The sequence below is a fragment of the Serinus canaria genome, chromosome 27, assembly GCF_022539315.1.
Source record: "Serinus canaria isolate serCan28SL12 chromosome 27, serCan2020, whole genome shotgun sequence".
Lineage (NCBI taxonomy): Eukaryota > Metazoa > Chordata > Aves > Passeriformes > Fringillidae > Serinus > Serinus canaria.
Window position 1 is genome coordinate 5,189,390 of NC_066340.1, and position 69,516 is coordinate 5,258,905.

A 69,516-nucleotide genomic window follows, 5' to 3' on the forward strand; every position below is an offset into this window, starting at 1 on the left:
TGCTTCCCAAAGCCTCAGAGTGTCCCTGTTCCCCCCACACACCTGTCTGTGACACGGAGTGCCAACATCCTTCTGCTCCCTCCACAGAGTCACCCAAGACAGGCAGGGAAGGTCCCAGTCTGGCTCCTGGGGGGAGCAGGAATGACGTTGGAACCGTAAATAGAAAGTAATTTCCATTTCAATGCTCCTGCTCCAGGCTAGGCCTGGGTGTGTGGGTGCAGACCAGCCCCTCTCTGCCTCTCCACTTTATGCTGCTTCTCTACAGAATTTTCCTGTCATTACATCTGCCCTGTGTCACCTCCCAATCTGCCCACCACTGTCTCTATTGCTTTATTCTCCTGAGCTGTCTCTAAATGGGGCTTGAGTTTCTCCTACAGGGTTTTAAGGAGGCAGCAAGCACAGCCCAGCACACCAGTCCACAGCAGAGCTGCTCACCCTTCACTGTTGGTCTCTGTTCTTCAGGGCTGGGAACCTGGAAGCTGCTGTGCTGAGCCCTTTGGGGCTTCCTAAGCCCACAATGGAAATTAGTGGGCTTAAATTGGCTGGGGACTCCCAGCTCACAATGGAAATTAGACCAGTTCTTAACTGTGTCACCTCATGACACTGATTTTTCACCAATCTCTCAGAATTCAGTCTCTCTTATCTTAGTGTCTTAGGGTTAGAAATGCAAGATGTGGCTGGGGGTGCATATTCCATTGCCATCTGTTAGAAGTGAGGCAGTTATCTTCTGTTAATTAGGCCACCTGTTAAAGCCAGGTGGCACAGTTTTCTTTATCTCTCCCACAGCCAATCCTCCCTCCAGGAGATCTCTTCCGTCCATGGCCACTGAGTGTCCCTGCAGGGCTGATCAAATTCCATCATCCCAAGGGGAGATGCTCTGCCCAGGGGAGGAGCCAAGCATTCCTACCTGGATCCAATCTGCCCTGGGAACAGCCCAGCAGCCTTTGCCCACTGCATTCCCAGAGGAGCAGCTTTCTGCTGCCCTGCATTCCCAGAGGGAGAGCAGGCCCATCTCCAGCAGCCCTGGAGCTGCAGAGGAAAACTCCCCCTTGTGCAGGATCCCTGCTCCAGCAGAGCCACAGCTGGCACTGCAGGAGGGCTGAGCCCCCCTGGGATGGGACTGTGCCACCAACCTGAGCCCCCTGGGATGGGGCTGTGCCACCACCCTGAGCCCCCCTGGGATGGGACTGTGCCACCACCCTGACACATAGGGGTCAGGGACTGTTCTCACTCTGGTAGGGTTGTTTTGTATTACTGCATTTCTATTTTTATTTGGGGTTTTTTCCTAATAAAGAACTGTTTTTCCTACTCCCATATCTTTGCCTGAGAGCCTTTTAATTTCAAAATTCGGAGGGAGGGGGTTTACATAACAATTCAGAGGGAGAGAGTTTACATTTTCAATTTCAAGGGAGGCTCCTGCCTTCCTGAGCAGACACCTGGCTGTTCAAACCAAGACACTTAGGAAAAGTGCCTCAAACACCAGTGATCCCTGCTGCTCAATGCCATGTCCTTGAATTCAGGGATCTGAATTCAGGGATCCTTGAACTAAGGGAGGCTCCATTCATCACAGTCAGGGATAGACAGGAGAGCCTCTGAGACCATGCATCTGTCGAGCCCTTCTTGTTTGTCTGCCCACTGCTAAGGCAGAAGACTGTGAGCTCTCCAACTGAAAAAACAGAAGGAGAAGGGGGAGAATTGCCAAGTGCAACATGGCAGAACATGGGGCAGATAGAGGCCATGCCAACAGCGATGTCCATCACTCCTTCTGCACCAGGCAGGCTGAGAAAGGAGCTAGATCCTGGCAGCTGAGATGGCAGCAGAAGTGTCTCCTCCTGCCAGGGAACAGAGCCCAAGCGTGGGGCGGCAGCCACCTACATGGGCTGGTGGGTTCATGCCTATGTCCCTGGGCAGGCTATTTCTGCTTCCTCCAAGGTACAACCCAAGGGACAGCAGTTCACAGTCACCAGCTTCCCTGTGCTCCCTTCTCTTGCTGAGTGTGCTCTTCCTGCTGAATTCTCACTGCATGTCAGGGGTCCAGGGCTCCATCTCTCACTGTCCAGCCCTCCATAACACTGCCATGACGTTTGTGCCCCAGGAGGGGAGGAGAGAGGTCTCTTGCCCAAAGATACTGAGCGCAAAGGAGGAGGAAAGGCTGCAGCACATCAAGAAGTTTCATGGAATCATGGGATGGTTTGCATAAGAAAGGACCAGAAAAACTATCCAGTTCCAGCCCCTGCCATGGGTAGGGTCACCTTCTACTAGACCAGGTTGCTCTAGGCCCTGTCCAACACAGCCTTATTTCAGAAAGACTTTTATCAAAGCTCTGACTTGCTCAGGATCCTCTCTACATGCAGGTGGCATTGAACCCAGAGAAGAGCCAGGACTGGTCACCAGCTGGCCAGAGGATCCCCTGGCCAAGCTTTCCTGGCTTATCTGGCTCCTTGGGGCAAAAAAAACCTCAGCCTGGGCCAGCACCACTGCAGGAGGTTTGGAACAGGGCTCACAATCAGGGAGCTCTGCAAGAGCAAACACTCCACTCAAGCAGCAGCCCACTTCTGAGCCCTCTTTGGCATAAATTTCTGTAGGAGAAGGCTTTGATGAAGGTCAAAAAGCATCAGAAAGCTGGGGGAGAAATGTGTGTGAGGTGGCCAGCACCTTGCTCCACCTTCTGCTGTCTCCTCAGCTCTGGCGTGTGCTGGCAGCATAACCCATCTCCAAACACCGCCTCCAGTGCAGGAGACAGCAGAAGAGGAAACATGGAGGTGACATAAAAAACGGCATTTGCTTTCTTGGCCATCTGTCACAGTGTTGCAGCCACCTTCCCAATGCATTCCAGCTCAGCACCAGCTGGGAAAAACAGGGAGTTATTTTGGTTCAGCAGCCTCCAGCAGGAGCAGATCCCACAGAGCACAGGGCTGTTCAGTGTTGCACTGGGAGAACTGGCTTCATCAATGGGACATAACACAGGATGCATGTGCCCCATGCACCCCAAGCCACCCTGGGGTTCAGTCACTGCTGCAGTAGCCACCAGCAGGAGTTTGACTCCATGATCTTTGTGGGTCTCTTCCAACTCAGCTAATTGTGTGATTCTGAGATCTTTACTGTTTCATGTCCAGCACCTGCAGCTGCAGGGCCCCTCCTCTGCCTCACTGACTGCCACGGTAGAAAGTTGGTTTGTTTGAAGGTTCGACCACGGTCTGGGTGCTGTGGGCAGGGAGACACTGGGCACTGCCAGAGGAAGATCCCATGTTCTCACTTGTCTCCCCTGCCTCCCTGAGGCAGCTCTCTGATCTGCCTCACTGATGGACACAGGAGAGGGGATGGGAGAAGGAAGCCCACTACCCACTATCTGTACCAATGTGGGATTGTGCTTCACAGAATCATTCAGGTTGGAAAGGCCCTCTAAGACCAGTGAGTCCCACCATTAACCCAGAACTGCCAGATCCACCCCTAAACCATATTCCCAAGTGCCACATCCACATTTTTTGTGACCACTTCAAGGACAGGGATTTCACCACGGCCCTGGGCAGCCTGTGCCAGGGCTGGACAATCCTTTTGGTGAAGAAATTTTCCCTAATATTCAACCTAAAAGTCCCTGGTGCAACTTGAAGTTGTTTCCACTTGTCCTGTTCTTTATTCCCTGGGAGCAGACCCTGATCCCCACCTGGCTCCACCTTCTTGTCATGAAATTGTGGAGAGCCTGAAGGACCCTCTCAGCCTCCTTTTCTCCAGGGTGAGCCCCGCCAGCTCCCTCAGCCAGTCCTGTGGCTCCAGACGCTTCCCCAGCTCAGTTCCCTTGCCCAGACACACTCCAGCCCTTCAGTGTCTGTATTGTCACAAGGTGCCCAGAACTGACTGCAGCATTCAGCTTGTCTCAGCAATGCCCAGTTCAGAAGGATCACCCCAGGGGATAACTCTGGGATTCCAGGTGGCTGAACCCACCATCAGTGCAGGGAATGATGCAGCTGAGTGGGTCTTTGCCCCGGAGACTGTGGCACAATCAGAGCCTGGCGGGTTCTGCAGACACAGCCTGAGGTCCTGAGGGCCACTTTCACCCCAGCACAGCACAAAGAGCTCCCTGTGTGAGCCCAGCAGCTCTGCCAGAGCTCCCTGGCCTTTGGGAGATGTTTCCCTCCAGCCCTGCTCTGGGTACTCTTTCTGCACCGCCTTCACATTTTCCTCGTCATGAGGCAGCATCCCCAAAACACACACAGCAAGGGATGGCGGAGTTTTGACACATTTCAGGAGGAGCATTAATAGCACAGAACTGGAGGCTGTTCTGTTGGAGGCCTTTGGTGCCTTCCATAGTCATTTCCCAGGCAATTCATTACGCAGCTGAAATTATTCCTCAGGGAACAAGACAGGTAATTTTTTTCTGTTGAGTTTGGAATAACTTGCAGGAGACCCACACAAAACAGTCTATGACAAAAAAAAAAAAAAAAGCTTAAAATTAGTTCCTTTGGGATATTTTTAAGTGGAATCATCTGCTTGAAGTTGTCTGGATTCACAGGAAGGTTGTCCCAGGGACAAAGGGAGCAAATTTGAAGGAAAATGGGAAAAAAACATGAGGCTGGAGGAAGAAGAGCATTTTTACATAAAGTGACAAGGGCCAATTCTGTAATAGAAAGTTATTTCCATGTCATAGTGCAATGAATGGGAACTAAAAGAAGGGAGAAAAAGCCTGAGAAATGGTAACACCATGTGGCAGCTGAAATATGGAAAGCAAGCCAAGTTTTATCATGGGAATTTAATGTTTTTTCTCTTTCTGTTTATTTCCCAAGCTCCAAAATAATCCATCAGCAGAAAACCAATGCCACATCTCCCACCATCTCTGCATTGTCATCCAAATTCAAAGTGGGAGTGAGATTTCCCAGATCCAATGATCTCAGCAGTGAGCTGAGCTACACTGAAGACAGCTTTGAGTAAGGGAGCAACAGGTCTCATGGAAGGTGCTTTTGGAAAGGCATTTTTGACTTGAAGGTGGCAGATTTGTGCCATGCTGCCTGTGCTTCCCAAATGTACCTCATCGCACCCAGAAGAGTGAGGGAGAAGCTGACAGAATTCAGGGGACTTCTGCACAAGGACTGTTTGATGGTTTGGGCAAAGGAGACCAGAATTACAAAATCACAAAATCACAGACTGTGCAAGGTTGGAAGGGACCACAGGGGGTTCATCTGCTCCAGGATGTGTAATATGTTTGCACACCCCTGCACTGGGAGGAGAGGTGTGAGAAATGCAAGACAAGATGAGAGACAGGATGAGAGTTTGAACTGAGCCCAGAAAAACAGAGAAATAGCCCAGAAATGTGCCTGAATTCGCCCTGGAATGGGGTTCACTAGGAGCAAAGGCAGAGCTCTGCAAATCTGCCATGGTTATCAGCTCCATGAATTGTAGGTGAGGAACAGTGAGCTAGGCACAGGAATGGTCCTGGGGTTTTAGTGGATTCTATCTCAAGGAGAACTCTTCTAAAGCTATTTCTTGGGGAGCTTGAGAAATATCTTTCACAAAGTTAAAGCCTTTTCCTCCTCTTCCCTACAGCAGGCAGGAAGCCTGAGACATTTAAATTAACTGTGCACATGGCAAATTCCTAAGCAGCCAGAAGTTCCTGTTTCTTGTGCCAGAAGTGATGCCTGGGGGCTTCTTGGTGAACCCGGGAATAACCTGAGCAACCTGGAAATTATGTTTATTGTTAGTTTACTATGTTGGGATTTTTTCAGGTTCCCTATTCTGGGTCACAGCATTGCTGCCCTTTGTGTGGGATTGCCAGGTTGGCAGCAAGGACGCAGAAAGCTGGGGATGCTCTAAGCTGTTCATGTCATGAGCTTTAGCAGATAAAAGCCCAGTCCTAAACAATCCTCTCCTCCATAAATGTCCATAACTGTGGGGCTCAGCTGGGCATTCCCATCACAATGTGGATGGGAATCAGTGCTGAGGCTAAGCTTCGGCATCACTGCTCTTCTATCCTTTCATCTCACAACCCCCGTACATAAGGAGGGAGCTATAAAAAGGGCCTTTGGCCCACTACATGCAGTGGGCAGCTGGGTTTCTTTGTGTCTTGGTGCCAAGTGTTTTTCGTCTTCTGTCTGTTAAAGGGTAATCCAGTAAATACTTGGTAGAAAATAATTGGAGCTATTAGTCATCGCAAAACCCTGAAATAAGGCACCTGCAGGCAGAGCCTGAGCCTTTTTCAGTAACTGTACCTATGGAAATTCCTATGAAGATGAGATTCTTATTAGCTTTTCCATTCCATCAGCCTTTGCTGAGCCAAGAAGAAGGAGCCTGAGTTTCAGAGAATCACAGAATCATCCAGGTTGGAAGAGACCTCCAAAGTCACTGAGTCCAACCTGTAACTGATCCCCACCTTGATACCCAGCTCAGAGCCCTGAGTGTCATGTCCAGGCCTTCCTGGGACACCTCCAGGGAGGGGAACTCTATTACCTCCCTGGGCAGCCCCTCCCAAGGCCTGACCACCCTTTCCATGAAGAAATTTTTCCTAATGTCATACTTAAACCTCCCTTGGAGACCTTTTTCTCTTGTTCTGTTGTTCCCTGGGAGCAGAGCCTGACCCCCAGCTGGTGGTACCCTCCTATCATGAAATTGTGCAGAGCCAGAAGGTCCCCCCTCAGCCTTCTTTTCTCCAGGTTGAGCCTCCCTCCCCCTCCCCCCAGCTCCCTCAGCTGCTCCTGGGGCTCCAGCCCCTTCCAAGTTCTGTTCCCTTCCCAGCCCCTCAATATCTCTCTCACTGGGAGGAGCCCAGAACTGAACACAGAACTTGAGGTATGACTCAGCAGTGCCCAGCACAGGGGAACACTCACTGCCCTGGTCCTGCTGCCACACTATTTATGATCCAAACAATATTTGTTGTGGGTCATCCAGCCATGCTGGAGAATTCAGCTCCAGAGCAAAGTGCTTTGAAATCAGCACCTCAAACACATGAGGATGAGTGGGCAGAGCCACCTCTACCTCTGTGAATTGTGATCAGTGGAGGAGAGTGTTTTGAAATTGCTTTGCAACCCAAAGGAAAAGTCAGATGTCAGGTCTTTACTTGAAAATAGAATTATCTAGGGCTCCCTGCCACAGCAGAGCTGCCTTCTTTCTTTTTCCTTCCCAGTCATGTGGGAAGCACAAAAACTAGAAACTATTTTAACCTCAAATCAAAAGAAATATCCCTAGTGATGCAGCCCAGGCAGAAGGAGGTTAGAAAAAAAAAAAAAAAGCCATGACCAGTAGGAATGTATATGTGATCAGTGTTCCCCTTCTGCACCTTTGCCCAGCCCAGGGATCATCACATTTCTGTACAGATTTTTCATCTCCTCATTCCTTGTATCCCCAGGAACTTTATAAACTAAGTAATGAAATGCAGCCACCTGGCACACAGCACACTGCCAAGAGAGAAGGGAGAAGGGAAACTTGAGCCAAGGATGCAGAGCAAGTCCAGCATTTTTCTAGGCGTGATCTTGCAAGCGCTGCAATGAAAATAACATCATGAGGTTTTTCCTACCTTTGCATTCTCCCTGAACCATTCCTGGCCACTGAGAATTGCCATCTGTACCAGAGACCAAGCCTTTGCTCCACGAAACTGATGTGGAGTCTCAAAGGGATTTGCTAGAAAAATTGTGTGCACCTGGGTGAAGCAACATATTTCTTGAAACTCCTCAGTCAGAAAGTGCTTCACTTTGCCTAATCAACTTTTATGGTGGAGACCTTTAGTTTAATGTGAAAGCGAGCTCCAGCAGAGCGAGAAGGCTCAGGTTGTGGCAGGGAGATCAAGGAAAATTAGGGAAAATATTGGAGACTAGGGAAAATTTTCCCATGGAAAGGGTTGCCAAGCACTGGAACAGGTTACCCAAGTGGTGGAATTACTGTGCCTGAAGTGTTCAGAAAACATGTGGATGAAGTACTTGAGGACATGGTTTAGTGATGAACATGATGGTGGTGCTTGTAGATGGTTGGACTTGGTGATCTTGGATCTCTCTCCAGCCTGAACAATTCTGTGATTCTATACTAAATCTGTGGTTTGCTACCAGACATCATTGCCAAGGCTGATCTAGAAGTTTCACTGCCACCTCCAACTTGCAGCCTAGTGGTAGAGCAGCTACCACTTGAACCAGAGCTTCTGGAACACCCCCCAGATGAGCAGAGTGAGCAGCATAGGAAGGAGTAGTGATGAGCAGCTGGTTCAGCAATGACTGCTCACAGCCAGACTTTGAGATCAGTCAGCTGCCTGCACACCGTGGTCATGATGGGGGCAAGTGAAGATTAAATCTGTTGTCCTTTCCAGCTGTGACCCTCTGGACATTGCTGCACCCTTGCTGCAGATGTCGAAGGGTATGTCTTGTCACATGGGAGTGTTGGCATGTCCTGCCGGAGGTGTGAGATTCAGTGGCCCGTGTGTGCTCCCTGGTTTGTGAAATGCAGGATGAGGCAGGATGAGTCTTGCTGGATCCATGGGTAAATAACCTCCCTGGCTTCAGCCTGAGGGGTTTGAGGCCTTTAACACCTCTCTGGAGCTGAGGAGCTGGGCCCTGCAGAGCCTGGCAGAGCAGTGGGGAGCAGTGCTCTGCTTCCAGGCTGATCCTTGTAGCAGCTGGCAGAACACACACCAAGTTGCATGAATGGCTGCTCTGGGAATTCATTGCAACCAATTAGTCTGATTTTCAATTATCTGAGAGAAAGAACTTAGCTTATTAAAGTCTAATTACATTTTGACTAGTTCTTCATCTGTCTTGTCTTATTAAACCTGCATTTGGGGATGCAAGCAGGAGGGGAGCACTCACAGCTGCCTGGAAACCTGTAAGACGCGAATGCTTGTGGGGCTTGCCAAAAAGGATGACTCTGGATTTAACTCTGCATGTGTGACAGCTTGAGCCATGCCAGAGCAGAGTCAGCATCCAGCACCAGTCAGGCAACTGCCATGGAAAAGGAACAGTCCCTGGGATTACTTCATGCACACCTTGTTTTCCTGGAAGATGCACAAGCACCTGAGTCCACCCTCACACCTATGTGTACTAGCTTCCAAAATCAACACACACCAAGGCAACAAAACTGGCTCTTTCATGGAGAACCAGAGTTGTCTGACTCTGCAATTCCAGCCCCTTTTCCAGAAAGGCCACTCCAGTTGCCTGATACCACAGAGGTAGATGTTTCTCCTTGTTTATTTTTCTTCTCCTTTTCTTGCTTGTTGTCTTGCCCATCATTTCCAGTGTCCCACATGCAGTTAGATGGAAGTGGTAACTCATGGCCTCACAGTATTGATCCTTTCAGAAGAAGTGGAGTATCACAGGAAGGCTGATCTCATCTCCTTTCCCTCTAGAGTCACTCTAAAAACCAGAAGTAGTGGTGTTCTCTGAAAGCACATGTCAGCTGGCACAGCTGGTGCTGCTGAAATTCATAAACAGCCATTGAGCCCACATGGAAGGAAAAAGCAGATCCAGCTTTGGATTCTGGTTCTGAGTCCTCTGGTCTCACAGCTCCCTGCTAGGAGAATAAATCCAGCTGCAGAGGTGGTGTCTTCAAAGGCTGTCACTGGGGCAGGAGAGCCCCATTCCTCTGAGATGACATGTTCAGGCAGGTCTTATTAATTCAAAAAAGGGTATCAATTTGATTTTAAAGCTGGTCCCTGACTGCACCCCAGCACAGAACACTTTACTGTGCTCATTCCCAGCTGAATGCCATGGGCTGACAAAGAGTGACAAAACTGCTGCCTTCACCTTGAAGGCACCTGTGCCCTACAGCCAAGATTGCCATGCAGACCCATCTCTCAGAAAGACATTTTTGCTTTGTTGTTGATTAACCTGTCTTAAATTATTGCTATGAAAATGTCATTCCCTCCAATGAGCTTCTGGCAGGGAAGAGAGCAGCAAAGGCTTCTCTGAAGCAAGACTTGCATTTCACGTACAACCTGAAATATATGTAGATGAACAGCATCTTTCAGACTGTAGAAAGTCACTTTGGGTACATGTTTATGTCTCTGAGTGTTGCCAGCGCCTCCACCAATTCCCAGCACACTGACAGTGACAGTTTCAGGGATGTGCCAAACCATACTCTTTGCTGGCAATGTTCTGATTTTCTCCTAACTCAAGTTTCCATAACCCTGTGCTCATGGAACAAAAAAGTCTGAGAAATTGTCTGTCTCTGAAATCAGAGGAGCACAAATTTTGCCAGATTGATGGGGAAATGCTTGGCTAAGTCATTTTAATGGCAGAACTACTGTGAAGCCAAAGGTGTTCCCAACAGAAAGTTGGATCAGGCAGTTTTCAAGGCTGCTGAGGTTTAGTTCTTCTTTGTGTTCACTGTTTTACAAAGACATATTCTCCATACTAAAATAAAAGGAGGTTTCTAATCCCTCATTCATACTTAAGAACACTAAGTTGGATTCAGGAAGCCAAATAACTGCTTTAAAGGCATCTACACTTGCAAAATCTAATGAGACACTCCCTGTGCACAGACAGCAAAGCCCAGAGCAATGTCCCTGAGTCCTTTCTGGTCTTTTCCTTCTGTCATCTTGCCACTGGCCAGGGACTGTTCAGGTTGGGTTGTTGGCACAGGTCTGAACTACATCAGAACCATACTCACACATTAACAGTATCATCAGTCAAGTTCCCATGCCCAGAAAGGTTCCTAGTGTTCTCCATCTCTCTGGCACAAATGGAGCTGTAAGATCCATTTTATTCCAAGGATGGCTTTAAATGCTCACACAATCCCAAAACAACTCTGGTTTGGCAAAATGACATTAATTTAGAAGTAAGCAGCTTTCTTTGCCCCAGGTTTTTGGTGGGTACCAGGCGCTCTGCAAACCTGAGTAGAGAGCAAGCCAGGCTGGCAGCTCCAGTCAGGCTCAAGGATGGGGCCAGGGTCGGGCAGGGAGTCTGAGGGATTCCACACCAAAACGTCTTCAGCAGCCTCAGCAGCAAAGCAGCTGGAAGACACAGAAAAAGGGAAACATTTCCCTTTCAAACAGAGAAACTGGAGTCAAAGTCTCCAACAAGACAAAGCTGCTCTGAACTCTGTCATTATTTAGCCTCAGTCTCCCTTGAGTCCCTGACTCTGATGGCATCAACTTGTCCCTCTGGCAGAGCTAAAGGACTACAGAGGCTTTATCTGGAGGCTAATGGTTCTTGCACAGTCGATACAAGAGACCCATGCTGAGGGTAGTGGATTTATGGAGTGATGTTCCTGAGTAAAGGCACTGCAGATTTCAAGCCATGTCTCTGCTAGGGGAACCCAACATGCACTGCCTCAGCTTCCTCCAGAGAAAACAGGGTCACAAACCTGCTGCTTTAACCAGAACTGAATTAAAACTCCATATGAGCATCAGCTGGACAGACCTCATACACTTTCTGGTGGCTGGAGCCACTTTTTGGCTTGGGAGGGAAGGTGGGAGTTCCTTTTGCCCACAGCTGGGAGGGCAGGAGGGCAACACAGGAAATTTCCATCTTGCTTTATAGACGCCCCTTTGGGGAGCACAGCAGCCTGGGGACCTTGCCAGAGCCCAGGAAACGTGTTCTCTTCTTAGGTCTATCATGGGGATTTATAAAAGTGGTCTGTTACCCCTTTCCAGCCCCCAAATGTCTATCTTGTCTTGGAGACCAGCTTTGGGAAATCCATCACGTGGGAGGTGGGCAGGCTGTTGCCTGGGACCATAGCACCCTGCTGTGGGCCCAGCTAGGACCAGGGATTGTCCATCACTGCTCCCTTGTATGTGCACACCTCCAAAGACAAGAGTGTCCTTCCCTTTAGCCAGCCGGAGACATACCTGGACCTCGGCTGGAGGTGTGGTAAGGAGCCAAGGTGGTGGCAGGCCATCATCCTAGACCATGAGAGGGGTCCAGCCCCTCACCCCCTCCAGCACCCAGTTTAAACCTGCAGAGATCCACTCCAGCTATTCCTCAGGCTTTGCAGGGCAACGTGTCTGGAACAACCTGGTTCCCTCCACCTATCTACAGAACAAACCCAGGAAACTGCTACTTATCTAATTTGATTTCATTTTACTTCTTTTCTATTTTCTGAGCTCTCAGAAATGTGTTCAGTCTGGATTGAGACTACAACCTGAGTAATGCCTCCCTGCCTAAAAAACACCCAAACTGTTACCATAACAACCTGACTCTGTGTTTTATTACCATGGTGATTCTCAGGAATTATAAAATACTGTGTATGTTTGGTGCAGGTGCTCAGGTGCTCTGGTGCATCAGATGCCAAGCTCAGGTTGGGATCCTTCTTCCCCTCACAATCTGTCTGTCTTGTCTGTCTCATCATGTTTAACTCTTCCATTCCCTCAGTCCAGACTGCCAAGGCAGGGGAAAGAGGTGGGTGTCATCTGGGACTTTGGTGTTTTCCCCACCACAGGGACATCTGTATGACCAGTGTTTTCCAGGTGGGTCAAGCCACCTCTATTTCTGCAATTCTACAGCCAGTGACTCCATAATCAGAGGATTTCCCTTTGCAGGCAGTTCAGCGGGGGAAAATGCTATCACTTGCTTTTCTCTGCTGTCTCCCTGCTGCCTGTCTAGAAAGAAGAAATTCCAGATGGAACTGAATCACAGCAAGTGGGGACCAGCCCAGAGACAGGCAGCTGTGCCTGGAGGAGGATGGTGAAGATCCAGGGCAGGTTGCTCTTGGTGGGCAGGACAGCTTGACTGACCACAGAGTCATAGAATCATTAAGGTTGGGAAGGACCTCTGAGACCATGTACTGCCTAAAATCATGGATGTTTTCAGAGACAGGATGGACCAGAAGGACCAGTGTAACCAGTCCCATGGGCTTGTGTTCCACTGCTAGGAGGAGATCTTAGATGAGACTTGATGGCTGGTCCTCAGACTGCCACTGATGTGATGATCCATCCAAGCACATCCCTTCCCTCCCTGTCTCTCCAGCATCGTCTCTAAGTCATGCTTGAACAGCTCCTGGCACCTCTGTGGCACTCTGGAATTTATTGTGCTACAAGTAACAATTGCCAAAAAATTTAAAATATAGTCATAAATAACAGATACAAAAAAACTGTTTGCATTTTATTGGGAGCTGGGAGGCACTGGTGAGCTTATGCTAAATGAGTAGGTGTTAGATGGAAAACTACAGCTTCTGGGGAGAGGCAGTAGAAAGAGCTGTTATGGTAGCCCTTCAGTAGCAACCTCATCCTCCAGCTGTAGAACTCATGTCTGTGGGGCAGGACAGCTGGGTTTTCAGAATCTGAGATCACAGCTCTTCCCCTGAGATCTGGGTAGCATTGTGGTACCCTCAGTACCTTCCCTTCAGCAACCATGACTTCACCTCAAGATGGTCTTTAGACCCATAACTTCTGATACAAGGGGCTCCTTCATGATGCCAGCCTTCTTTTCCACAAGTAATTCCTCCTCAGTGGGGTAATCAGCCTTTTATTGGGAATCTAATTGGATAAGGATGTGTGCAAGTGTTTTAAGCATCTCAACCCTGCACAAGGAAGGCAGAAACATGTAAGGACATGTGCTGTAATATGGCAAAGGTGGATGGTGCCACCAACTGCTTCCTCTGAGGACCTCCAGCTGGTAGATAGATAGACAAGAGGGACCAAATGCCAGCTGAAAGCAGGATGGGATGGAGTTCAGTGAGTGCATCTGGGTTATCCTGTGACAGCACAGCAGCCTGGAGATACAGATACACCTTTAGGTTACAAACACAAGTACAGCCCAAGTATTTGCAGAGCTGGGTCATTGCATGCTTTGAGGTTTTTCATGTCTTACCCTCATGTCTGACCAGGCTGTGCTCCCACAATGGGAGTGGTCTGCACTCTAGCAAAGAGACCATGGAATCATAGAATCCCAGAATGGTTTGGGTTGGGAGGGATCTTAAAAGCTCATCCAGTTCCACCCCCTGCTGTGGGCAGGGACACCTTCCACCATCCCAGGCTGCTCCAAGCCTCGTCCAACCTGGCCTTCAACACTGCCAGGGATCCAGGGGCAGCCACAGCTTTTCTGGGCAACCTGTGCCAATTTACATCCAAGGCATCACTCTGAGCAGTCTGTTCCAGGAGATCAATGGCCACAGCACCCCTCGCAGCAGCATGCACCAAAATCCCCTTCCAGGCTGCTGTGTGAGGCCACTTTACATATGGCAGCAGACCCTCTGCACTGACAAGGTGGCTCAGGTCTGCAGACCTGCAACTGCTCATAAAAACCAGAGCTGTCTATTCAGCTGTTCCACTGGCACCAAGAGGACATTTCAAAGTTTTGAATCGCAAGTTCTGCAATTGTCCCACATTGTCACTGTGCTCCTAAGGCTGACACATGCAACAGGTCAATGGGAGCAATCAGAGACAGCACTACACTGGTCCTGCTCTGCATTGTGTGGGAACCTTGAGAAGGTACTCAGCAAATAATGATTAATTACAAAACATTCTCTAATCATGTTTTTCCCTCTGGGAAAGGCAGAGATCTATTCCTCTAGATTTACATCCAAGTGCCTCCGCTCATCAGCTCCTCCAGTATTCAGGATTGCTTTCCCACTACAGAAGTGAACCCAGCAGGAATATTGTTGGTGCAACAAAACACAAATTATTTCTACCTCACACCCACAGCCAGAGCTATAATTCCATCACAGAACAAAGGTCAGGAGTCTTCCTTCTCTCACACAATTCAACTTTGACAGGTCATCAGCTAGAGGTTTTAACTCAAAGCCTGAAATCTTGCTTTGCAAGAGGCACGCAGAGCATTTTTATGAGTCTCTGTTTCAGCACTGTGCAGGTATTCAACACGAGCCTGGAATACACAGTTCTTGATTAATTCATTTGCTAGTGGAAAACGATACTTGCCTGCGAAAAATGATAGTGGTTTCAGCTTTAAAGAAATACCTCTAATTACACTTCACTTCAAGGTGGGATGATTATACCTGGAACTAGGATTGAAATTCCTGAACTACACACACAGAGAAATAATAAAGACAGCACAAAATTCTTTTGAAACAGGTTGTTTTTTTCCTGAATGTTCACCAGTTTTCAAAAATTACAAAACCTCAAAGACTGTAACAATATAGCACTTGGAAAAAGAGGATGGTATGTACAAAAACAAGCATGCTTTTGTTTCAAGGGTGGAAAGGGGTTTATATTTATCTGTGTTCTTTTCTTCCTTCAACATAGCATAAAAGAAGAAAGTACCAGTTTATTTAACAGGATAGGTCAGGAAAATAAGGAACAGCATGCTTTCCCTGTTATAAAACTACCAGAAGATGCATGCTCAAGGTCCAAAACACAACAGATTGACATTTTTTAGCATGCACACTTTGTTTTATGACCCACACTTCTCTTCCCCCGCCCCTCTCAAAGATGAGGTCTGTGCCCTGTATTTTGCTCTCCCATTAGTTTGTTCTTTTGTTTTCTTTTTGTAACTACTTATTTGCCTTTCTTTTTTAGCCCTAAATCCCAGGGAGCAGTATCCAAGGTAACAGCAGTAAGGAGTCCAGATCTCCACACTATCACTGTTTCTGCAAGTTTCATGCAAAACTTGAGCCATTTCTGTGTGCAACACAATGCTGGTCATTTATTGTGCTTCACACAGCTCTGGGGTAGTTTTCCCATTCGCCACCACATTTTGTTGACTGGGAAAAACAGGCTTGCTTTCCCATGAACACAGATAGACTAAAAGACCCCTCCCCCACTTCTCACTTCACCCAGTTGCCCCAAACACACAGGAATGTGCATCTCAACACCAGGTCCATACAGTTCACTTGCCTACAAAAGCCCGGTGGCTTCAGTAAAGTCCCATGATTGCAGCGCCCACGTCCTTGGAAGGTCTTCGGTCTTTCACCAGAAAGTTAATCATGCTCTCCGACTTGATGAGCAGGTTGCAGCCCAAAAAGAAGATGCCAAACATCACAGTCAAGGAGAGGACACAGAGGACAGCAATCTGCACCACCCTTGTGATGAAAAGGCTCCTCTCATCGGATGCCAGGACCAAGGAGCTGCCATCTGTTGCCAGCACAGTGCTGGTCCCATTGCAGCAGGCCATGAGCATCCCCAAGCCCTGAGTCCTGTTGGGGTCAGCTGCCTGCTCCAGGAGAGTCTGGTTGAAAAAGGATCCATTCATGGTCTATGTGTGACCCCAAATCTACAGGAAAGGTAAAAGGGGAGCTTGTTGTCCCCCTGTCCACCCTTCACAAGCCAGAGCTCGGCAGCTCCAACCAGCCTCCTGTCTTTTCCTCTCTCAGGGCCCAGGATGGAGAGGGAACTTCCTCAAGGCTGTGAGCAGGTGGGAAGCCGGTCCGTGCCGCCGACAGATGTCTGGATCCCAGATCTTTCCTGGCAGAGCATTAGCACGGGGCCCCAGACAAGCAAAAAGAGAAACAGAGAAAAGGAGAAAGGGATTTGGGGGACAGCATGGCAGCCAGAGACCACCCCATGCCCCCTGCCCTCCCAACCTGCCCCCAAACAGCAAAGCTGTTCTGCCAGATCCCAGGGTTTCTCCCTCTGGAAGGAGAGCTGGTGTCTGCCGGCTGGGAGCTCCACAAATGCAAGTTACAAGCTAAAGTCTTCACCGTGCTCAAAGAAAAAACAGCAACTCCACCCCCTTCCAGCCTCCCTCCAGGCCCGCCTTCCTCCCCCTCCATGTTCACCCTGCTGCCCACCCCTTTCCCAAGCTGCACACCCCATCTCTGTCCTGCCACGGGTGCCCACACCCACCCCTGTGCCACCCCCAGATGGGGGCTGACCCCTTAGGCCCTGCAGGGTGGTACCTAGCTCATCCCTCCCTCCAGCCCTCCCACCTGCTCCCAAAAGCATCCTGCATGGTGAGTGTTCATCCTGGACTGCTGGCAGGTCCCTGTTTCCCTCAAGGCTCCTTTAAGCCTCAGGTCAGCACTCTGTTACCAATCTCCTCTTGCTGCTCTGTGCCACCCACTCCTTCTCCGAGCAGTGTGGCCCTATCCACCCCCAGCTCTGCTTGGTGATGCCTGTCCTGTGCCTCCAGAGAACAGCTAGATACAGCCCCTCTCTGCATCTTATTCCTCTGGCTGGGGGCTTCTTCCTCCAGGCACATGGTCTCCCTTTCCTCCCCTTCTCACTTTAGCTCCTCCAAAGGGAGGCGCTGCGCCCTGATCTGTGCTCCGTCCCCAGCTTTGGGTCCCACAGCAGCATCACTGCAGCATCCAGGGCCAGAGTGTCACAGGCCCCTTAGCCCCACCAAGGCAATTCCAAGGGAAGTTTCACCATCACTCCCCTCTTTGTGTCTGCATAAGCTTCCAAAGTCACACCATGAGTCAGGGTATCCAGCTTGTCAGGCTTACTCCTACTCCTGCTCATTCCAGGGCTGTGCCCAGAGGAGTGTCATGTCCAAGCTTCCTGGCTTTGCCATTGGCATTTGCCTGGAAATCTGTCTGGATGGCCCAGAGTAGCAGATCACCCCCAAAGTACAGTGTGAGGACTTTGCCCTGGTTTATCCATGTACATACTGGCTGTTTCCTTTGCCCAGCTTTCAGGGGGGTTTTAATAAAACAAAAATGAGGCTTGATGAGTTGTAGCTCAAGTCAGAAATGTGTGGCTGGCTGAGGGTGGCGGGCAGCTTGGCAGGGACAGTGTCAAGTGATCTTCCTTTTGGGCAGCTGGGATCCCCTGGTCTGCTGCTGTGACTTTAGGGGCTCAGACCTGTTTAGTTCAGGGTTTACTTGTTGCATTTTCTTCCTTGTTCTGAATTCGGCATTTCTCTCCGGGTTGCTGCCCACTCTGCTAGGGCAGTTGCAGCAGAAGTTATGCAGGAAGGAGGGGAAAACCCTAATCCAAAGAGCATCGGCTTGTGTTTAACCTGGGACAATCCCACGGGAAATCAGAGCATCCCCAGTGCCTCAGCCTGGCAACTGGGGATTTTCTCCCTGCATGCTCTCAGACTGAAGGAGTTTCTGCTCCCTCTGGTGGCTCCAGCTCCAACATCTCTTCTCCCAGCACACCACAGCACGGATTTGGGCTGCACTCATTGCTCCTGGGTCACAGCCTGTGGTGATGGGTCAGCCAGGGTTCCCAAACACTCCCTTGATGGCTTCTGCCTTCATACCACCAGGGACCCCAAAATCTGGAGCATCCCACTGCCTATTATGCAGTGCCTGGAGGTAACATTGTGGAATCTTGGAATGGTTTCGGTTGGAAAGAACCTTGTCATTCTAACACCCTGTCATGAGCAAGGACATCTTCTGCTAGACCTGTCCAAACTGTCCTTGAACACTTCCAGGGATGGGACATTCACATCCCAGCAATGTTTTTAGGACAAGCAGCACCTTCTTGCAGTTTGCAGGAAATTCCAACCAAACATCTTGGATTGAGTTCATTCCATCCTTGTCCTCAGACAGGACCAGCCCAGGAAGGTGAAGGCAGGTCAAATACTTCATTTTGCAACTTTTTCTTTAGCTTTTTTGCACCATGCTGAAAGTATCACAGCCCACACTGGGCAGGGGATTCCAGGACACACAGAGCAACATGTGCTTTGGGAGCAGCAGCACTTGCCAGTTTGGGTAGCCAGGAGCTGGGTGGGATGAGTCCCTGGTGAAGAGGGCCTGGGACATGGATGGCAGGTTGGGTGCAGAGCCAAACAGAGTGCCATAGTTCTCTTTAGACAGTTTAGACTAATCTTCCTTTCCATGAAACACTCAGACACTGTCACAGGATGACACAGTGCAGCACATGGGGACAGGCAACCGTGTGGGCAGAAAGCCCCACATGATGGGAAAGACCATATAGGCAGGATGTCCAGGCAGGAAAATAAGGAATGTGGATGCCCTAAAACTGGCTAATGGGGTCTGCAGTGAGGTACGGCTCCAGGATATGAAGCAAGGCAAGACTAGAGATGCCCAAAACCAGGTTTGGGGTTTGTATTGATGTCTCAGCCAAGGTACAGCCCTATTTGATACTGCATGAGAGTTAATAGGCTTCTCCAAGTCACCTTTGCCAAATCTTCATTAACAAGCCCTAGGAAGGGAGTTGGATCTCAGATGGACAATGATCCCCACTGAGGAGGACAGCAGGATCCTCAAGATTGGTGGGGCAGTGTGGAGAAGAAAAGAGGCGCCAAAACTTCTTTTAAAGACAAGGAAAGTCCCCAGGTCCTGAGGAAGACTCTGTATTTCTACTTCATTTTCACAAAAACAGTTACATCTTGTGGACAGCTGCCAGGTCTGGGACAAGTGCTGTTATCCCCATCTCCCAGCATGAGGCCACGGCTCTTGTATAGCTCTGTGTGTCTGTAGCCTCTAGCATCTCCAGGATGAGGCTGCAGCTCTTGGCACCCACAAAAACTTGTATTCCACAGCTTGGTATTTCTGTGTGCTGGGTTGTCTTGACCCAGGGCTGCGTCATTATTGTCCCCAACCCCTGTCACCTGGTGGGAGACAGCATCCCTGGGAAATTACTCCAGCCCTTCTCTCCCTTTTGCTCCCAACATGTATTCCAAGTGCTGCAGTTTCCCCAGCTCTGACTACGACCCTGGTATTGCAGAGGACCAAGAGGTTTATAAAACACCTTTGAGAGACGCCCACAGGCAGTTCTGATGTTTCAGTGGGTGCAGTCCCTATGCAGATCCCAATCCCTGGATTTGTCCAGCACAGGATCAATTCCTGAGGACACAAAAGGAAAAAAACAATACAAGCGAGAAGAAAATCAGGTCCAAATTATGTGACCCCAAGCTGGGCTTCCCTCCCTTTGAGATGTCCAGGTTTATATCCAAACTGCTGGTTCCATCAGGTGCACTTCCTGGCTGGGTCTCCCTCAGCTCCCAGCTCTGCTTTAGCAGGGATATTCCCTCTCTGGTGAGGGAGCTGAGAACTCACACTTCCGTATTAGTGTGTATTTGCTCTATTTCTCCTTAAATTCTTGAACTCCAGCAGCTCAGACAGGGTTTAAAACCAGCTGCTTTTCAAGAGTTAATAAAAGGAAGGAGTGAGCAAGGTTTTGTAAGGCATTAAAGCCAGGCGGAAGAGCCTATGGGAAGGCGCCTGTTACGAGCCCTGGGGCTACAGGTCACCAGTGCCGAGGGAGGACTCCCTGCCAGGGTTTACTAGGTCCTTGTTTAAGCCGAGAGAGCGAAAACCTCACAAGGATCAGGCGGCAGACCGGGCGGGGACTCTCCCGACTCCGAAGTGACGAAGCAGCAGTTTCCTCCGGCCGCCCCACTCGCCATGAGTGTCATTCACCCAGCCCTGTGATTCATCTTCTCAGCCGCTGAAAGCCTCCAGTTACTCCAGAACCGCTGCCGTGGAGAGGCCGGTCCAAGCAGTCCCCCCAGCCTGGGGCTCAGAGAAGATGGATCAACTCTCCGTGACCCTCGGGATCCTCCTGGTCTGCGCTACAGGCAGCTGGGGTAGGTTTACTCTGTTGCTCCTGTCACTGCTTATAGCCATTTAATGAAGATGTTGCCTGTTACTTCTACAAATCCCAGGACTTTCTACATTCCCCATATTCTGTGATTTCATGGGAAAATCACCCGGAGGGGGAGCTGGCAGCCTGAGCTGCAGCGCATTCCCACATAGGAAGTGCTGCTCAAGGCGGCTGGGCTTCCTCTGGGTCGGGGCTAGGAACTTCTCAGGGATGTTATAGGGTCAAGCATAGTTTGGTGGGTTATTCTTACTGGATGTGATAGATCTTACTGAATCTACCTACTCTGTGTTTGACTCTGGTTACTGGTTTGTAATGCAAGGACTGGGGTGTGACTTGGGCTTCATCCTTTATAAACAGAAAATTCACTGTGAGAAATCACGTCAGGTAATTCCTTCCTGTGTCAGTACATTTTAAGGGCGCGGGGTGGGGGGGTGGGCATTTCTGTCAACATTACTGTCCTGTGTTATTTTTCTCGTGGGTTTTTTTTATGCTTTTCTTTAAGAAACCTGATTTCTGGCATCACATGATCTCAGGATAAATGTAGTTTGTATTTTAAAAAAGTTTTCCAATGTCAGACGTACAGAAAAACCTGGAAAAGCGGTATCTCCTCCCCAGGTGTGTTCCTAGTGACTAGGCCTCAAAGGAAATCTAGAAACTGCAGTATGGTGATTTATAAATTGGTCACATTGTTTTCATGGCCAGACTTGGGGTTTGGGGCAACATTGTTCTGTCTAAAGAATTCCAGACTTTAGTGAATTCCCAGGAACAGCCTGAGGCTCTGATCTGCTGCAGGATGGAGCTGTCATTAGTACAGGACATGGGATAACCCCTGAAACAGTTTGAGTTCATAGAGCTGCAATGTGGGGCTGTGCACATATCTTTGGTGCCTGTGCTCAGTTTGGGGCATCCCATTCCCAGGAAGAGGCTGGCAGGAAGGGAGAGGCTTGAAAGAAAAACACCCCCAGAATGGTATGGTGGGAATCTGCCAAGAAAGCCCAGGTCCTAATCACATAGTCAGCGGAAAGGCTGGAGAGGATGTGGTTTGTACCTTTATCAAATTTCCTCAAATGTCTTTATCAGGTTTTCTCTGTGCTCATTCTTGTTCATTTTGGCAGAGGGGGAAAACAAAGTGTGGCTGCTCCTGCACCACTCAGAGTTACTCTGATTGCAGACTGGGACTGAGTAATTTTCTCCAGTCAGGACACAGTGATGCTGAGCCACAGACGTCTGGGATGTTTCAGAGACATGGAACGTCTGGGAATTTCATTGAATTCCCTAAATTCAGTCCCAGGCTTGATGGGGCTTGGAGTGACCTGGTCCAGTGGAAGGCGTTCCTGCTCATGGCAGGGGGTGGAACTGGATGGGCTTTAAGGTCACTTCAAACCCAAACCAGTCTGGGATTCCCTGCTTTCACCTCTCTCAGGACCACAGCTCTGCCCAGCCCCAGGTGGGTGGTTCCCATCATTTTGAGCAGTTTATGTCTCATTTCCTTGTATTTCAGGATTGCTTTTTCTTCAAAAACCGGAGTCTTTAGGATCAGCTCATTGTGTGAGAGCAGCTGCTATCATAGTTTAAAAATGCAGGTTTTGTACTTGGGTTTATTAGTTTTTATGGCTAGAGAAAAAAGCTCCAAAGATGGAAAAAAAAAGTCACTAAAAAACACAGAATTTCTTAGTATAGGCTGTACTGGGATGGTGTTGACCTGCTCACAGCCAGGTAGTGTCTGAGTCTAGAAAGGACTGCCAGGCACTCACAGGGCCAAAACCTGAGAGGGCTTTAGCTGAAGCATCCTCCCTATCTTCCACATCCTCCACCTCCTCCACATCCTCCACTTCCACCCATCTGTGCTTTTGTTCCCACATCCTCACAAGGTACCTGGTCCCACAAAACTCTCCCAACACTGCATCCCTGCATCCAGCCGTGCAACCAGTGCTGGGAATGCCAAAAAAGGAACATTTCCCCATGGTGGGGCTGTGCAGTTGCCTGCTCACAGCAGGACCAGCCTCTTGTTTGGATGGTCATAACTACCCAGGCCCTGCTCCATCCAGCCAAGAATGGAATAGCAGCCAAGAATAGCTCTGTACAGTGCTGGAGATTTGTTCCAAGGAAGGGAAAGGTCCTCCATCCCCAGCAAAGTGTCTTGGTCATGGAGTGGTGGACATCATAGGGACCACAGGGCTGTGTGTGTCTGGGAGCAGATACAGACCTCCAGAGACCCTCCAGGCAAAGACACCAGCATTGGCACAGTGGCATGATGTGACATCAGACCCCAGGGCAGCCTTGGGAATGGCAGCATGCCTCCCACAGGGACTTGCCAGCTGTAGCCCCACCTGATCCCATGTGCAGCTCCCCAGCCATGACAGCACTCTGCCTAGGTCTATGGCCCTCATTCCAAAATCCACCAGAAGACGGATTTACATCCCCAGCAAAGAGAGGGGACACGAGATAAAGGATGCCTGGCCTTCGGGGTGGCAGCAGAAGGAGAGGAAAGGAAACCACCAGGGTCCAGGGGCTGCACACAGGAAGGAGGTAATTTGTACCAAATGGTGAGGAGCAGATGAGCTCAGAGGGTCCTGGGGCTCCTTAACCTCAAGATCAGATTTCATGGCATGAGGAGACACCCTGGGGCTCTGCCGGCAGACACGACCCTGGAATCCTCCACATGGAGTTTAGTGGAACCTGGTCTCATTGAGATCAAGGTTAACACTGCACAGGGGAAACTGAGGCAGGGAGTGGCTGAGGAACTGGGTCAAGTCACAGGGAAAACCTGTTTGAGGAAGGATTTGGACTGGTGAGTGTCATGTCCCAGAGCCCCCATGGAGGCCTTGTCAGCTCTACCCTTCCCCAGCAAGGTGGGTGCTGGGGCAGGGCCAGGTGACTAAACCAGATAAAACCCACCATGAGGGGACAAAACCCACACTGGCATTAAACAGGAGCCTGGACCAGGAGTGTTGCTGGTGGCACTCAGTGCTGTAACTGCCTGAACAGAGCTGAGCAACCACAGTTATAAGCCAGCAGCTAGACATGGCCACTACATGAGGAATGTGAGAGTGGAAAGCAAGGATACCCCTTCTGGCTTGTGGCAGGTGGGTACTTGGCACCTCTCCCCGTCCCTGAACAAAGGGCTGTCATCCTGGTGCACATATCAAAGCACCAGGGCTCCCCAGGGACCTGCAGATTTGGAAGCTGTTTCTGTGTTCAGGCAAGTGGCCCCAGGGTTGGCAGCTCTGAGCATTTAGTCCAGAGCACCTGGAGCTGCCAGGGCTGTCCCATCCCTGAGGGCTGTCTGGGCAGTGCCTCCCTACTTCCCGGAGGGCTGAGCTGGCCCCCAGCTGCACGGCACAGCACAAATCCACGGCACGTGCTCTGGCTGCAGCCACCGGCACTTGGCAGGGCAGGAGGGATTTCACGTGGACACAGCAGGAGCCGGCGAGAGTCGTGGGAGGTGGTCTTGTCGTTGGTTTCAGAGGGCCCTTTGCCTTCCCTCTTCCTAGCCCTGTCCACCCAAGGATCAGTGTTGCTGCTGGTACATTGCTGAGGTGCCGGAAGCACTGGAGACCAAGCTGTCACTCTTCTTTTAAAAGTTACATTTAAATCTGTCCCATCCTCACATGGAGCCAGGTATTTCAGGGTATGATGAGAGCTCTGGGTGTAGGTGCCGCCCCAAAACTGGTGCTAAGCAAGGCACTTGGGCTCAGCCTTTAGTTTAGTGTGGGACAAGTGGGAACTGCAGGTGTCAGAGGTGCAAGGGGGAAGCTCTGGGGCACATCCCCGAGCAACCACTGGCCCCTGGGACAGGCATAGCCTGGGACACCACTCTCAAATAGACACACACACAGGTGTGAACACATGTGTACACTTACTTGGCTACATGCCAGCAGGCAGGAGTGCACAGCACTGTGGTTGTGGTTCTGCTCAAAGATCTGATGATGTTGTTTCACCATTTCCTCTTTCTGCTTTGTGTTCCATTTCCTGTGGTTGTGGGACACTGCTCAGGACAACCATGGGGGCACCTAGGGCAGAGGGGGAGGCCCTAGTGCCCTCTGCTCTCCACCAGCTTCCCCTAGGCTCCCCAGGCTGCAGTGTGTCCCAGCCAAGTGGGTACTTGGCTGCAGTTTTCTCTGCCCAGGGAATCCTAAAACTGCCAAGATGCTTGTGCCTGGGAGGGAGGAAGAGCCAAGTGTGATGCCACGATAGCGGTGTCCCAGCCACTTGTCACATCGGCTGTTGGCAGCAGGACCTGCAGGGCCACCCACTCTGGTCTGTGTCAGAGGAGCTCCTCCTGCCCCTGGGCTCCACAGGCATTTTATGGCCCTTTAATTCTCCCCCACAGGCTCACCAGCCTCTGACCTTCAGGACTGGTAGCAGCAGGTATCTCCCTGAGTCCCCACAGCCACTGACAGAGCCCAAGCTTTCCTGGCACATTGATGCCAACCACCACCAGCAGATTTCTGGACTTGTGCCCTTTCACTCCCCTCCTTTCCCTGGATTTGAAGCCAAGCCAAGACCAGCCACTGAGTTTAGTGTCTGCTCAAGGTGTCAACAACCACCCTCGGTCAAGGTGATGGTGGCAGGGCTGTGGGTACCACCATGCACCCTTGGGAATTCACCCTTTCCACTCCTGCTGCCCCAAAGTGTCTGCAGGAGTGTCTGCAAGGATACATGAACTCCCTGCCAGGGGGCTTCACTCCAACACCCATGTGATGCTGCAGGGGTAAGAGGACCCATTGAGGAGTTGGCAGGTAGGGAATGATGCTCAGCCTTGGGCAAGATGAAGCACAGCTCATACCAGGCTGGAGAGAGCAAGGAGGCAACATCCAGGGTTTGCAGGTGGGAAAAGGGATAGAGAAGGGCACTGGTGGGGTTCTGGCTGCTCAGAAGCTGGTGGCTGAGCACACGTGTGAGTTTGGGTTCTGTGGGCTGTAATTGCTCTGTTTTGCTATTTCAGGGGCCAACATCTGCACCACCCGTGGGGTGAACTCCTGCAAGCAGTGCCTGGCTGTCAGTCCCCTCTGTGCCTGGTGTGCTGCTGAGGTAAGAGCTGGGCTGAGCAGGGCCCTGAGAAGGGCAGGGGATGTAAAGGAAGGAAGAACCTTCGGGATAAGTCTATGTTAAAGCCACAAGCTCAGTCTCCATCTGTTCCCACTGTATCTAAACAGATTCCTTGGTGACACCTGTCTCAGAACCTTTGCTCAAGGCACTTAGTCAGTGGACATTGCTTCTGCCCTGCTTCAAAATTTGCCCCTTATCTGGGTGTGTTAGTGGAAGCTACATTGAGCTGGCTGGGAAATTGTGGTGTTTCCATTAGGAATTCACTTTATCTTTCAAATAATGTACATTTAAAAACTTGGTTTACTTTTGGTTTGCTTCTTGGAAACCTGTTGTAAAGCACTGGCTGAAGAAGCCTAATTCCTGGAAGGGGTGAAAAGGGAAGGGGGCCTGGAAGGCCTGCAAGGAGGAATTGAAAATATTCATCAGAAGTTAAAGGCTGGGTTTTAAAGGCTTTTTAATTAGAAATAAGGGGAGAAGACAAGGTGCCTGTTTTTGGTTACTGAGCTAAAGTGGATGGGAGCACTGAGCTGTGGCTCTCAAATCATCCTGTTTGGGTAGGTGAGAGCCAAGCAGATCTGCCACGTTGCCCTCCAAAAAATGCTGCCCTGGGGGTTAATCTATTGGGTAAGAGGAGGGAGTTTCCCAAGGGGATGGGAGAGGAGCCCCGGGGCAGAGCCAAGGGAGGTAGTGGGGATGGGGAGAGGTGATGAAACCTTCAAGGCTTTCCTTGCTTTCTCCTCCTCTAACCTTGAAGACCCACTTCTATCAGCTGCAACTGTGCCCATAATGCCCCCTGGACTTGGAAAAGACCTGGGAAAAGGATCCAAGCTGGAAGCTGCTGGATCATGCCAGCAATTATCTAATGCTCTGGGATCAGTGCATATCCAAAGGGGAGGCCTCTGGCTTGCTGTGCCCATCAGATCTGATGTTTGGCATGTGGTGTGAATAAAGATGTTTGTGCCCATTTTATCTCCCGCAAGGAGTGGCTGAAACATGCAGCTTGATAAGGGGCCTGGCTTCCCTCTCCATTCTCCCCTCCAAGGGGGTATGGTGGCTGGGCTGGGCTCTTCCTTCCCAGCCGCTGATCCTGGGCTGCACTGGTGGCTTGACAGTGCAGAGGGAGGCGTGATGGGGTTTTTTTCCTCCAGAACAGCAAAGGTTTCCAAAAAAGGAAATATTTCCAGTGCTGCTCTGAGCTGTATTCCCGGGCAAGAGTGAGGGAGCCGTCCTGCTGTTAGACCCAGCCCCCGGAGAGCTGGGCTGTGCACTCTGCTCAGCAACTCTGCCTCCAACATCTGGACCACATTGTCTTAATTTAGCAAATGAGGGTTTTTTTCTGTGGGTTTGTTTAATTTTCCTAGGGTGAGGGAGGGTTCTGATACTGCACCCCCCCTGTTTTTAAAGGGACACTGCCCATATTTGTGCTCCTTCTGCTCCCACTACAGCCCTTTTCCACTCACACTGCTTCCCAAAGAGCCTAGGGTGGTGATTTACTGCTGCTCCATCCTGGTTTTGGATTGGAGAAGCATTTCATTGTGGTTTCTTGTGATCATTGACACCCCCCCACACCCCGCCACCCCGGACATTGATGAGCATCAATAAATAGATGTTCTCATCTTACCAATAAATAAATGTTCTCATCTTCTTTTTTGGAAAAAGCCAGCCAAGCTGTAACACTGGGAAAAATCTCTAAAATCCCTTTGGAGATTATTGTGACAGATCCTTCAGGGTCTCACCCACCCAAAATGTCACCCACTCTGGGTCTCTTGGAGGCTAGATTGGACCAGATTTGGATTTCAGAGAAGCTGCTGGAAGGTTTTAGCTTAATTTGTGGAGGTGTGTGTGCTCTGAGCACTCCCAAGAGCTGTCCTGCAGAGAAGCTGATGCTGCATGTGGTTGTGTCTGAGATTAAAACAGAGATGCCCTGGGGAATACACAAGTTCCCACAGGCTTCTGCCCTGGGAGCTTAGGGATGGAACTGGCTCTGCCAGAGCCCTGCCTGACCCTGCTCTCACTAATCAGCTCTGGAGGCAGTGATTGGGATAAAATAATCAGGTTTCCCATTCTGAAGGAAGTGTGAGCTGATGTCCACTCTGCAGTGGGACAGGGCAGGGACAGCTGGCGAGCATCTCTGGGAAGGGCTGTGGGATGGCTGGGATAGAGAGGGTGCACACATCTCCCTGTAGGGAGATGGTGCCATCAGGGCTGTGCTTACAGGGAATGGGTTTCTCATGGATGAAATCCCTGTGCTGTGAGTTTATCACCAGCAAGCTTGGGCTGCCTCCAGATCACTCCTAATTAGGGCTGTGCCCCAGGTGTTGAGTCAGCCAAATGGCAGAGCCCAGGGTCAAAAACAGACTGGGGGCTGCCAGGGCCTTGTAGCCAAATGTCCCACTTCTGCGGTAGTTTTTGTTGTTGGGGAGGCTCCTGTAAGTCTTCAGTCAGTCACTAAATTTAGGACTCCAAAGAAAGGGGGAGGATGCAGCCCTGGGGTTAAACAGCTTCTCCATGGAAATCTCACAGCAGGAGTGATGCTGCTAATCCCATAAGGTGCCATGAGGCCTCTGAGGTCCTGGGAGCTCTCTACGATCTCCAGGTATCACTGAGCACCGCGGTTAAAACCCATCTGCCCAGCACGATTTTCGCCCACATATTTTTACAGTGATTTCCCTGACTGGGACAGGAATGTGCATGATGATTGGTGGGATCTGGAGTGAACCAGCCACCCCTTCCCACAGCAGGGAGCCCTGTTGAGCAAGCTTATGGGTGGGTGGGTGGGTGTGAGGGATCTAATTTGGAGGGATGACTCGTCCTCTTCTGTGTCAGCACACTGCCCAGGCAGGGGCAGGGTAGGAACACGCCTGCTGATGTATTTTTTGGCTGTTGCTTGGCCACAGTTTCCAGAAGGCTGTGGGCCAGCCAGGACCTCCTGACACCACTTGTGTTTTTCTACTCGTTTGCATAAAACATACAAATTCATCCCTGGGTTCAACCAGCCTGAACCCAGTTCAGGGCAGTTGATATCTTCATGGGAATTTCTCTAGCACTAGAAAGCTCAGCAGTGGATTCCAGCATCCCAGGAGCAGGGAGGGCACTGAACCAGCCCCACCAGGACTTGTGCCACCTCCCTTTGCTGCTGGAAGAGGCTGTGGTGGTCCTCTGCTGGAGGACTCTAATATAGAAAGATTTGGGCTGAGCAAGGGAGATAAAGAATCCCTTTGGAGGGGAGGGCAGGTGCTCCCTGGGCAGGAACATGAGGCAGCAGATCACAGCAGTGTTGGGCTGGGAGATAAATTCTTCCTATATTTGTCTTCATAAGCAACCACAGGAGTAGGAACCCTCCTGAATGTTCTGTGATAAGGAGGAGGAACCAGAAGGTTTCTAGGAAAGGAGGGACAAGGCTGGAGCTCACCATGACTCCACACTTTATGCTTCCTACCCCTGACAGGCTCTTCAAGGCTTCTCCTGCAGCCCCAGTGCCTTTGGACTCTTTCACTCCTTTTTTGGTGCTCCTTTCCCCAGTCGGCTCCATCCATTAGGAAGCTGGAGAGCTGGAGATAAGTCTGATCCACTTCCAGACAGGAACTGAGCACTGCTCTGTGCAGTGAGCTCACCCACAGTGGACACACTTCTTGCTCATGACAGGATTTCTAAAGGCCCATGTTGGAAAAATGGGGGGAAAGGTGATTTGTCTTTTGTCAAAGTAATAAATAATTTTAAAAGTCCCACACTGCCTCTACCCAGCTTGCCATCTTCACATCCTGCCACACCCTCCTCTAGCCATCCCAGAGAGACAGGATTTCCTTTTAGCTCTGCCAAAAACCAGACCTGAGGCTATAGATGCTAGGAGTCAGGAGGAGGTTGGCAGGGATATGATATCCATCATTCCTTGTCAAGGGCTGATGGGCTACTGTAGGAGTTGCTCCAGCAGGAGTTGCTGATCCCAAATCCCCTCTGTCTGCTGCCTTCTTCAGGCAAGAGACTGTGTGCCCCAAGAAGCCTTTGATCCTCTTCTGGAGTTAGGTGTGATAAAGCAGGGGTTCTCCAGGGAAAAGGTGGGGGCCTTTCTCCTTCTCCTAGCATAGTCCTGGGAGGCTCCTGACTGTGTCCCTCTCCCGCAGGTCTGGGTGCAGTCGACCCCTCGCTGTGACCTGCATGCCAACCTCCTGCACAACGGCTGCAGGCAGGACCACATCGAGTCCCCCAGCAGCAGCGTCACCATCCTGGAGGACCGGCCCCTCAGCAACAAGGGCTCGGGGGGGGCAACCACCACCCAGATGAGCCCTCAGAGAATACAGCTGAACCTGCGGCCAGGTAAGAGCCCCCAGACTGCTGTAGGAAGGGCGACGTGCAGTGGGAATAATGCAAAGGGCTCAGTCACTGAGTGAGCCATCACTCTGCCTCGCTGGCCAAGGCGGTCTTGTGTCCTTCAGGAACAAGGCCAGGCTGCCAGCAGCACAGAATCCTCCAGAACATCTCTGGTGGGCATCTGAGCTCTCTGTTTGCTGTGTTTGTTCTCTTGCCTCAGTCCTGAGGTATTTGAGGGGCTGGATAGGATGTGACTTCAACAACACATGGGGTATTTTATAAAGCTGTTCAGACATGAGGCACTACTGTTGTGCTCAGAATGCCTGGGTGGAAGTCAGCTCATATCTAACAAGCCACAGAGCAGCTATTAGGGTTGGGCTGCCACCAGATCCCTGTAATATCCCAGGCTCTGCTCAGCCAGGCAGACTGGAGCCAATTAACTGCTCTGGTCCTTTGCCAGCATCCAGGAGTTTCAAAGATGCCAGGCAGGAGGCAAAACTATAGAACACATGGCCTCTGTGCACATCTCTGGGCATGGGCAGAAGGAGTCCTGCCCCATTGGAGGGACAGCAGGCAGAGGAATCCCCACACAAACGGGACATGGAGCTTCTAAGTGGCCCTTGTTCTCTAGCTCTAAAGGTTGTTGTCAGGAGGAAGGTGAGTATGCTGCTCTGAGTGCTGCAAATCCCTGTTTCTTGGAATAAAGAGGAGAGACCCCCAGCTTGATACCATCTCTGCCGAACCAAGAAGGTTTGGCATAAGTCATCTGGCTTGACTCATGAACCAATACCAAATCACAAAGGATATAAGCAGGACAGGTCTCAGCTCATGTTCCACAAGCTCAGAATCCTCATGGTTTCAGCTCAATGAGGGCAAACAGATGCTTTCTAAGAACAAAAATGGAACCCCTGACTCCCAGCAGAGCTGGAGAGGGGATGGAGCTTTTCGAGCTGTCATAAATTTTGAAACTTTCTTCATCCTGAAAGAACATGTCATGCAGATTTAGACAGAAATGTGAAAACAATAATAATTTAAGCTCAGTTAAGGCCTTTTCTTCTCAACATGTGAGGTGTTCTGACAAGGCTGTAGCTGTGCCCTGGATTATGTTTCAAAGAAACCATTTCAAAGATCAGAAGAAAGAACCTGTGTTTCTTAAAAAGGGAGAAACCTGTGTTTCTTTTTAAGAAACCTGTGTTTCTTAAAAAGGGAGAAAGAAAAGGTCAACCCTAAGTGTTTTCAGTTTTTGGGGTTTTTTTTTATGTGCAAAAGTCATCAAAACTGGGATGTTTCCCAGAAGGTTCTTTCTAAGGAGGTTTTTGTTTCAGTGGAAAATGTTTCACCAAAATTTTCTCAGAAGGGGCTGGGAGAGGCAAGCGGAGAGGAAAGGAACAGGGATGGGGGAGGGTGCAGAAAATGGTCAGAGTCCTTGGAAGCTCAGAGAAGTCCGAAGAAGTCTTGCAGCCTGCCTTGTCATCCCTTTAAGACCTACTGCCCACACACTGGGGGTTTCTCTCACTCCATCCAGCTGTTCCTGTGGGATATCTTGAGAGATCAACCCTGGACAATAAGATCTGCTCAAGTCCCAGCACTGAGAGTTTAGGAGAACAGGAGACATAACCCCCATCTGCCATAGAATTCCAGAATGGTTTTGGGGTTGGAAGGAACCTTGAAGACAGTGCTGTTCCAGTCCCTGCCATGGGCAGGGACACTTTCCACTACCCCAGGTTGCTCCAAGTTCAATCCAGTCTGGCCTTGGACACTTCCAGGGGGTACACAGTGCATCTGCTATGCAAGCACCTGACTAAGGGCTTTGCCCCTCTGTGTAAGGGTAATGTTCTCCTCCTAGAAGCTTTAACCATCCCCTTGTGTTCCTGCTGACCCCTCTCCCCAAATCCTGTGGTGTGCCCCCCTCCCCCTTCCAGGAGATGAGATCTCACTCTACTGCCCTGTCGCTTTCCAGATGACTCCCAGGTCTTTCATGTCCAAGTACGTCAAGTGGAAGATTACCCTGTGGACATCTACTACCTCATGGACCTGTCTAACTCAATGAAGGATGATCTGAAGAACATCCAGAACCTGGGCACAAAACTGGCCAGTGAGATGCGTAAGCTCACCAGCAACCTACGCATCGGCTTTGGGGCCTTTGTGGACAAACCCATTTCCCCCTACATGTACATATCTCCTCCAGAAGCCATCAAGAACCCTTGCTATGAGTAAGTCCACGTTGAGGGAGTCCTGTAAGGGCCAGAAGTTGATGGGACACCACTGCAATGTGGCTGGAAATCCACATCAGCTGGTGAAGAACTGCAGCCCATAGAAAGGACCTGTGTTTGAGAGGTTCTTGAAAGGTTGTCTCCCAAGGGAAAGACAACAGGCTGGAACAGGGAAAGAGTGCGAGGAGGAAGGAATGGCAGAGGTGTTAGGAACTGAATTCATCCCCATTCCCTCTTCCTCTATGCTACTAGGAGGGGGGTAGGCAATTAAGCCTGGGAGGAAAAGAGGGGAGTGGAGAAAGTGGGTGCCTGATTCTAGACAGGGTTTAAACCTCAGTGCAATCTGTGTTCTGCTGACACAGGGAAGAGGAGCAGGTCTAAATTAGAAATATCATTATCAAGGGAAAGCTCTTGAAGGAAAAAATTGCATCATGTTTTCAAAAGAAATGTTGAGTCTGGAAGAAAATTACTCCTAAAAATCCCAGCAGGACTGAGGCTGGGAACTGAGCCCAGCATCCCTACAACATTATTTTTTATCTAAAAGGTCCTTCATCAGCCTCATGCTCTTGGGGGCATTGGTTTCCTCCAGCACATCCTGGGCAGTACCATGGGATGTGGGATGCCTGTAGGGCAGGGATGGAGCTGGAAGAGCCTGATGAGCCCTGTGCCCTGAGTGCTCTCCTCCTACAGGATCGGGGAAACTTGCCTGCCCATGTTTGGGTACAAACACGTCCTGTCGCTCACGGATGAGGTGACTCGCTTCAACGAGGAAGTGCGGAAGCAGAGTGTCTCCCGGAACCGCGATGCTCCTGAGGGTGGCTTCGATGCCATCATCCAGGCCACCGTGTGCGATGTAAGGGGCAGGAAGGCCTGGCTAGGGTCAGGACAGGGTCACCAGGCTGGGCCAGGCGGGTTGGCAGGGACCAATCAATTCTTCCCAGACATGATCATAAACCTTGTTGAGTTGTTGTATGACTGATTTCTGGAGAAGGTGAACATTCAAGTGAGATATTTCCAGCCCAATAGTCAAGGGAAGAGCAGGACTCTCATGGGATCATGGTAGCGGAGAGAAGCAGAGCAGGTGCTCGAGAACAATCCAATGTCAGCCCTGCAGTGACCAGTCCAGAAGGGACAACACTTCCTGTGCCTTCACCTTGGTTTTGCTGGAGATTTTGCATCCCTGAGTCATTAGCCACAGTGATTAACACTCTAACCAATTAAACTCATCTTTCACCTACAAGCAGCCCATGCCCCCCTTCCAGACTCCACACTCCCACAGCACTTCCCTGCGAGAGCAATTGCCTTGCTTTCCTGTGCAGAGGTTGGTTTCTACGACCAAGGCATGACCCCCTGGCGCAAAGGCAGCAGTGGGGTGTTGGCACATAGGGCTGCCCTCAGCATGTGCTGACACATGACTAGGAGCTGCCTTTCACTGCAGGAAAAAATTGGCTGGAGGAATGATGCTTCCCATCTGCTCGTCTTCACCACCGACGCAAAGACCCACATCGCACTGGATGGGCGGCTGGCTGGCATCGTGCAGCCCAATGATGCCCAGTGCCACATCGACAAGGATAATTTTTACTCTGCCACCACCACACTGGTAAAGCCTGACCCAGGCATGGGGTTGTGGAGCCCAGAGCACCTGTTGGGTCCCCATAGGATGGGAAAGGTGTTTCAGCCATAGTTGGAGAGCATGATGGGGACCAAGGTGGGAGGGTGTACATGTTCCTAGGCTATAGCTCTCCTCTTCCCCAGGACTATCCCTCTCTGGGCCTGATGACTGAGAAACTCTCACAGAAGAACATCAACTTGATCTTTGCTGTGACAGATACAGTTGTTGGCCTCTACCAGGTACCAGCTGCAAAGCCACCCTCCTGGGATCTGGTGGGCCATGGGTGGCTGGACATGGCTTAGTGGTCTGTCCTACCAAAGCTCCCATGTTCCTGGAGAGGGTTTGACCCAGCCATGGCACAATTACCCATAACAAACAGACCTTGTTTACGATACTTCTACAGAACTACAGTGAGCTGATCCCAGGCACAACCGTGGGCACCTTGTCCAGAGACTCCAGCAACGTCCTGCAGCTCATAGTGGACTCCTATGGGGTGAGTGTGCAGTGTGATGGCCCCACAACAGCACTCTTCGTAACAAAACAGCCACTGCTTCCCACTGCCAACAACCCACAGATTTGTCAGCTCCCCCAGTCCCAAGCGTCCTCCTTGGAACAGCTGTGAGCATCTGCCTCCACCCATGTGTGCAGGCACACCAAGGGTGGGAGATCACTGTGTTAACTGCCTGTCCTTTCCTGTCTTGAAAACTTTTCCCTGTATAGAATGACACAGCTGAGGCTTGAGAAAGACTTGGGGCACTTGTCTCCTTTCCCATGTGCATGGGAGCATCACTGTGGTGCTGGTGGCAGGGGAGGACCCCACCAGGGCTAAGCCCTGCCCAGCCTGTGCTCTGTCTTCATCAGTCCTCTCTCCTTCCTTAGAAAATCCGCTCCAAAGTGGAGCTGGAGGTGCGTGACCTCCCTGAAGAGCTGTCCCTGACCTTCAATGCCACCTGCCTCAACAATGAGGTCATCCCTGGGCTCAAGTCTTGCATGGGGCTCAAGATCGGGGACACGGTGAGGATCCCACTCATGGGCTTGGCTTTTCTCCCCTCTACATAGCAGCATTGCCAGGTCATCTGTTGCTCTGCACCAGCACCATCTGCTTGTCCCACAACCTCCCAGGTGACACAGACCCTGGAATCTCAGCACTAGAGAGAGAGGTCCCAGCAGGGTGGGTGCAAGGAGAAGAATACTTTTTTGAATCTGCTGGATGCAGACTCTGTGATCTCTCTAGCTCAGCCTTGGCTGGTGACCACAGGGCATGGGAACCTGGAATCATTTGGGTTGGAAAAGCCCTCTAAGACCATCAAGTCCAACCACTAACTGATCTCTGGCAAGTCCATCACTAAACCATGTCCCCAAGCACCACATCTACAGATGTTTGGACACTTCCAGGGACAGTGATTCTACTTCTTCCCTGGGCAGCCAGTGCCAGAGCCTGACAAACCTCTCAGTGAAGAAATTTTTCCTAATATCGAACCTAAAATTTTCCTGGTTACTGTGGCAAGCACATTATCTAGTCCACATTGTGCTGGGACAACTTTGATAAGCTTTGATGAGCCCAAAGAGTCCTGGTGGCTCCCATTTCTGAGCTCCTTAAGCTGGGGCATGGACTGGAGCAGGTACTGACATCCAGACACCTTTGCCCTCCAGGTGAGCTTCAGTATTGAGGTCAAAGTGCGGGGCTGCCCCCAGGAGCAGCAGAAATCCTTCACCATTAAACCCGTGGGCTTTAAGGACAGCCTGACAGTGGTGGTGAACTTCGACTGCGAGTGCTCCTGTGAGAGCCATGCTGAGACCAACAGCCTGTCCTGCAGCCATGGCAATGGCACTCTGGAGTGCGGCGTGTGCCGCTGCAACCCCGGGCGCCTGGGCTCCCACTGCGAGTGCTCGGAGGAGGAGTACAACCCCTCCCAGCAGGACAACTGCAGCCCCCGGCCAGGCCAGCCCCTGTGCAGCCAGCGTGGCGAGTGCATCTGCGGGCAGTGTGTGTGCCACAGCAGCGACTTTGGGAAGGTAACGGGCAAGTACTGCGAGTGCGACGACTTTTCCTGTGTTCGCTTCAAGGGCCAGATGTGCTCGGGTGAGTGCTGAGCTTGGGGCTGTTTAGGCTGCCTGAGATGCTGGGCAAGGGAGACACCAGTCATTTTGGGGCTTGTCCTGTGAGTTTTCCCCATCTCTGATTTGTTCAGCCATGAATCTCCCTGCACCAGCCCTGGTCTGAAGTGATGCAAGGGGAATTACTACCTTTTCCGCCACTGATATCACCTCCTGTGCCTCAGAGCTGGGAGTGGGGATGGACTAGAAGGTTAAAAAGGAGGTCTGGTGGGGCTGGTGGGGACCAAGTGAAACAGCTCTGGGGTGCACAAGGCAGAGACCTTGCTTGAACCATATAGCTCAAACACATCAGAAGTACTGCTCTGCAGGAGGAAACCCTAGGGTGGAGGGGGAAGGGTGGGGAGAGGTGGGTTTTATCCTCCACCCAGTTCTGGAAGACTTCATATTGGCAAAAGTGTTGGGGAAGTAAATCCTCCCTCCTTGCTGGCCTTACAGCATCTCCCCTCCTGAATATTCATCTCTTCCATGCACTCCCAGACTCTCCCTCTCCAGAACAGCTGCTCTCAATACTGGAAAGAGAGGACCAGGTCCTTGGGTTCTCTGGTTCTCCTCCCAGGGAAGAAGCCCTCCCACAGAAACCCCATCCCAACAGCAGTTCCAAATGTCCTGATATGCCAGGGCCTCTTACCCACCAAGAACCTTCATTTAAGGTTCCTTCCACCCCCCTCTCCAGTAAACACTGAAGGTCTGAGTGAATTGTAGTGGTCTGCCCATCTCATGTATTTAAGGGATGTGAGGGAGATGACAGTGCATAGGAATGAGGCATGAAACTGTGGCACATCGTGTCCAGGAGTAGAGCACCCCAGAACTCATTTGAGGGGAATATGGGAGAGGGGTAGCCACTCCCGTTCCTAACCCTAGCCTCCCTCTGTAAGCCCAGGATAGGTGGCTGCTAACAGAGTGCCAGAAAAAGACACCACTTCCCTGCTGAAATCCCAAAAATCCCCAGGAAAACATCAGTGGCCAAAGCTGATTTCACTCTACTGGAGCCCAGACTGGATAAAGTGAAACCTGGGGCCAGATGACACTTGATTCTTGCTCCCTGATGTCTCCAAATTGAGTTTTTGAGATCCTACCTGCCCCTCATGCCAACTTCATGGCTCACACTGCCTCTGTGCTGCTCAGATTGATCCTTTATCTTAACAGCCTGCTGATAATGGAGGTGGAAACAGCTGGGTTTCCCCCAACCTGAGTAGTCAGTGTCCTCAAGGAGCCTGTTCCTGTTTGAACAAGGGCTGCAGGTCCCCAGGGTGGATGAAGGGCAGTGATGAAGAGCTGCCCCTGGCCAGGGTGGGCTTTTAATTAACCTGAACTCTCTGACCCTGTTGAGCCACTTCTCCCCAGCCTACCGGTCTGTTTCCATGCCTTGTCACCCAGCGTGGCATTATTTTCCTGTGACTCAGCCCTGGTTCCTCATTAATGGGGTTTTACATTTATTTCACATGCCAGTGCCTCCAAGGGCACGGCCGGGACAGTGCCCAGCCGATCCCCCTCCGGGAGCAGCATTCCCAACATGTCCCTCCCACTGTGCTCAGGGCTCAGGACAGGTCAGCGCCTGCATCTCCACGGTGTTTCCACCACTTGCTGTGTCTCATCTTTGAGCTGAAATAAACCACAATGCAAATAGCTCCAGGGATTGGCAGGATTTGAACATGCTTGTCTGTCTGTCTGACTAAACCAGTCTCAGTGAACGTGTGTTGGGCTTTTACCAGCAGTCAGTTTTCCCTGTCTGGTCCAGGCTTGAGAAGGGAGTCAGACTTGGGGGCTTTGACCAGATGTCCTGATTCAATCTGAAATGCAAAGCCACAGAAAGAACTTGACTTGCTCAGAAACAGATCTGATGGAGCATCTCCAGTTGCTGCTGCTGGAGCTGGGGTAGCTCAGCCTGAAATGTGGGAGTTTGTTCTTGCTTGGGTGGGATAAGAGGAGTGTTGGGGGCATGATGAAGGTCTGGGTTTGGTGTGAGGCTTCTCACACCTTGCACTGTCCCACCCCAAGGACAGTGCAAAGAAGTTGTCCTAGGTGGCCGGTCTGCCTTGCAGTGCCCACAAAGGATGAGTTGCCACTCTGGGTTATAGGCATCCATATGAGGAATTGCTAACAGGCTCTGTGGAGACACTTAACGTTCTGATGCCTTTTGGTTGTCCCCAGGTCATGGGCAGTGCAGCTGTGGGGACTGTCTGTGCAACTCAGACTGGACAGGAGACTACTGCAACTGCACCACACGCACTGACACCTGCATGTCCAGCAATGGGCTGGTGTGCAGTGGCCATGGCTCCTGTGTGTGCGGCCGCTGCGAGTGTACCCAGCCCGGCTCCTATGGAGACACCTGCGAGAAGTGCCCCACCTGCCCAGACGCCTGCACCATCAAAAAGTGAGAAAGAGCAGAGGGCTGGAACAGGTCCTACCTCATTGTGGGCTGGCAGAGAGCTGGGATAGGTCATATTCAGTGGAATTCAGGGGAGCTGGCATAGAGCTGAGAAGGGTCATATCCCATCATGGAGCTGGCAGCACTGGTGGCAGGAGCTCTCACTATATGCAGCCCCGTAAGGTTGGGACTGCTGTGATTTCCACAACCTGAAACTGAAAGGTGTGACAGTTGCCTGAGGAGAACCTGGAAAAGCTCATGGTACGTCTCTCCTCTTCCACAGGGATTGTGTGGAATGCAAGAAGTTTGAGCGGGGAAAGCTAGTGGAGCAGCAGTCCTGTAGCCGCATGTGCCGTGACGAGATTGAGACGGTGCAGGAACTGAGTAAGAGGAGACCCAACCCCTGTCCTAATACGTGGAAATCCAGGGGGCTGTGTATGCCACATGCTTTTCCCCCTGTGTATGTACCCCTCAGCATGAGGACTCTGAGCCTCTCCCTCTGGCAGGTGACAGGGGCAAGGATGCTGTGAACTGCACCTATAAGGATGAGAATGACTGTGTGATGAGGTTCCAGTACTACGAGGATTCCAGTGGCAAGTCCATCCTCTATGTCATCGAGGAGCCTGGTAAGACCCTGCTGCCATGCTTAGGCTGGGGCCTGAAGAATGTACTGTGCTGGGTTTCTGTGCCAACGGAGGGAAGGGGGCGGGGGGGGGTTGGAATGTTGAGTTCCCTTTGTACCTCCCACTCCAGCTAGGCTCATGGGGGGCCATGGTTGGGGGCTGAGAGGGAATAAAGAACTTCTTTGTCCCCTGCTTAATGCCACCGGGCCATGATTTCCTGCCTCTCAGGTATCACATTTCGTAAGGTATTTCATCCCCTCATTGAGACCAAGGATGGGGGTTCGACCTTCCCACTGCCCTCATCCTGTGTTGGACTTTGTGGGGGTGATTTTTCTTGGGAATCAGATAAGAGGAGGCTCCCATCAGCAGCCCCGCCATGTCCACTGACCTCAGCTGAGCCTGGGGCTGTGTGGCTGCAGATCCTTCAGAAGCAGAGCCATGAAGGCAGCCATTAGCTCTCACTCTAGCTGTCTGCCATGGGCAGGGTACAGCCCACACTTCCCAGCCCCACAGGCAGATGGGAGAGCAGAGGAAGGGCAAAGGCTGAGGTGGCCAGATGGCCTGGGGCAGTGTGCAGTGGAAGCAGGAGCTGCGGAGGCTCACACTGGATCTCCCTGTCCCCATTTGCCAATTCAGTGTTGATACACAGCCAGAGGGTGGGGCGGGGTGTCAGTGGGCTGGTGGTTTGGGGCAAACTTCACAAGCACAAGGACTTGGTCTCTGGTGTCATCCCCCACTGCAGGTGGGATCTGTGATGCTCCTGATCTAGCTTCAGGCTTGGGTGCAGACCCCCACCCCACAGACAGGTGCTCAAGTATTTTGGCACGGGCGCCCCATGGACAGGATCCTCCTTCACAGAGCCTGCCATGCGCAGGGTAGAGGCTCCTGCTTGCTGGCAGAGGAGGATGATGCCCTCCTGAGACCAAAGGAGCTCCATGTACCCATGGCCAGGTAGCCCCAGAGCTGCTTTAAGTTGCCCTGGGGGTGCTGAGCCCCCCCCAACCCTGCCCTCCTCTCTGCTCCAGACTGTCCAAAAGGGCCAGATGTCCTGGTGGTCCTGCTCTCAGTGACAGGTGCCATCCTGCTCATCGGCCTTGCTGCACTGCTCATATGGAAGCTCCTCATCACCATCCACGACCGCCGTGAGTTTGCCCATTTCGAGGAGGAGAAGGCCAGGGCCAAGTGGGACACGGTGAGGAGCAGTGGATTGGGTGTGCTGGGCAGGAGTCCCAAAATCCCACAGCCTCTGCCTTGAGGGATCCAGATCCCAGTGCTCCTGGCATGAGAGCCCAGCTGCTGTCTGTTGTCCCATGACAAGGTCCTTAAGGGCCAGCTTGTCCCATTCCTCTCTAAAGCCTGGGATAGTGTCCCAAGCAGGACTCAAGGTGACACTGCCAGTCAGGACACCCCTTCCCTGAGCCTGCTGTGGTCCCAGGGGCTGTACACAGGTGATAGGATGATATCCTAGGTTATACTTCCCCCTCCAGCATATCCAAAGCACTTGTCAGCAGCATGACCCCAATACTCACTGCTCACAGCAGTGTTTCCATCCCATGAGTGAGGTAGAAGGTCCCTCCTGCCACAGGATGCTGGAAAGCACTGAGGAACCCCAAGCATAAGGGAGGGGGCTGGGACAGCACTGAGACCTGTCCCCCCACTCTCCTCCATCTCCTAACCCCCCACAAAGTGAAGGGATGGTTGGGATGGGATGGGATGGGATGGGATGGGATGGGATGGGATGGGATGGGATGGGATGGGATGGGATGGGATGGGATGGGATGGGATGGGATGGGATGGGATGGGATGGGATGGGATGGGATGGGATGGGATGGGATGGGATGGGATGGGATGGGATGGGATGGGATGGGATGGGATGGGATGGGATGGGATGGGATGGGATGGGATGGGATGGTCTTTCAAGAAGTCTCTCTCCTCCTGAGCTCCTGCTACTTCTCCTTTCCTCCCCAGCAGCTTTTCCCTATTCTGCCCCATGAAACATTATGGGGAGCCATTAAACTGCTCATCCAAAGCCTTGGGTGGAGACAGGGATGCACCACTCCATGCTGAGACAGTGCCTCAGTTACCCCAGATATTAAGCAGAACAAATGCTGATGCCAAGCACAAAGTGACGATGCTCTTTTTCATCTTCTTTCTTCCTCCAGACTCATAACCCTTTATATAAAGAGGCCACATCTACCTTCACCAACATTACATACCGTGGGAACATGTAAGGATGCCACATCCAGCACTGGCCATGGGATCAGCTGATGATCCATGGGATCTCCTGGAACCCAGAATAGCATGTTTCTGTCTGCCTGTGTGAATGACTGCATGTGATTTAACAAGTCCCTGACTGCCTCCAACCCCTATTGTCTGTCACTCCACTGTAACTGCAGGGACGTGCTTTCCATAGCAAACCTCAGTCCTTACCTCAGCAGGTTGCTCGCAAAGTCACCGGTGCCCCCATACACTGAACACAGAGAAATGGGATGATCTCTATCAATCTGTGAACTCTTTGGTGCTCATCAGGCCATGGGCATTTCAGGAGCAGCTGCTTGAACCACATGCTGAACTGTGTTCTCCTCCACAGTGTGTGCTGGTGAAGCTCTGCCCACTTGGAGTCCCCTTCTGCACTGGCCTCGGTCCCTTTGGGCACAGGGACTTTCTCCTTTGGGACAGGGCAGCTGCCAGCAGGCAGGAGACATCGATGGCTTTGGGGGCTCAGGACTGCTCGAGCAGCCCAGAAGCTCCTTTCTTCTTGCAGTCAAATGTCACTGGTGCTGCTGTGACCCAGGGTGGTAAAAAGCTGTGCCCTGCACAACGGTGCCCTCCCTCGCTCCCTCCAATGCATTCAGTCTATACCACCTGCCAATTCCGTGTAGCATCAGCTGTGCTGGTACCAGCTGCAGCCTGGCTCAGCCCCTGGGATGGTGCTGAGCTCCTCCTGCCTGCCTCCGCTGTCCCCATGCCACAGCACACATGGATGTGCAAGCAGCTGCTTCAGGAGGGTCATGACACCCTTGAGTCTGGCCACCTCTCTCTCCTTACTGTGTTTTTTGGACTGTGTTAACTGCACCACCCCTGGACTTCTGTGTGGCTCAGAGCTGAGGAAAAGCTGGCAGGGGTCAGGCTATGTCCTTCTGCCTGGGGCTGTGTGTTCCCGTGGAGGAAAACAAAGAGCTGTCCTAGGGGCAGTGCTGAGCTGTAACAGGGCTGCTGCCTGGTCCCTGCCCTGCCAGAGCACATGGCTCAATTCCCCTCAATTGCCCCAAAAAGCAACAGTGACCTTGCTCCCACTGTGGGGTTGGCCCCAACGGCCCCATCAGTGTGTTGGCCGGGCTGGTGGTGGCCCTGTGTCCCTGTTCCCTGGCTGGCCTATCCCAGCAGTGTGGGAGCAGAGGCAGCAGTTGGTGCTGGGTGGGATCTGGGGCTGAGCCCTGGAGGGGAGCCAGTGATGGATGGGCTGCACCAGAGTGCCAGTGATTCACATCACAAAAATAAAAATAAAAATTAAAAAAAAAAAAACAGGGGAACAAACAAAAAAAAAAGGGGAAAAAAAACCCCACCAAACATCAGTCAGACTACTATCAGTGTGGTCCCCAGCCTGTGCTCAGGTTTCTGCCCTGAGGGCAGCACCTGACACCCCAGCACAACTAGGGGAGCTGGTTTGAGATGAGATGGGTTGACACATGGCAGAACCAGGGCAAACAGGCCCGTGGGGCCCCCATGGGGGTCTCTGCTCTGTTACTGGTTCCCTCCTTAGGGTCCATAACAAGTTGGGGGCCACAAGGTGGCCCAAAGTCCACTGCAGACTATGGTACTGGCAGCACCTCACTCCCATGCAAGAGTGAAACCCAGCAGGCAACATCCTGTTTGCTTGGGTCTCTGACACCCCGTACATGCCCTGTGCTACCGGGTGCTCCCAACCCACACTATATTCAGGCACCTTGGGCAGTGTTCAGTGTTCCCAGCTGTGCCAGGTAGGGGCTCAGTGGGTGATTCCAGTACCCAAGTGGAATCTGGGCTTAAGTGGAGTTAGGCCCAGCTTGGTTTGGCCCCAGGCTGAGCATTTTGTCTGCCAGTGGGCTCAGGCAAAGGCAAAGGCAGAGCTTGGCTGCAACATGAAGAAGCAGGATGAACTCCCACTGGAGAAACTCCAATGATTCCACATATGCTATTCAGGCAGGAGACTTTCATTTCCCATGGAGCTGTGGGATGAGGTAAAAACCCCAGTTTATCCCAGTTCACTGCCCTTGATGCCAGCGGCATGGCTATTTGCAGGATCAAGCGCATGACTACAAGGAGCAGCTGTTGGGAGTCAGGAGTAACTTTTCACCTCAAAATCAAGGCAGTGTTGCTGTGCTGGCTGGAGTAGAGGAGAGGGAGCAGCCAGAAGTCCCTCCTGGGGCAGGGCGTGGACTTTGTGGCTGCTCTCAGCTCCCTGGGAGAAGCCATTTGGGAGCAGTAGTAGGTCCAACTATGTGGGACATGCCAATTCCGTGCTGCATGGAGGCTGTTGGAGCCCGGCACCACTAGATGGTGGTGTCTGTACGTGTTCGGCCCAAGCCTTCCACCTTCTGGGCTGCTGATCATCTCCCACACTGGACAGGGACATTTGCTCCATGGAGGTTTCCAGAGACTGGGGACACCCTGAAACCCATCCCACTGACACAGCTCCTACAGCAACACTTAAGGCCAGAATTCTTTTTACTGCTACTTTAATTCCTGGAAGCGCTGAAGGGCTTTTTCCTTGGAGCCCATAAACTCCTTTTGTAAACTGTTTTCTGTTAATAAACCCCCAAAATAAGCAAAGCACTTCCAGTACAGACAGAAGATGACAAAAGGTGCATTTGGCTGATTTACAACCCAGAAAGTGGTTTTCTACATGTCTAGGTAATTTTCTGAAATGCAACACATCTCCCCATTAATTCTAGGGAAGCAGATCAATGTTGGAACTCTGACGTCCCAACACTCTCAACAGAAATCCATTTTCCAGAACAGAGTCTCCAGGAGGTACTGAAGAACATGACTGTAGATGGTGAGTACATCGGCACTTCAGGATAGTTCAGGATCTGGAGCATCTGCTAGGTAGAAAACTTTACATTTGGAGAGGAAGAGAAGAAAGAGCTGGAATTAAAAACAAAAAGCCAAAATGTTGCATTTTCCTTGGCACAAAATCACAAAATAATTTAGGTTGTTGTATTTTGGGCTCCCCTTCCAGAAACATATTTTCTGAGAGAATTGAGATTGTTCAGCCTCAAAGAAAATAAGCTTCAGAGTGACTTCATTGTGATCTTGCTCTACCTGAAGAAGCTGACAGGAAAGATGGAGAGAGACTTTCAAACAAGGGCCAAGAATCACAGGACAAGGGAGAACGGCTTCCCACTGCCAGAGGGCAGGGTTAGATGGGATGTTGGGAAAAAATTCCTTCTTGAGAGAGTGGAGAGACCCTGGTGAGCTAATCATGGCAGGAGATCTTTCTCCTCTTAAGGCCTTTATCAAGTTATCAGCTAAACGCGGGGAAGGCCCGAGGGATCTCTCCTATGGGTGGTAAGGAGGACAAAATGGCAGCTCCCTCCACCAAGAAGCAGAGCTAGGCGTCTCATTCTCACCTAAGCAACGGAGTATACAGAGTGATCTCCCTCTAAGCTTGCCATCCCGGGTCCTGGCCCTAGCTGAGGTCCTCTGTGCTTAGGGCGAGGGACAACCAAAGTTCTTAGCATCTCTTCAGGCTCTGGACTCTTGCCCCTGATGTCCAGACACTTCTTTGATCACTTACTTCTATATTGGCTCGCTGCTTTGGGGGTTTTTCGGTAAATATGGTGGGGGTCCTCCCCTATTGCACTCTGGGTTTGAGGTAATTTGCATAGACTCCTGAGGTCTCCTCCCTTCCCACCGGCCGGGGAAGGGGGGGTGGGGGGGGCGGAATGCCATCCGCCCCACAGGAGGCAAGGGTGGTACTGAGAAAGGAGAATTCTCAACAAGAGATGGTTAATGACTGATACTTAACAGGTGATTTCAACATTCAGCTAACAAAGAATCTTCCTCGGCCAACAATCAGCTCTCAATTTAACTTGTAATTCTGCAACCCTTTAAAAAAAAAAAATTTAGTAACTCTTTTACTCATAACACTGGCACAGGGTGCCCAGAGCAGCTGTGGCTGCCCCATCCTCAAGGCCAGGTTGAGCAGGGCTTGGAGCAACCTGGGACAGTGGAAGATGTCCCTGCGCATGGCAGTGGGTGGAATGAGATGGTCTTTAAGATCCCTTCCAACCCCAACCATTCCATGACTCTATGGTATCTCCCCACTGACTAACACCACCTTCCCCCACAGTCCTGGGGACATGGCTGAAATCCAAAATGTAGATTCCAGCTTAGCCATCGAGGAGCTGCAGGAAGCCCAGGACACATCACAGGAGGGGACTGGCATTCGCCTCCTTGCTCTCTGCTCCTACATGGCCTCTCCTTCAGCTACCCAGCAACAGAAACACAGGGAGGCTGCTGGGTCTCTGCAACTCTCTTTGGGTCACTCTGGCGTGGGACACACTATGCCCTCAGCACAGCTTAAATTCTCTCTATTTCTGCACTCCCCTTCATCTTGGGTTGAATTTTTGCTTTGCATTATATGGCAGAGAGGCACAGTGTGAACTCAGTGTATCTCAGCAGTGCCAACCCTCAGCAGGGGATAGGAGGAAGGGCTGTGTCTGTATGCTTGGTGGAGCATTGAAGGAAGTGATGGGTTATGAGTGGCCATGGAAAGGTAATTTAATCTTCCTTGGCCTCAGCATCCAACCCTGCTTGGGGGGAGGGAGTCTCATTCTTCATATCCTGAGATGGAAGGTGTGGGTGAAAGGCAAAGGAGACAACATCATCATCATCATCATCATCATCATCATCATTATTATTATTATTATTATTATTATTATTATTATTAATAATAATAATAATAATAATAATAATAATAATGATAATAATCTCTTTTTGGCAAGTCTCTCTGTGCTGACTGCCAGCAGGCAGGGTAGTTCTGCAACATTTTCTTGTTACAAAAAGCACAACCATTGTGGATAATCTGGGCTTTGACCTGGTCATAGAGGAGAATCACTTGACCCCAGAGCCATGGGAGGTGTCAAGTCTGGATTCTCTCCAGATGGATTCTCTCTCTGGATGGAGTCTCTCCAGCTGCCCTTCTGGTGTCACTCCCAAAGCCTGAAATCTCCCTGGAGTGCTGGCAACACTCCCTGCTCCACTCAAACATTGCCTGGGCACTTCCCTTAGCGCACAAGGGTGACACCCAGGACCCCAACTCCATCCTGGGCTCCACAGCCAGCAGGGTTCACCTGACCAGCCAGAAAAGCTGGAAGCCTTAGGACAGAGCAGGTAAGGCTAGGTATCTACAGTCTTTTTCCTTGGAGGAAACCTAGAAATCTTTGGAAACCAACAGATTAGTTAAGAGCCTCCTGCATGCCTGTACTGGTGCTTGTCAGATGACAAGGATGTGATGTTAACATGAGGCCATTGATTCCCTTAAAATATTGCAGTGGTTCCCACCCACATGGGATAAATATGGAAGCAAGTCTCTGGTGGTGAGGGACTGATGGCTCCTCCAGCAGTAAAGTCATCCTCCCCTGTCTCAGCAGGGTCCAATACCTTATTTTTGTACCTCCAGGTGCCACAGAGGCATCATGCTATGATGGGGATTTCTGCCCCTGAATTTAGTCCAGACTCTCACTTTTTCCCTTTTTCCAGTTTGTTTCAGATGTTCCTGACCACAAGAGCAGAGGCCAAGCTCTTCCCTTACCAGATGGAACATAGAAAGAGTCAACCTTACCTTTTCTGGCTAATGATAAACTGCAGGGAATTGTCCTCCCTGCCAGATACCTAACCAGCAATGTGAATAGGGATGGATCCCCATGGCATAACTTGTCCAGATCTTCTCAAGGCTGCTGAGATCTCTGCTCCCTTTGAGCTCTGTGAAAGCAGGACAAGGCTCAGTCACAGCACTGACCACTCTCCTCCTCTTCAGCCCATAGGAAAAATTACTCGGGCAGCTACAATTACCAGAGGAATCCTCCACCTCAAAGTACTTGGGAAATGGGTGGAGTTGGCAACTCTGCCCCAGGAGAATTGTTTCAGATTATCAGGGGAGTTGCCTCTGTGGGCCAGAGAGGGAAGTGCCCCCCTCTACTGGGGTATTTGTGCCTTATATAACAACATACACAAAACACAGGGGCCCCAAGATGAGATTTCCAACAAAGCTTTTTCTCTGGTTGCACATCTAGAAACATCTCCATGGCTGCCATCTGCTCTGCAAAGGCACTGCTGGAAGTGCCACCACGGGCATGTCACACCCTGTGCAGCTTAAACTCCCCAGGTACCAGGTCCCTCCAAAGCCATGGGTGCAGCAGCTGGTGCTGAGTGAGGCTGGGCTGTTTCACAAGCCAATGTCTCTCACTTTTGTCTTCCGGTTGCCACCCACAGGAGCTCAAGGATGCCACCAGCCAGTGTGGATGGATGGAGACTCCTTCAAGTATTGCAGAAAGATGCCCCACAAAATTTAGAAAGTCACCCTGTGCCTCACTTTGCACACTATGAACAAAATTACAGAATCACAAAATGGTTTGTAGGGGACTTAAAAGCCCATCCAGTCCCACCCCTGCCATGGCAGGGACACCTTCCACTCTCCCAGGGTGCTCCAAGCCCCATCCAGCCTGGTCTTGGACACTGCCAGGGATCCAGGGGCAGCCACAGCTTCTCTGGGCACCCTGTGCCAGGGCCTGCCCACCCTCCCAGGGAAGAATTTCTTACAATATCCCATTTAACCCTGACCCCTGTCAGTGTGAAGCCATTCCCCCTTGTCCTATCACTCCAGGCCCTTGTAAATAGTCTCTCTACATCCTTCTTGGAGACTTCCCTCAGGTACTGGAAAGGGCCACAGTCAGGTCACCCCAGAGCTTCTCATCTCCAGGCTGAACAATCCCAACTCTCTTAGTCTTCCCTTGTAGAAGAGGTGTTCTATCCTTCTGATCATCCTGGTGGACTCCTCAACTTCTGTCCTTCCTCCTTCATCTTCCCTTCCTCTTCCAGAAGGCCAAATAAATAAATATCTAAAAGGGTATCAAGAAGATGGAGCTGGACTCTGCTCAGAGGTGCTGAGCAACAGGACAAGAGGCAACAGGCACAAACTGATCCCCAAGAAGTTCCACCTGAACATGCAAAAGAACTTCATCATTGTGCAGTGACCAAGCTCTGGAAGAGATTGCCCAGAGGAGTCAAGCTTTAATTGTTGGAGATACTCAAGAACTGTCTGGAGGCAGTCCGGGGCAATCCATTCAAATCCTTTGAATTTGAATCCATTACACCTCGTTGTAAGAGGACAAGGGGGAATAGGTTCAATTTGAAAGAGCAGGGTTAGCTAGGATGTTGGGAGGAAATTCCTTCCTGTGAGGGTGGGCTGGCCCTGGCACAGGGTGCCCAAAGCAGCTCTGGCTGCCCCTGGATCCCTGAGAGTGTCCAAGGCCAGGCTGGACAGAACTTGGATCAGCCTGAGACAGTGGAAGGTGTCCCTGCCATGGCAGGGGTGGCACTGCGTGGTCTCTAAGGTCCCTTCTCACCCAAACCATTCTGGTTTTCTGTGCCATGTACTCTGGAATGATCCTACTGGAGCAGGAAGGCTGTAGCAGAGTAAGCCCTGCGGTCCTTGCAGCTTGTCCCGTTCCGGAACTCCCTGGAATGAGAGATGATAAACTCCACAAAAGACATTTGCTGGACCCTCCCCCCACATTTTCCGGCGGAACCACCTCACCTGACCACCCCTCCCACGTGACCACCCGCAGTCTTCCTTCTGGTCGGACCGCGCGGCGCAGCTTCCGCTTCCGGCGCTGGCTGGCCCGTCATGGCGGCGCCCAATGAGGGAAGGGAGCGGAGGGCTTTCGGAAGGCGGCTCCTCACCGACCCTGCCCGGCTTTTCCAGCACAACGCCTGGTGCGTGAGGGCTGCCGCCGCTTCCCGCTGTAGACCCCCGTGAGCCGCTCGGGGTTCTGCTGCCCTGTGGTGCCGCCCCGCGCCCGGCGGTGGGGTTGGGGTGGCCGGGCCGTCGCCTCTACGATTTGCGGTGTCTGTAGCCAAGCGCTGTGTAATGTGCCAGTCCCAACGTGCCCGCTCCGTATGACGGGGCCCTGACCGCGGTGACCGCCCTCTTCTCCGGGCGCACCTCGAGAGACACCCTCAGGGCGTGGAGCAGGCTGAGGGAGCGGTCGGTGTAGGGCTGGCGGCCAGACAGCGACTGCAGGCCGGGCGGGAACCGGCATCTCCGGGCAGGGCACTGCCCTGTGTGGCCGGTGGTGGTCCCCGGGGGTCCTGAGTACTTGGGAGTGCTCCTACGGGGTTCTGAGCCTTGGTGACTGATTCTCTGGGGGCTCCTGAACCTTTGGGATTGATCCCCAGAGTGTCCTGAATCTTTAGCACTGATCAGCAGAGAGTTCTGAGCCATTCTCAACCCCTCCTGAAGCAGTAGCACTCCTCAGGCTCCTGCGGTTTTAGCAATTGTTTTATTGCTGTGGTTAATAAAGGTAAATTACCTTCTGTCAGAAATCCATAACCTGACATTCCTTCAGTAAGGTTGTGCCAAATGTGTGCTTGGAACAGGAGCTCTTTATTTGGATGCAGAAGTTGTTTTAAGTCAGTTAAACATCCAAATTCTCCAATTTGCTGGGAACTGAAGGTATTTTGCGTTTTTGGGGTAAATAGATCCACTTTTGGTCTCTGGCTGCTATACCATGTTAAGAATCAGGTGTGTTGAATTTGTAATTAAGTAATATTTATATGTGTCAGCCTGTCATTCCTTCTGAGACTATTCTATACAAAAGGTATGTTACAAAAGCAGATCCTTAGTTTTCCTGTGGAAATTCTTAGTGATCTGTTTTTTCACAGACTTAACATTTAAGCCTTTGTTTTGTGAGTTAAAATCAGAAGACTGATTCCTTTTGGGACAAGAACTGCTTCTTGAGCCTTGTACTCTGCTTTTCATTGCCTTGTTTCAATGTAAAAAGGCCAAGTGAATCACTTTAATGACTGCATAGCTGTGTACGTGCATTGAAGTTATTAATAATTCTTAATGCTTTAAAGCTTCCCGTAATTTTCTCATCATTTGATTTCATTTAACAGTTACCTTCCAAATAACCCAACTGCCTTTTTGTTTTAACTTGAGAAAGACTATGTAGTTTTGTGCTGAGTGCCCTCATGGTTTTAGCAAGGATCTATTCCCTTTAAATTTGACTGAGCATCCAAAATGGGACAGATTCAGGATCTCTTCTGTTTGCAATTCCATGAGGTCCTTCAGGACTAGGACCTGCACATGCTGACTAGGCTGTTGTGCTGGTGCTGGGCTGGAATTGGGGATCACATCTGCGCCTATGTCCATTTGGAGGAGGCTCCAGGCCTTTCTCTTTCCTACCATGCTTAGCTCTAGTTCATCTTATTTTTCACAACAGGGATAATGTGGAATGGTCAGAAGAGCAGGAAGCCAGTGCCAGGAGTAAAGTTCAAGAAAACAGCTCGCAACTATTGCCACAAGATAAACAAGGTACTTTTGGAGAGTGTCCTCATGCGAGTCGCCTTTGTGCCAGGAATGGAACAGTCTGGCCAGAGCCACATCACAACATCATCAGTTCCTCTCTTCCCCCTCTCTCAGTCATTCAGAAGGCATTAACACAGCTGTGATAATGGGAAATTGAGGAGGAGGAACCTTTCTGTTCTTAATTTATATCTCTGTGACTTTTCTAGCTTCACTAGAGACTCCTGCTGGTTGGGAGGAGTTAGATTGGGTTGAGCTTCTCTGTCATGCTGCTTAAGTTAAATAGTTGTTAGTGTTCATTGTCAGCAAACCTCTTTGAGTGTAGAGTTGTTGCCTCTGCTTATTTTTGCTCTTTAAAGCTTAACTGCTAGTAAGCAGTTTTTGCTCACTTGCTGTGGAGTGAGCCCTGATCCAAGCTGATTTTCTCTTTAAAGGGTCTGAGAAAGTAGTGTCCATATCTCTACAAAGAGATATCCAAATCTCTACAAAGCAAACAAACTGCATGAGAACAATTTAATCAGAGAAAGAAAAATTATTTTATCATGATTGTTTATCCTCAGATAGACATCAAAGGGATTCCAAAGTTTTTATTTTGTATGATTTAAAGGATATCTATCAATCTAAAATGCAGAGCTTACTTGTCTCTGAATTAAGCTCATGGTGCTCAGGTCTTTGGTTGTCATGGTTGAAGCCCTTCTGAGATGGTTAATAATGCATTTTCTCCACACCTGGTAGAGATCATCTAGTCCCTCAGATGTTGGTGAAATGGTTCTTTGGTGTGATAAGAAACTCATCTGATGATGATCTTGTTATACCCTGCTGAGCTCTATGGTGTATCTGCTCCTTTTGTTCAAATTAAATCAAGTGTGTCACCCGTAAGATGATGCTGAGCACTACTGGAACCATTGAGACACTTTCATATAGCTTCCAGTTGTGTTCACAATAGCAAATTTAATTACACCAAAGAGTAACCCTCCTAATTTCTTGGACTCCTAGAGGTATCCAGCAGTTTTCCATTGTGATTCCCATTGTGTTGAGCTCATTTTAAAATCTGGTTACCATTAAAGGGTGCTGTCTGTCATGCTTTGAGAACCTATATACAACCAGGAAATTGTGGAGCAATTTGCTGTTGGAGCCCTTTGTTAGAGTTCCATGATGTATTTCCCAGACTGAACAATGGAGGCCAGTCAAATGTTGATGGTTGCTATTCACTGGGAAGCATGTGAAGACAATGGGATGGCTGGAAAGTAGGGAAAGCAGCCCAGGCAAATGTGCCTGAAGGGTCTGGTAGTTTGAGAATTGGGATGTCCAAGGAGGAGAACAAAGGCAAAATATTGGTCATTATGGCTGCATTATTCTGTGGACTACTTGGAGATGTCAGGATTTGTTCTGAAGAAGGAGGGAAGCTCTGTGGGTATGTGGAAAATGTGTCTCCTGGCTGGGAAAAGAAAGAGAAAGAAATCCAAGTTTCTTGGTTTCCTTTTAAGGATCCGTAATTAGCCCCCTTGCAATTCAGGAGGTCCCTGATTCTCTTCTGGTCTTTTTGAAGTTACTTTTGTTTGCTCTTCTTTTGCAGAGTGAAGGGGTGAGCATGGGCTTGGCTTTGGGGCTGTGCTTACAAGGGTGAGCAGGAAGTCAGGAGTCCTTATCAGGAAAGTCTCTGGAGGAATCTGGCTTGCACACTGATGGCACTATGAACTAATACTCCAAAAAGGGCCTGAAACAAGTATGATGTGAACTTTTCTGGCAAGAAATCTTCCTAAAAAATTAACATGGTCATATGTTCGCTTAAATCTGTTTCTTGTATGATCTTTTTCTGTTGGCCCTTGATTTTTTGTATTTACATTGTTACTGATCCTTTATTCAGGGCTTTGAAAACAGCAGGCTCCAAGGTAAATAAGCTTTAAATAAAGCTTCCCCACATGTGGTTTGGAATATGACAGCTCTTCAATAGCATCCAACAGAATTACGCACTAATGTAACAAAGGAAGAGTTCAATGTCTTCTTCATCAGTGTAATGTGGCAAAAATATGGGCAGTCCAGAATGGCTGGACTGGAATTTTGTCCCAGTGTCTCAGGTAAGCATTCCACAGCAGTCAGGCTTTCACGGGATTGTTGGAGGTGAGCAGGAATCAGGATCTGTATTTTTGTTAGGTAAAAGAGAGATTCAGCCTAAGAAGCCTTGCATATTCCTGCTAGTACATGGGAGAAAGACAGTTTAGGGTAGAGTGTGCAAGGGTTTGGATCAGTAGCGCTTCTTCCAGCATCAGCAGTCACTGACTTCTTCCATGCAAATAGTGAACTGACCTGGGCCTGCTCACTGTGACCTACAGTGAGATCATGGCACAAACTTACTGCTTGTGTCTAATACCAGACATTAAAGTTTCCTTCAGCCTGATGTTTAAGAACCAGGCTTCTTAAAAGGAGAAAATCCTTGTAGTTGAGGTAAAGAGATTATTTTTTATATAGCTCTTTGTGCTGCAGGGATATAGCCTACTAAAAATAGACATATGCCTGATTAGTGCTTCTTTGTTAAAGCCATTTTTGTCTGTATTTGGCTGAGGCTACATATTTTTCCAGATGTCCTGGGTTCACTTTACCATCTAACTTTAAAACAGTTTTATGTTCTTCAGGAAGACTAATAAATAAACAGCACTTCAGCTCATAATGCACTCCAATAATTTTTATTCAGTAATGCACTTGTTGCCATCCAAAGACAGTTGAGGAGTTACTTGTTATTGGCATGCAGTTGGGATTTCTGGCCATGGATGTTAATGCCTGTGGGTGATTTCAAGCACAGGATGCTATAATCAGGCGTTAATTCCCAGGACAAAGAACTCACCGCATTGATGAAGTCATAGAAAGTCACTTGGATTTGTAGCTTCCCATGGAAGTAATTCCCCCAGACTGTACCTGATCTGAAATCTGTGCAAGTGTGTGGAAATAAGTTTGCAGGTGACTCAAATTTCACTTGATCATGGCTTTGTAAGAGCTATTCCAGCTCCCTGTAATACTCCTCTTGCTCCTGAAATGAACCATTTGATGTGAAAGTGCTGCTGCTCAAATTAATTCTGTTCATCTTTAGCCTGTCCACCTTAGCTCTCCACTGGTACTTTAATGCAGTAGTCACTGTTGAGTCCCCTCATTTGTTTTAGTTCATAAATGTGTGATGCTCTGACCTGCACAGAACTATGGGAAGCAAAGTAATCTGGACTGGACTCCAGCAAAATGTGGAAAACATGCTGTCCTGTTACCTGCAGGATTGCATAAATCTAACTGAGCTTCCTGCCAGGCCTGGAGAGTTGACTCATTTTTCAGTTTCTCCACCTGAAAATAAGAGCAGTGTGTTGGGCAGGAGCTTTCAGATCCAGGCAGCTCTCAGGAAACTCCTTAGGAGTTGTTCTTTACACTTAATGTCATCAGGCTCCAAACTAATTGTTCCAGTGAGCTGAACAAGTCAGTGTTAGAGATGGAAGTAAAACCTGGATTTCTTTAATCCAGTCTCCTTCAAAGAGACTTTTTCTATTGCCAGCTTCCTTTAAATCCTACCAGGAGACAGAGTTTACTTTTCTCTCTTCTCCCCTTTTAAGTCCTAACAAAGTGACTGTGAGGACATAGGCTGAGTGTTTGTGTGCGATTGCAAATTTAAATAAAGGTGATTTTCAATCAATAATGTCGCTTATTACAGCAGGTTGGTGCATGGGTACCTGCAGTGATCCCTCACTCTCTAAACTGATTAAACCCTGAGACCTTCTGATTTGATGCCTGGTGATGTTTTTGCTTGTGTTCACAGAGGAATATGAGGTGAATGCTAAGAAATACTGGGATGACTTCTATAAAATCCACGAAAATGGCTTCTTCAAGGACAGGCACTGGCTGTTCACTGAATTTCCTGAGCTAGTGCCTCACAGGATCTCAAGTCAAAATAGAGATTCTGTGCATGGATTTAGTGACACAGAAGAATCCAAAAAAGAAGGGCTGGGAAGCTGTGAAAATTGCCATTGCTCATTGGAAACCAGGACAGAGAAGCAGTTAAACCTGGTAAAAAGCCCACCTGAAGGCCACACGGAGGAGTTGGCTGCACAGAAACACAGTGAGCTGAGTCAGTGTGATGGGCATTACCCAGGATCAGCTGCATCTTACCGGATATTAGAGGTAAGAGCTGTAAATCAAAGTCACACATCAACGCCTCCCTTATGTCAGTGTGACTGGGACATAAAAATGTGTGTCACTGCCAAAGAGCAAGGGAGGGGATGATTGCCTTCAGCAGTGAAATGCAAAAATTAGAGAGTGGTTTAGAACTGAACTAAATCTGTTGGGATTCTTTTGGTTCAGACTCTGAATTAGCAGAGCACAAGAACCATAAGAAGTTTACAAGTTTAAAAGTCAAACTATTGCTATCACATGTTCAAACAAGCATTTAAAAGTCTTTTTTTGAAGAAGCTGATTCTTCTACTCTGTATAAAGCTTTCCCTTGTGTCCTGATTCAGGGCAAATTTGGGAGGAAACTTACAAAGCAATTTCTCTAGAAAGCAGGTTCAAGTGACCCCTCCCCAACTGGTTCAGGAAAATATTTCCTAGGAGAAAAGTGGAAAAAAACTGCTTATTTAATGAGCAAAGTATTCACAGGCATAAAAAATGAATAATATTGAACCATAAAACCTGTTACTGTTCTGAAGAGATGGCACCTTCAGAAAGCCCCTGTCGTGGGGTGTAGCTTTGCTCACTCAGTCTGTTATCTGTCCCTCAGTGCTGGAATGCTGCATCCTGGGCCCTAGTGGGCCACAGAGGTGTGCTCCCAGTGTTCTTCTGGGGTTTTAGCACAGAGCTGGGTCTATCAGTTCCGAGGAAAAGAAAAACCACAGTCCAGGGAACTTCGCTACCTCAGCTAGCCAATAACTAAAAGTAAAGGAGGGTTCTCTCCCGCTGCCTGTCTTGCAGACAGCACAGTCCATGAGAAGGAATACAGGCCAGGGGGAGCAAGTACAGTTTCTGCAAACAAACTGCACACTTCTTCGCTCCCTGTTTGCTCTCAGAATCAGTCTTAAAGATGCAGAACTTAACATCCAGCATAAACAGAACTGACAAACAGGGATACAAGCATCATATAGTTACCCTAGGACACCTTGTCATTATCTTCTGCGTGTTTGTGCTGACTCCTGCTTGCCTTGGGAGGTGTGAAACAAATCAATGAAGCCAAGAATGTAAAGATGCTCTTGGGTTTGTTCCTTTGGGCCCTTGTGATAACAGGGAATCCCAAACTGATACAGGCTTTGTCCTAGAGAAGTTTGTGGCAATTTTAAGTATTGGACGGCTGACAGCTGGTTGTGACCTTTTGCTCTGTCACCTCTAGTTGTTCACTGTAGAGATTACTGGATTTGTTTAATATTTAGTATTATATGAAAGTCCTGTCCTTCCAGAGAGAGTTAGTATGAACTGTCCTGATTTTTTAATTTAATTTGACACTTTTAAGATTTCCTCAGACTACGTTGTTCTCAACGTGCATTTCCTATCTCACCTGAGCTCTTTAACTGACATCTGTCACTGCAAACCCTCTGTGGTGTGGTGTTTTCTGCTCAGTCAGTTTCAATTTTACTGATTCTTTAAACATTCAGAGGCAAATTCCCTAAACCCAGTTGTGTGAGCCATCATCTCTTCAAATGGGAACAAGCAGAAGGAGTAATTAGTGTAAAGCAAACCTAACTTCTCTGTTGCTCTGATTTTCTGTGGAAGTGAATGTAACTCATCCATGGCCTATGTCAGTGCTTCAGTGGCTCATACTGGTTGTTATGCTTGGGATTCCAGCAAAAACAGCTTTCAAAAGAGTAACAATGTATAGCTTGTCATTAAGATTTTGACAAGAGCTTGCTTAGTGGTTTCCCACGCATGTAATCCTGTTCCTCAGACCTTAACACACTCGGATCTTGCATGGACACTTAAGAATGGTCACTGCCATTCTGAGCTTTACTCATGCATAGCTCTTCATTGCATGGCTGTAGAGAGATGATTAAAATTATCTGCATGTACGTGCTGGAGGAATTATTTTCACTGTATACATCTGCTCTGTTTATGCAGGTTGGCTGCGGGGCTGGGAATACAGTCTTCCCAATTTTACAAACCAACAAGTAAGTAGAGACAAGAAAAGAGGAAATGGCTTTCCACTGCCAAAGGGCAGAGATAAATGGAATATTAGGAAGGAATTGTTCCCTTTGAGGGTGGGGAGGCCCTGGCATGGGTTGCCCAGAAAAGCTGTGGCTGCTGCATTGCTAGAAGTGTCCAAGGCCAGGCTGAACAGGGCTTGGAACACTTTGATCTAGTGGAAGGTGTCCCAGCCCATAGCAGGGGTAGGACTGGATGATCTTTTAACATTCCTCCGAGCCCACAGCATTCTGGGATTCTGTAAAGTAATTCTCAGTAGGCTTTTACCTGCATGAGATACCAGCCTCTGAAAAACAATTGGAAAAATGTTCCATGACAAGCTCAGAGAAAAGCCAAATGCTAATGGTTTCTTTGCCATCTGCAGCTTCAGGTTATTGTGTTTTGAGCTTGGAAGCCCTTGGTTTTAGATCCAAAATAAAAATGAAGCAGTTGGTTCCATATGAAAATAGTGGGCATAAAGGAGTGATGGAATCCAATAGATTTTGCACAAAAACTAAAGCCTAGGATTTCTGGGCTTAGTGCATTTGAAACACTCCTTAATTCCTCAATATAAATGATGAGTTTCTTTGATTTATTGCAGTGACCCAGGCTTGTTCGTTTATTGCTGTGATTTTTCTACAGCAGCTGTGGATCTTGTCCAGGTAATCTCAGTGGTGACTTATGAAAATGTGGGAAGTATCTGGGGCCAATTGCCCATTAACACAAATCTATACCAGCTGCCAGTGACTATCTGGCTGTGCTGGCAGCTTTCTGGTTTTACCCAGCCCTGGTGTTGACCCTTGCATTGGGAAATCTGGAAAATGAGCCATCAAAGATTGTAGAAATTAGGGAAGTAAAAGTTCTCAAAATGTCACAATAGCAGCAAACAAGTCAGACAGATTTTCTTCCCCTGTGGTTGGCATTACTTTTCTCAATATAGTGTTCTTCTGGCTGAGTAACTTGAAAACAAACTCAAGCCTTGAAAACATTCAGGCTATTTTTTAACAGGAACTTTAACTGGTTTTGGTTTGTGTGTGTTACTGTCACCACAGTTCTGGGAACATGGTCTGATTGCTTCTGCACAAGCACCTGAGGAGGGGTCATGTTCGTGGTGCAGGAGGTTGGGGTTTAGTCAAAGGACAAATACCGCTGATAAATTTCCGGTCAAGGGAGTACTGAGAATATATGAAGTATCAAATGCAATCAGTCGCTTCCTGAGATGACAGGGGAGCGTAGTACCACAGTCAGCATCTATTTCATCTTCTGGATATGACACAAGCACTGTTCGTAGAGGCTTCTGCAATCCGTAGCAGCAGCTAAGTCCAATTTTTAAGACTGTAACTTTACGCAACCAAGTTTTATTTTTGGGGTATAGGGAATATCTGCTTGTAGATTAAATGAATATTGATTTCCATGATGCAGAGAGGTGCCCTGACACTCTCACTTATGTAAAGGTTTCCAACTTATCAGTATAAATCTCTCATTTCTTACCACTGTTAGTGGAAATTCTGACCTTAAAATTGTGATAAACCCTGGTGCAGTTTTTTTCAGTGCTGATTGACTGTAACAAGACCAAAGCTCTTTGTAAATGTTCTATGTGTAAATATTTTTTCACATTTCACACCTGTTCCGTGCCTGACCAAGGAACATTCCTGACACAAAAGTCCAGTGAGACCGAAACAGGTCTCTGGACACACCTCTTGATAATGTAAAAGTTAAAATACTGTATATAATACTAATAATCCATATAGTCCAGCTAATACTGAGATCAGGGTCTGCTACTAATGTTCTTAATTTCTCTCCCTCAAATACAGAACAATGCAGAATATGATTCTTCTCGCTGCTTTGCTTTTGTCCATGACCTGTGCAATGACCAAAGTCCTTTCCCAATGCCAGAGGAGAGTCTTGACATTGTTATTCTTATCTTTGTCCTCTCAGCAATTCTCCCAGAGAAGTAAGTTTTAATAATTCCTTCTGATTGCAAAAGATAATTCTTCTATGACTGGAGTTCTTTAATAATCTCCTATCAAGGAAAATTAAAGTTTGTTCTGTTTGTGGTCCAGTTTTTCACAAAGCCTCAGAATACAAAATTTGCAGGTATTTACTGTTGTAACCAATTCTGACAGAGGACAGGGTGATTTTAAGTGGCTGCAGGTGATCATTGCTGGGGTCACTGTTCTTAGCCCCAGCCACACTGAGCACTCACTTTGGAAAGTATTCGGCTGGATTTTCAGGCTCAGAGGGTAGAAAATTTCTAACATGGGAAGCAGCAAGAAAGAAGGGTTCAGGTTTAGAAAAAATGTAAGGAAAGTGCTGTAGTCTTAGTGTGATAATTGTTACAACCTACACTAGTCTCTTTTTTTGTTCCCTTTAGTTTTACTTCACAACACTTCTCTTCAAGTTCACTTACTACTTGTTTTGCAGAAACCAGTGGAGATCCTTTTGTAATCAGTAAGAGAGAGCAGTTTATCCCTGCTGTGGCAGGATGTTATCCTTGTAGGAAAAAAAGCAAAATCGGGCAATGTCAAAAAATAGAGGCCAAATAAAATTAACCCACCTGACTCTGGGAGAGCTCAGAATGCTGCTGGCTTTGGGTAGCTCTTTACATGAAGTTGAAACATAAAGAACTTTATTCCATCTTTTTGGAAGGAAACAAACATGATTTTACAGCTTGTTGAGTGCTCCTGGTTTGTTCTTATCTCAGAATGCAGTGCATTGTGACCAGACTGAGTCGCCTTCTGAAACCAGGGGGAATGATCTTGTTGCGAGATTACGGCCGTTATGATCTCGCCCAGCTTCGGTTTAAGAAAGGTATTTTCTTTCCCCTGGGAATTCTTGCCCCATCACTAGTAGATTCTGCTTCTCTGCGGCTATGTCTGCCCTGTTTGGAGGCAGCTCATTAATTCTGCAAAACACAGTGTGTGCTGGAAAAGGGCCTGTTGTTGGATGGCAGTTGTTGATTTTTAAGTGATCACTGGTAACTTTTTATATCTGTCTTCTCTTAGGTCAATGTCTGTCTGATAACTTCTATGTAAGAGGTGATGGCACCAGAGTTTACTTCTTCACACAAGGTAGGAGGCCAGAAACATGCCTCTGACCAAAAAAAACATCCCTCTGACTCTCTTCACTACTTCTTGTCCGTGTGCCCTGTGCCAGATTGGCCACTAGATCTTTTCAGCCTCTTTCTTGGAGCACTGTGAAATGTTAAGTATCTCCCAATTAAACAGTGACTTGGGCTTGTCAGCTTCTGGTGCAAGCATGACATGGTCAATTTCCTTAGTGGAAAATCCTTTAAGAGGAAGACTGGTTTGTTTGCTACCCTGGGAGGAGTGGGTTTAGAGGAGCTATCCTTGTATATTGGCTGCAGATGATGGAGAAAGATGGACACCACTCAGCAGACCTTCCCTTAATTTTCATGCTCTCCTATAAGGAAATCAGAAGGGTGTGGTTCAGCATGGAGCTGAGACAGCCCCCCAGTTCTGCTGCTGCTTGGTGTTAGCAGCAATTGTTATTCTCCCAGTTTATCACCAGCTGCACCTCCAGTCCCTCCTCTACAGGCCTCTGAGCATTGTCAGTTCTAGAGCAGTGGCACAACTGAACTGCTCCCCACTGCACGAGTCTTTTTTGGCACAACAAAATTAATGTTTAATGCATGTTTGGCGAACACCTCACAATGGAAAGCATCTGATAAAGAAGCACAAGCTGAGACCTGTCAGACTTTTCCTACAGAAACTCTAGAAAAACCACATGCTCTGGGAGTAAGCTCTGCTGCTCAGCAGGACTGGGGCACTGTGAGAATTACCTGTCTGGTCAGGATTACCTGCTGGTGGAATTGTTGAAACCTCAAGGGCTCTTAGTCCTTTAATTGGGCCCCAACAGGGTGTGGGGTTGAGGGATTTCTTTTTCTTTTTTCCAAATTTAACCTTAATGAATCCCATTCCCCTCCAGCCTAGGCAGCACAGATCTATTTGCCACTATTTAAAAGCATAGGTCTGATCCTATTCTTTGCTCTTGTGGACTCTGAAATTCCTCTGAGCAAGGGGGAAGGAATAGCTCTGTCCCAGCTTGCCAGAAGATGCTCCTTAATTGCTTACTACAAGCAGTATGCTTATTTGAAACTGCTGTTGCTTCCTTAGTCAAGTTTCTAGTTCTAGATATACTCCAAATAATTATTTCCTTCTTTGCTAGAAGGAAAACTTGAAAAACTGTGATGTTAAACTCCCCTAGTAAAGTAGTTAAGTCTTGTTTGATAATTTCCCTGCCAGGGTGAGACCGGGGGTTTCCTCTGGCCCATCTTTCAGCTTAACTTAGCCCTCACTGATACCTGTGAGCAGGTATCAGTTAAAGAAAAGCTGTGGTCTCCTCAGTTTCCTTCTCTTTGCTTCCAGATGAATTAGATCATCTGTTCACCACAGCTGGGCTGGAAAAAATCCAGAATCTGCTTGATCGGCGATTGCAAGTGAACCGTGGGAAACAGATGACGATGTATCGGGTGTGGATCCAGTGCAAGTACTGCAAACCCACCACCCTCCAGCCATGAGGCATGTGGACTTTGGGCTGGAGCCTCTTCATCTCCTCCTGGTGACATGTGTGTGATGCCATTCTGCACACCCATGACCTCAGTGCCTTGTACCATGCCTGACACCACTTCAAGTGAGTTTTGCTAAGGATGAATGCCCTGAGAGTAGAGCAAGCATTTTAGATGTCATAGAATCACAGAATATACTGAGTTGGGAAGGACCTGTGAAGATCAAGTCGAACTCCTGGCCCTGCACAGGACACCCCAACAATCCCACCCTATCCCTGAAAGCATTTTCCAAACACTCCTTGAGTTCTGGAAGCCTTGGGGCAGTAACCCATTCCCTGAGGAACCAGTTCAGTGCCCAACCACTCTTTGTGGGAAGAACCTTTTCCTGATATCCAGCTTAACCCTCCCTGGACACAGCTGCAGCCATTTTCTGGAGTCCTATCCCTGGTCAGGAGAGTGAAGAGGTTGGTTCCTGCCCCTCTGCTGTCACTCAGGAGGATGTTGAAGATGCCAGTGAGGTTCTGACCTCAGTCTCCTCTTCTCCAGCTGAACAGACCAAGTGCCCTCAGCCAGTCCTCATATGTCTTCCCCTCAATGCCCTTCACCATTCTCACGGCCCTTCTCTTGATGGTCTCTAGTGGCTTAATGTCTTTTTTATATTGCGGTGTCCAAAACTGCCCCCAGCACTTAAGGTGGGGCTGCCCCAAAGCAGAGCAGGACAATCCCCTACCTGACCAGGAATGCTTTACCTAATGCCCCAGGACACAGATGTCCTTCCTGGCTGCCCGGACAGTACTACCTCATGTTCAGCTTGCCATGGACCAAGACTCCCAAGTCCCTTCCTGCAGCTGCTCTCAGCCTCATTCCCCAGTCCGCCCACACATCTAGTCTTGCCCCTTCCCACATGCAGAATCCAGCACTTTCCCTTGTTGAACTTCCCACAATTGGTGATTGCCCATTTCTCTGATTTGTCATGGTTTCTCTGGAGGCCCTCTCTGCCCTTGAAAGACTCAACAGCTCCTCCCAGTTCAGTGCAGACAGCAAAATTCCTAAGTTTTCCTTCAAGTCCTGCATCCAGGTCATTAATGTGGATGTTGAAGAGCACAGATTTGAGAAGGGTGCCCTTTAAGTGTCATGCTACGGGTCTGCATTTTAAAAATTATTTATGGTTTTAACCTAAGAGATGGTCTTGGTGTCTTACCGCAGCTGAGCAAGGTGAATAGTTACTTGCTCATACTCTGGATTTCCATATGAAACAGGAGAGCTCTGACCTTATTTCTATCTTGTACTCTTGTCTTGGCAACAAACATACAAAGGATAAACCTGCTCTTCTCTGCAACTGCTTGCTGATATGAATCCATTAGCCAGCTTATCTCGTGCAGCTATTTCCTAGTCATTCAGGTGTATGCTAGTACATTGATCTGAGGGCAGGAACTGAGAGTATGTAAGTCTCTCTGTACTAGCTTTCCCTGGATGATTTAAGGTGTGGAAAAAGCAAATGATGCTGTTCTGCCCATCCACAAGGATATCCTCCCAGAGAATCTGCAAATAATAGCTCAGATGCTATAAATTACTCTCAGGCAGGGTTCAGGTTTTCAAAAGTTTGCGGCTGATGCCGATTTTAGGGCACCTTCAGAGTGCAGCAGATCAGAAGCAGCTAACAGGACTAGGGTTTATAAATAGTTATCTGCTTTTCCTGCTGGCTGCAGCTCCCAGGTTACAAACTGCTCTGCCATGGGGATGTGCTAAATCAAAACATGAGACACTTTCTTTAATCCGAAATCTCCAGGAGGTTTAATTTTTGCACTGTAGTTTAATGTCTTAAGAGGAAGCCACCACTGTGGCTTTCAGAAGGGATTTCCCTGTCTTTGACAGCAAATACCTTTTATCTCAGCTTGTTTTCTTCTGTTATTTTTAAGTGTAGTACAACAGATACTAGAATAAGTTTCATGCTTTTCAGTGTTGGTTTGATTCATGTAAATCATGCTTGCAAAAACTGTAGCAATGGGGAACAAAGTGACATGGACCCCCTTATGCATCCAAAGGAGATGGCTTTATGGTAGAAATCGCCCCTTTTTTATACCTTTAATCTCCACCTGACATGACTAAAACCAAACCGAGGCCTAACAGAACTTAATGGAAAGAAGGTACCCATTGGCTGGCTCATTGCAGTGCTGCTGTCCACACATCCTATCACCCAATCAGCTTCCTGCTCATACACTGTCCACGCTTTCCTCCAGACAATCACAACCTCACTTCCAGCTGTCACTCAGCTGACTCTCTCCTCACTCATAACTGCCTCTCACCCCTCAACCAACTTCTACTGTCCAGCCTCCTGCTGTGCCTTTCCCACAGGGCCTTCTGGTGAGCATAAGCCTTAGGAACTTTAACAATTATACCCACATCTCCCTGCCTGCTTTGTTTTTATTAGGCAACAAAAACCTACTAGAAAAAACCTAAACAACTCCTAAAACATTAATAACTGTGACAACCATAATAACTATAAAAACTTTTCAAAAACTGTAACATGCTTATAACATAGCAACTATATGCACATGGAATCAGAATGGTGCAACAAAAGGTTGCACTCACCTTGATGGGATCCACTCTACCTAGTGGCCTGTGGAGACACAGACATAACCTCTTCCCCATGTCATTAAGTCCAGGGGTCCTTTCCATTGTCCAGTTAATTTACTATTTACCATTAAATTTTATTTTACTAAAGGCCTTTACCATTACTGGAGGTCTTAGATGAGTCTTTGTGTTGAAGGAATACTGTCTCTCACATGCAGTTTTTCCCATCTCATCCCAATTTAAAAAAATTCAGGACGTATAAGGCTTTAGCTAGTCTGCCATGAGGACACCCCAACTCCCCCTCCTTTTGTTTTCCAAGCATGGTTTTAAGGGTTCTGTGGGCATGCTCGGCGATAGCTTTCCCTGTGGGAGAGTGGAGAATGCCCATATGCTGAAACACACCCCGTTGCTGCAAGAAGTTAGCAGCTCGCTCTGAGGTGTAGGCAGGTCCGTTGATGGTGTCAGGAAGGCCCAGAGTGGTGAAACAGGTGCGCCAGTGCCGGGTGGTATCACAGGCCTTCTCTCCGCTATGAGAAGTTGCCATTAGAAAATGGGAATAGGTGTCAATAGAAACATGAACATATTTCAAACGACCAAACTCTGGGATATGGGTAATACCAGTTTGCCAGGTGGAGTTAGCTGTTAAACCTCAGGGATTAGTACCTTCTGATAAAGGAGCAGGAGCAGTCCCACAACAGGAGGGACAAGACAACAGGATATCATGAGCCTGTGAGGAGGTCAATTGAAATTGTTTGCGAAGAGAATGAGCATTCTGGTGGAAAAAGTCATGAGATAACTTGGCTTGAGTAAAAGTATTTGGTACCACACCTGTCATCACAGTAATATCTGCATAGTTACTACCTTCTGCAATAGGCCCAGGTAAACCTGTGTGGGAGCAAACATGTAACACAGAAAAATCATGCTGCTGGCTGTTAATCAAAGTCCACAGTGTTCTTAACTCTGTAAACAAAAGATGGTTATTAACATGCTTTAAATATGAAGATTCTAAACAGAATGCAACATTGGGAGCATATGAGGAATCAGTTATGATGTTAAGTGGTTCCTTTGGAAATAACTGAAAGTCATATCAGATAGCAGCCAATTCTAAAATTTATACGGAAGCATCTTTTAACATTAATACCATTTTATGCCACTGGGCAGAGTCACCTCCACGCCAAATCACTGCAGTTTTGTTGGTTTTGCTGGATGTGTCTGTAAAAACAGTTGGTCCATTGACAGGGGGTCATGCTGCAGTGACGCTTTGCGTACAAGGGGAGGTTACCTGTCTCTGTCTATAAACAATGGGATAATGGATAGATAATTGTCCAGAAAAATCTGCAAGTTCGATTTGAAAGTTAGTGTCTTCTGATAGTAACCTTGTGAAATTTCTTGCCATGTCTTTACTTGCAGGCATGTAAATGGTATGTGGATCTTGGCCGTTGAGAGTTTGTAGTCACTCTTTGCCTTTCTTAATTAAATTAGAGGACATATCATTAACAGTCCACACAGTCCTTGTTGCTGTGAGGTAAGAATAACCATTCTAACACACGTAAAGGGTCTTTATCATTAACAAACCATTAAAACAAAGCAGCAAAATGTTGAAATTTGCCAGCAGTTATAACAAGGTACACAGATTAATCAGGATCCCACCTCCAATTTTATCAGTTTTCTAGTGCTTGAACACAGTGTGCAAAGGCAGTTTTAGTTTCTGGGGTCAGCTGTTGAAGCAAATGTGGTTAGGGGTTTCCTCTGAGTAAGTCAAAAAAAGGGTGTAAAAGTTCTGTAGATAGACCCAAAACAGGATGCAACCAATTTAAGGAACCTAGGAGTTTGTGTAATTCATTTAAAGTGAGGATGTCTTTAACACAAAGCTGTAAAGGCTGAGGGCTGATGGTCTGTTGAGTAATTCTCCACCCCAGATAATGCCACAGGGACTCATGTTGCAGCATTTCAAGTGCCACGAGGAGTTCTGCCTTTTGAATTGCCTGTGTGACAACTACCTGGATAGAACATAAGATGGATTGATTGTGAGCTGCAAGTAAAATCTCATCCATATAATATATATGGTTGCAGCAGGAAATTTATGATGGACAGTCTGTAGGGCAAGATTGACTACACTTTGGCATGTAGTTGTACTGTTACATATGCTTTGTGGTAACATGGTCCAAAGAAATCTTTTCATTGTTTCTCCATGATTCAAGGTAGGGACAGAAGAGGCAAACCAAGGTGCATCATTAGGATGTAAAGCGATGGTAAAAAAAAAGTCTGTTAGACCTAAAATTAATTAAGAGTCAATTGAGGGGCATCATTGTGGGTGATGGAAGCCCTGGCTGCAGAGGCCCTGTGGGTTCAATAACTGCATTTACTGTCTGTAGGTACTCCAATAATCACCACTTCCCATTTTGCTTAGGTATACAGAATATAGGGGCATTCCAGGGGCTTGAAGATGGGCAGATATTGCTTAAGGACAATTGCTCTTCCACAAGCTGTTTTGAATTGAGTAACCGTTCCTTTCATAGGGGCCATTGGTTGATCCACACAGGGTCTTCAGTCTGCCATGTGAGTTTACATATGTCCAGTATTTGATTTTGGAATGGTTGATCAATGGCCCCTATGAAAAAAGGTTCTCCAGTGAGGTTGAGTCTATTTGTATGATTATTCCAAATTGTCCCACAACATCTCTTTCCCGTAGTGTGGATGGTATAGAGGCAATGAATGGGGCAAATCCAGGCAGTTTGCCTATCAGAGCCAAGGACAAGCCGAAGGTGAGCACTTGGTCTAGGGTGCTGCATTCCTCCTACCCCAGTTAGGGTCAGTGTGGGGCTGATTGTCGGCCAAATACTAAGCCATTGGTTGCTTTTATAATAGAGATATCAGCTCCAGTATCAACAAGCCCTTTAAAATTTTTGCCATCTATACTGCAAATTAAGGTTGCCTGAGCTGTTGTAATAGAGCTTGTCCAGAAAACCTGTGGCTGACCTGTGCTACCAAAGTTGTTTGTGCCATGTTTACCCTTGCCACTAGGGGTTTTGTTGGAAAAGGGAATAAGTTGTGCTATATATTGACCTGCAGGTGTAAAGAAGGGTGGCACAGGAGTCCATAGCATAATCTGTGTTTCTCCTTTATAATCCGAATCAACAACTCCAGGTAGTACAAAAAGTCCCAATTTAGTGGCAGAGAAATGCCCTATTAGCAAAGCATGGATGTTTTTACCAAGGGCTCCCCACACTCCAGTAGGAACTATGTGCTCTGAAGATGTCATAAGAGTTACTAATTCTCTGGAGGCAAGGTTCAGCCCTACACTTCTGTGGTTGCAGGCAGGAGTTTGCTTTGTCAAATGTTTTGCCTTGCATTTTTTTAATTCTCTGGGGTGCACAGACCTGCCCCCTGCCAGAAGCTTTCTGGCTGCGTAGCTTTCCCTTTTACAGGGTACTGGGAGCAGCATTCAACAGCCCAGTGCTTCCCTCTTCCACACCAAGGACAATCTATAGGTGGTATTTTTATCCTGTCCCTTTGTTGAAGGCAATCCTTTTTAAAATGATCCATGGAACTGCATTTAAAACAACCCCCCGCCTGCATGTCCAAAACCTGGAAGTGTGCAGCTAAAGCTGCTGCTTAAGAGTTAGTATTATAAGCAGTAGTTCCCACATTTTGGCATGCTCTAACCATATCTGCTATGTCACAAGTATGCGAGTTTCGAAAAGTGAGCAATGCTTTTCTAGGCATATCTTCATGAACGAAGAATGTCTTCATTTGCATTTGTGAAAGCAAGCTGCCGCAACAGAAAAACTCTGGCTTCATCATTATCAAGTTGCCAGGAGGGCACGGCTTGTAGTCTGTCCAGGAGCTACACAAACGACTCCTCCAGACCCTGTAAAATCTTAGCAAACAACATGTTAGAATTGATACCCATCCCTGGGAGTCACCACGGTGCTTGCAAAACTAGGTGGGTGACGATGTCATACACATGACACGGGTAGCCTGCCTGTGCTGTAGGGACTGCAAGAGCACCCGCCCTGGTCAGCTACAATGACAATTGGTGGATTCTGTCTCACAGCACTTCCGCCTGAGTTGTACACAGTTCTCAGTATTTGATTAGCCAGACTGAAAACTGCACTGCTGTTAGAATAATTTTCATTATGCTTTTCTAGTCATGGGGTATGAGGACAAACGCAGTACTGAGGTAGTTTAGGGCATAATGGGAAGATATGCCCCTTTCTTTTACTAGCATCCTTGGTTCTTTAATTACTTTATAGTCTAGCTCCCGGTACACTGGTGTTCTTTTGACGCATATATTGCTGGGCAGGCTGTAACAACCACCAAGTCGCCCTCCTTCATGGCAGCCTCCCTGCATTTCTGCCAATGCTGGACTACTGCGTTGCCATTTTGGGCAGGGAGAGAGCCTGCCACCTGCCTGTGACACAGGAACTCCACACTGAGGGGATCAACTACACCAGGATTTCCATCAGGGTAAGGCAATTCTGTGGGGCTTGGGTTAATCTCGGGGTAAGGCAATTCTGCAGAGTATGAGTTAACCTCAGGCTTGTATACAGGGTGTGGTGGCACTGAGGGTTCAGGGAAATCAATTTCTGAAACCGCATAATGGCTGCCATTCACACAATTTAATGGCCACCATGATTGTTCCCCATGTGACCAGGTGCTCACAAGTTTCAGCATAGCCGTCTTTGGTGGTATCAAAAGGTCTCTGCCCCGCCGCTTGCCAGTCTGATGAAAGGGGTCTGTTAAAGGGAAAATCTTTAACATTACTAGACACCCCATGCAGCAGGGTGCTAAGTTTCACATCAGCCATATTAATAGATTGCTGATCGCCTTACCTGGTCCAAGTTCCTGCTTTGTTCCAGGGATATTCCACCTCCCATATTCTTTCCGCGGGTGTGATGTTGCGTCCAGATCACAGGGGTCGATCGGCATGTGCACCAGGAGTGGGCACACCCTACCGGCAGGGAGGATTGCGGTTCGGCCACTGGCTGGGATCCAGAGGACCAGGAGCAGCCCATAAATGTGGACCCAACGCCGAAGGATCAGGGCAAAGGAAAAAAGGAAGGACTCTTTGCTTGCTTCTTTGAGCTGCTTTATTTCTTTGCTGCACAGAAGCGGTGCCAGGGCAGCGCCACGTGGAATCGGCAGTGCGGCACAGGAGTCATTCTTTCCCACGGCAGGAGCAGCACTGAAGCAAGGCAGGTGACGCAACATTTGTGGGCAGCGGCAGCAGTGGCCATGAGGGCCGTGGTGGCTGCAGCAGCGATCTCTCCTGCAGCAGGAGCCACAGCTGCACAGGTGGCAGCGATCTCTCCCGCAGGAGGAGCGGAGCAGCTGATGCCAAGCGGGTGTTCTTCTTTCTCATGGCGGAGAGCATTGCCAGCTGCAAAGAGCTGCGCCACGCGGGTGCGGGCAGGGCACAGGTGCTGGCAGGGCATGGAAGCCACGCAGCTCAAAGAGGGGGCAGTGGTAGAGAGTGGGGAAACAGAGACAAACAGTGTCTTTTATGGAGAGGGGGTGGAATCCCGGGAGGGGACTGTGGCTACCTAGGAGGGATCTGGGGGGATAGATGTAAACATAGCCTAGAGCGGGAAAGTCACAGACCAATGGTAGAAAGGAAGAATCATAACTGACAGCAAATTCTCTAGATAAAGGGCTGTAACAAGTCATGACAGACAATTTCCAGGGGCAAGATTTTTGAGGATAAACAGAGAAAAATCTGGAATTATTATAACTGCCACGGGGACAAACAACCCCAGACAGAGACAAAACATACTCCTCAAACCCCCACTGCTATAGGCAGGGAGAGATCTTTAAACCCCACTGCCACACGGGTATACTCACCTATGCTAGTTGAGGTGCATGCACTTTTGATTCTTGAGTTCTTTCCCAAACTTTCCTGGATCCGTTTCCCTGGATCCCTCCCAGACTCTCCCCAGCCAGCCCATCCCTTAACCCAGTGGGAGTTGCTACCAGGGCAATAACACACACCCTGCACCACTTTAAAGGTCCTGATTTGGGCTAGCCATTCTGTAGCAATGGGGAACAAAGTGACATGAACCTCTTTATGCATCCAAAGGAGATTGCTTT

General features: G+C 49.0%; 3 protein-coding genes and 1 long non-coding RNA gene across 9 annotated transcripts in view; 2 read left to right on the top strand and 2 right to left on the bottom strand.

Annotated features, from left to right (window-relative positions):
• Positions 1-14,921: 14,921 nt before the first annotated feature.
• RPRML (reprimo like) lies at positions 14,922-16,555 on the bottom strand. The gene has a single exon (XM_009096613.4). The coding sequence runs from the start codon at positions 16,050-16,052 to the stop codon at positions 15,717-15,719; it is 336 nt and encodes a 111-aa protein (XP_009094861.1). The 5' UTR covers positions 16,053-16,555; the 3' UTR covers positions 14,922-15,716.
• Positions 16,556-19,929: 3,374 nt separating this feature from the next.
• ITGB3 (integrin subunit beta 3) lies at positions 19,930-40,974 on the top strand. Of its 2 annotated transcripts, XM_009096614.4 has the most exons (15): positions 19,930-20,303; positions 25,269-25,354; positions 29,494-29,686; positions 31,641-31,893; positions 32,584-32,746; positions 33,332-33,493; positions 33,649-33,744; positions 33,909-33,998; positions 34,385-34,519; positions 35,159-35,588; positions 37,775-37,997; positions 38,275-38,375; positions 38,498-38,617; positions 39,640-39,806; positions 40,777-40,974. In XM_009096614.4, the coding sequence occupies exons 1-15, from the start codon at positions 20,246-20,248 to the stop codon at positions 40,843-40,845; spliced, it is 2,346 nt and encodes a 781-aa protein (XP_009094862.1). In that variant the 5' UTR covers positions 19,930-20,245; the 3' UTR covers positions 40,846-40,974. The 2 variants fall into 2 exon arrangements, with proteins under 2 accessions (XP_009094862.1, XP_030088465.1); XM_030232605.2 differs by lacking the exon at positions 34,385-34,519.
• Positions 40,975-43,444: 2,470 nt separating this feature from the next.
• Positions 43,445-48,555, bottom strand: LOC103821682 (uncharacterized). 3 transcript variants are annotated; one of them, XR_007780218.1, is made up of 3 exons: positions 48,417-48,555; positions 48,226-48,338; positions 43,445-46,582 (listed from the first exon to the last, which is right to left on the bottom strand). It is a non-coding gene; the product is annotated as an uncharacterized LOC103821682 (long non-coding RNA). The 3 variants fall into 3 exon arrangements; XR_007780219.1 differs by lacking the exon at positions 48,226-48,338 and having other exon boundaries at positions 48,417-48,506; XR_007780217.1 differs by lacking the exon at positions 48,417-48,555 and having other exon boundaries at positions 48,226-48,410.
• The window catches only part of LOC103821683 (tRNA N(3)-methylcytidine methyltransferase METTL2-like), a 31,010-nt gene continuing 9,926 nt past the window's right edge, over positions 48,433-69,516 (top strand). Inside the window, exons 1-10 of one of the 3 annotated variants that reach the window (XR_007780216.1) lie at positions 48,434-48,595; positions 50,104-50,195; positions 53,980-54,341; positions 56,262-56,311; positions 56,926-56,986; positions 58,139-58,278; positions 59,029-59,135; positions 59,330-59,395; positions 60,713-67,896; positions 68,289-69,516. The exon at positions 68,289-69,516 is cut by the window's right edge and continues 9,926 nt beyond it. Coding sequence is in view for 2 of the 3 variants with exons in the window: in XM_009096615.4 (XP_009094863.2) it covers positions 48,507-48,595; positions 50,104-50,195; positions 53,980-54,341; positions 56,262-56,311; positions 56,926-56,986; positions 58,139-58,278; positions 59,029-59,135; positions 59,330-59,395; positions 60,713-60,864 (1,119 nt within the window). In the remaining variant the exon portion in view is untranslated. Of the gene's footprint in view, positions 48,596-50,103; positions 50,196-53,979; positions 54,342-56,261; positions 56,312-56,925; positions 56,987-58,138; positions 58,279-59,028; positions 59,136-59,329; positions 59,396-60,712 lie in introns of all 3 variants that reach the window. The other 2 variants (XM_009096615.4, XM_050985455.1) reach the window with 2 other exon arrangements.

Excerpts from the sequence above, each read along its gene's own strand:
- RPRML (XM_009096613.4), bottom strand. The coding sequence starts at position 16,052 with ATGAATGGATCCTTTTTCAACCAGACTCTCCTGGAGCAGGCAGCTGAC.
- ITGB3 (XM_009096614.4), top strand. The coding sequence starts at position 20,246 with ATGGATCAACTCTCCGTGACCCTCGGGATCCTCCTGGTCTGCGCTACA. Across the intron at positions 29,687-31,640 it reads ACAGCTGAACCTGCGGCCAG|ATGACTCCCAGGTCTTTCAT; the intron begins GTAAGAGCCCCC and ends GTCGCTTTCCAG. Across the intron at positions 39,807-40,776 it reads CCAGGGCCAAGTGGGACACG|ACTCATAACCCTTTATATAA; the intron begins GTGAGGAGCAGT and ends TTCTTCCTCCAG.